The 62,122-nt window shown below is 44.8% G+C and overlaps 2 protein-coding genes, 2 long non-coding RNA genes and 1 other non-coding gene across 6 annotated transcripts in view; 2 read left to right on the top strand and 3 right to left on the bottom strand.

Annotated features, from left to right (window-relative positions):
• Positions 1-6,157: 6,157 nt before the first annotated feature.
• Positions 6,158-6,539, bottom strand: LOC123727584 (small Cajal body-specific RNA 2). Its single transcript, XR_006759578.2, has one exon.
• A 167-nt stretch (positions 6,540-6,706) lies between these two features.
• On the bottom strand, positions 6,707-8,187 carry LOC145860925 (uncharacterized). Its single transcript, XR_014380705.1, has 2 exons — positions 7,932-8,187; positions 6,707-7,358 (listed from the first exon to the last, which is right to left on the bottom strand). It is a non-coding gene; the product is annotated as an uncharacterized LOC145860925 (long non-coding RNA).
• Positions 8,188-11,401: 3,214 nt separating this feature from the next.
• LOC106572742 (protein FAM107B) lies at positions 11,402-21,022 on the top strand. Its single transcript, XM_014147184.3, has 5 exons — positions 11,402-11,618; positions 18,481-18,520; positions 18,809-18,977; positions 19,825-19,969; positions 20,812-21,022. The coding sequence occupies exons 1-5, from the start codon at positions 11,592-11,594 to the stop codon at positions 20,914-20,916; spliced, it is 486 nt and encodes a 161-aa protein (XP_014002659.1). The 5' UTR covers positions 11,402-11,591; the 3' UTR covers positions 20,917-21,022.
• Positions 21,023-24,079: 3,057 nt separating this feature from the next.
• On the top strand, positions 24,080-52,792 carry LOC106572740 (innate immunity activator protein). Its single transcript, XM_045696390.1, has 10 exons — positions 24,080-24,188; positions 41,698-41,785; positions 42,080-42,213; positions 43,423-43,545; positions 44,203-44,443; positions 45,551-45,601; positions 45,705-45,975; positions 46,199-46,372; positions 49,224-50,070; positions 50,639-52,792. The coding sequence occupies exons 2-10, from the start codon at positions 41,731-41,733 to the stop codon at positions 50,732-50,734; spliced, it is 1,992 nt and encodes a 663-aa protein (XP_045552346.1). The 5' UTR covers positions 24,080-24,188; positions 41,698-41,730; the 3' UTR covers positions 50,735-52,792.
• Positions 52,793-59,976: 7,184 nt separating this feature from the next.
• LOC106572781 (uncharacterized) overlaps positions 59,977-62,122 on the bottom strand; it is a 4,978-nt gene continuing 2,832 nt past the window's right edge. Inside the window, exons 3-4 of one of the 2 annotated variants that reach the window (XR_006759307.2) lie at positions 61,853-61,923; positions 59,977-60,350 (exon numbers count right to left, since the gene is read on the bottom strand). This is a non-coding gene — a long non-coding RNA (uncharacterized LOC106572781). Of the gene's footprint in view, positions 61,924-62,122 lie in introns of both variants that reach the window. The other variant, XR_014380704.1, reaches the window with a different exon arrangement.

Raw genomic sequence — 62,122 nt, 5'->3', positions numbered from 1 at the left:
TGGCTCAATTGGTAGAGCATGATGCTTGCAACTTTGTGATTGTGGGTTCGATTCCCAAGGGGGATCAGTATGAAAATGTATGCACTCACTACTGTCACTCTGGATAAGAGTGTCTACTAAAATGTAAAATTACAACATTTTGAGCAGGAGCTGTTCTCCCACCCATACAGGAGCCCAATTGAAGCTCTTCTCTGTCCTGGCACCCTAATAGTGGAACCAGCTCCCCCTAAAGCTAGAACAGCAGAGTCCCTGTCCATCTTCCGAAAGCACCTGAAACCCTGCCTCTTCAAAGAGTACCTTAAATAATCCCCCTCGAATCCCCCCACAAAAAAAAAACTTTCCTGAACCAACACTTGCACTTGACTTCCCCTTCTAGCTCTGATTTTGCTGACAACAGCTTTATTGAGGAAACGTGTACTAACTATGTCTGTGATATGTGGTTGTCACACCTAGCTATCTTAAGATGACTGCACTAACTGCAAGTCACTCTGGATAAAAGTGTCTGCTAAATTACTAAAATGTCAATGTAAAATGTACATTCCCAAAGAAAATCTGTACTTTTTAATCCCCAAATTTTCTTTGACACCCAAAAGTACTTGTTACATTTTGAATGTCATCCCTACTGCCTCTGATCTGGTGCACTAACTAAACACAAATACTGCATTTGTGATGTCTGAGTGTTGTTGGAGTATGCCCCTGGCTGTACATAAAAAAATGAAAAGAAAATTGTGGCATCTGGTTTGCGTAATATAAGGATTTTGATGTATAGTATTTACTTTTTACTTAAGTATGACAATTGAGAACTTTTTCCACAACTGTACTTAAATATATTTAAAATCAGATACTTTTATACACATAGTATATTACTGGGTGACATTCAGGTTTACTTGAGTCATTTTCTATTAAGGTATCTTTACTTTTAATCAAGTATGAGAATTGGGTACTTTTTGCACCACTGTAAAACTAACATAGTTCTTGCAACAACCCAGAGATGTTGAGAGTTTAAACGGAAAGTGTTTCTGAACAAAATGTTTACTCTCTTCACCTCTCTGTAAACTTATAAAGACATCCATCATGTTCCGGCCATTCCATTGTTTGGTTTAGAATATATGCTTCTTGTCTGGTACAAAGCAGTGAAGGGATCAACATTCATACTGTTCACCAGGTGCAACATTACAGAATGTTCCCATAGATTTGTATTGTGTAGAACAAATATGACTGTCTGTCAGGTAGAATAGAGTCCAGGAATCGTGTCAGCACTATTTAATACATTTCTATATGCAACGTTCTGAAAATTTCAACACACTGAATAATAAATACATCCCATATGTGTTCCTCCATCCAGAGATTGGAGGTTCCAGGTGCTCTTCTAGTTAGTGGGATTCCCAAACTGGGATCTACCAGAGGTGTCTCATATTTCGGGGCCTCGACATTAACAAGTTTGGGAATCCCTCCTCTAACTAATTTCCATCTCTAAACCTGATGATGACTTCATGGCTTGGTTTTTGCTCTGACATGCACTATCAACTGTGGGACCTTATATAGACAGGTGTGTGCCTTTCCAAATATTGGTGCTTTGCTCTTTTTCAGGTTGAGAGAGTTAACATGCTGTAGTAGTCTCACACTGCCAGACGTCACACAGCAGAACTTATTCAGGTTGGGAGAGAACAGCTGGGGTCGATAAATAGAGGTTATAAAGTATTAAGTTGGGATAGTACTGGTAGATAAAGACAGGTTATATAGTATTAAGTTGGGATAGTACTGGTAGATAAAGACAGGTTATAAAGTATTAAGTTGGGATAGTACTGGTAGATAAAGACAGGTTATATAGTATTAAGTTGGGATAGTACTGGTAGATAAAGACAGGTTATATAGTATTAAGTTGGGATAGTACTGGTAGATAAAGACAGGTTATAAAGTATTAAGTTGGGATAGTACTGGTAGATAAAGACAGGTTATATAGTATTAAGTTGGTATAGTACTGGTAGATAAAGACAGGTTATATAGTATTAAGTTAGGATAGTACTGGTAGATAAAGACAGGTTATAGTATTAAGTTGGGATAGTACTGGAAGATAAAGACAGGTTATATAGTATTAAGTTGGGATAGTACTGGTAGATAAAGACAGGTTATATAGTATTAAGTTGGGATAGTACTGGTAGATAAAGACAGGTTATATAGTATTAAGTTGGGATAGTACTGGTAGATAAAGACAGGTTATATTGTATTAAGTTGGTATAGTACTGGTAGATAAAGACAGGTTATATAGTATTAAGTTAGGATAGTACTGGTAGATAAAGACAGGTTATATAGTATTAAGTTGGGATAGTACTGGTAGATAAAGACAGGTTATAAAGTATTAAGTTGGGATAGTACTGGTAGATAAAGACAGGTTATATAGTATTAAGTTGGGATAGTACTGGTAGATAAAGACAGGTTATAAAGTATTAAGTTGGGATAGTACTGGTAGATAAAGACAGGTTATAGTATTAAGTTGGGATAGTACTGGTAGATAAAGACAGGTTATATAGTATTAAGTTGGGATAGTACTGGTAGATAAAGACAGGTTATATAGTATTAAGTTGGGATAGTACTGGTAGATAAAGACAGGTTATATTGTATTAAGTTGGTATAGTACTGGTTGATAAAGACAGGTTATATAGTATTAAGTTGGGATAGTACTGGTAGATAAAGACAGGTTATATAGTATTAAGTTGGGATAGTACTGGTAGATAAAGACAGGTTATATAGTATTAAGTTGGGATAGTACTGGTAGATAAAGACAGGTTATATAGTATTAAGTTGGGATAGTACTGGTAGATAAAGACAGGTTATATTGTATTAAGTTGGTATAGTACTGCTTGATAAAGACAGGTTATATAGTATTAAGTTAGGATAGTACTGATACTCAGAACAACAATAACCACCACTAGTACATCCGGTTATATCTCTGCCTTTACGTTTCAAAACTATTGTAACGTATCTTTAACACTAAAATATGTATTTTATTTGAAAATGCAGATTGATGATGATGATACATCATTCCATACATTATATACAAAAGTATGTGCACACCCCTTCAAATTAGTGGATTTGTCTATTTCAGCCACACCCGTTGCTGACAGGTGTGTACAATCGAGCACATAGCCATTTAATCTCCATAGACAAACATTGGCAGTAGTATGGCTTTACTGAAGAGCTCAGTGACTTTCAACGTGGCACCGTCATTTTCTGCCCTGGTCAACTGTAAGTGCTGTTATTGTGAAGCGGAAATGTCTAGGAGTAACAACGGCTCAGCCGTGAAGTGGTAGGCCACACACGCTCACAGAATGGGACCGCCAAGTGCTGATGCACGTAGGGATGGAGAGTTGAACTTATTCCACGACTGCTGATACAGTATCTAGCCTACCTATGAGGCACAGGCTTCCCCTCTCTAGAGCCAGGGAAAATAATTAAATACATTTTAGTCATTTAGCAGACGCTCTTATCCAGAGCAACTTACAGTAGTGAATGCATACATTTCATTTCATACATTTTTTTTTTTTTTTCCTGTGCTGGCCCCCCGTGGGAATCGAACCCACAACCCTGGCGTTGCAAACACCATGCTCTACCAACTGAGCTACAGGGAAGGCCTAAATATAGGGTTTTAAATGAATGTCTATTTTACCAAAATAGTATATTATTTTTTGCATTAGAGAATGCTGTTTTAGCAGGCATTGCCGCACTTTATTTATTTATTTTTTATTTATTTCACCTTTATTTAACCAGGTAGGCAAGTTGAGAACAAGTTCTCATTTACAACTGCGACCTGGCCAAGATAAAGCAAAGCAGTTCGACACATACAACAACACAGAGTTACACATGGAGTAAAACAAACATACAGTCAATAATACAATAGAAAAATAAGTCTATATACAATGTGAGCAAATGAGGTGAGATAAGGGAGGTAAAGGCAAAAAAGGCCATGGTGGCAAAGTAAATACAATATAGCAAGTAAAACACTGGAATGGTAGATTTGTAGTGGAAGAAAGTGCAAGGTAGAAATATAAACAATGGGGTGCAAAGGAGCAAAATAAATAAATAAATACAGTAGGGGAAGAGGTAGTTGTTTAGGCTAAATTATAGATGGGCTATGTACAGGTGCAGTGATCTCTGAGCTGCTCTGACAGCTGGTGCTTAAAGCTAGTGAGGGAGATAAGTGTTTCCAGTTTCAGAGATTTTTGTAGTTCGTTCCAGTCATTGGCAGTAGAGAACTGGAAGGAGAGACGGCCAAAGGAGGAATTGGCTTTGGGGGTGACCAGAGAGATATACCTGCTGGAGCGCATGCTACAGGTGGGTGCTGCTATGGTGACCAGTGAGCTGAGATAAGGGGGGACTTTACCAAGCAGGGTCTTGTAGATGACCTGGAGCCAGTGGGTTTGGCGACGAGTATGATGCGAGGGCCAGCCAACGAGAGCGTACAGGTTACAGTGGTGGGTAGTATATGGGGCTTTGGTGACAAAACGAATGGCACTGTGATAGACTGCATCCAGTTTATTGAGTAGGGTATTGGAGGCTCTTTTGTAAATGACATCGCCGAAGTCGAGGATCAGTAGGATGGTCAGTTTTACGAGGGTATGTTTGGCAGCATGAATGAAGGATGCTTTGTTGCGAAATAGGAAGCCAATTCTAGATTTGACTTTGGATTGGAGATGTTTGATGTGAGTCTGGAAGGAGAGTTTACAGTCTAACCAGACACCTCGGTATTTGTAGTTGTCTTGCTAATTGCCTATAATTTCCACCTGTTGTCTATTCCATTTGCACAACAGCATGTGAAATTTATTGTCAATCAGTGTTGCTTCCTAAGTGGACAGTTTGATTTCGCAGAAGTGTGATTGACTTGGAGTTACATTGTGTTGTTTAAGTGTTCCCTTTATTTTTTTGAGCAGTATATAATACTTTTAGCAAAAAAAACTCTTTAAATTACAATCTATAGAAACTATGAGATTAGAAAGGTTCCGAACTTTTGTGAAGCATCTCAGCAGTTGAAAAATATATGGCAAATAGAAATCCAATATGGATGGTGTTAAGAGACAGATGGGAGGAGTTGAATGGAGCTGTAGGGTGGGACTAATAACAAGATAACACACGTAAAATATACTGTGTCTGTAAAATGTGTATAGGTTCAGAACTTCTGTGAAACAGCAGTTAAAAATATACGGCAAATAGAAATCAAACTAGATAGACATCAGAAATAGATGGGAGAGGTTGGGGAAGGTCAGGACTAAAAACAAACAAAATATAACTATTGTAAAATAGATTGTAAAATGTATATAGTGTGTATAAACTGGAAGTAAAAGCCTAAGTGTTGTTAGTTTACTCCAATTAGGGGAGGTAGGGTTAGCAGAAAATGATAAAGGATATATAGGCCAGGTCAAGAGGGGATGTTAATAATTTAATAATTCAATGTTTTGAATTGTTTTTAAATTACAGCTGCATAGCTATTTGTTATTTTTGGGTGTACAAACACTTTTTCATACTAATATTGTACATACACGTGATTGTAAAGGTTTTGTATATTTTGGTTTGTCCCATCTGTTCTCTGTATTTCCGTACCCCTTACTGTTCTCTTTTGCCTGACCTTCGGCTAGCAAAGTGCCTGAGAGCCGTGACTGCGCCAAGGGCTAAAATACTGTGTTGTCTCTTCGTGTGCAGGGCAAATAAAAAGAATCCAACCAGCAGACCTACAGTTGTGGCAGGGTCCTAATTAAAAGTGCAGAACGAACCACGCTACTTATACACACACAAAAAGAAAATAATACATGGGAGATTGAAAATGATGCAGACAATTACATTGACGGAAGCTACTATCTATCTCTCCCCCAAGAAAAACGAACCATGTCAAATGTCATTTTGTTAGACTGGATGCACATTGACCAGAAAGTGTTTAACTAGCATGGTTAGCAGGACCACAAACCGAATATCTATGAAACTACAAATTTGCCCACTTATCTCCAAAACTACTTTACTTCCATTGTCATTGGCTCATTACCTGGCTGTTTATTAGCTTTGCTGTTCGCATGGGCCAGAGTTACCTCGTTAGGCAACGTTAGCTTAGTAGCTAGCCAACCAAACACAGGCAGCTTCTTACACCTGGGCACAATTATCGGAATTTATGGCAGATCAGAATCGCTGTTATACTCATTGGCCGGTGTGGAGAATGAGGTAAAACCACAAATCTCCTCGGCACTAGTATATCTGATCGAGTCATCACTTCTGACCACAATTTCTTGTGGAGGCCCTGAAGTTAGTGGAAGCTTCATGCTCATGGCCTCTGGGGCTCGCATGTCGGGTACTATCATTTCCGAATCGGAGCCAGGCCAAACCCCGACCAGATCAAATAAGATCACTGTGTAGTTTTTTTTTTTTTTTGTCGCTAAACTAAGACATAAAACATTACAGACATAAAACAATCACACTCTCTCGCATTCATTCGCTCGCACAAACACACGGCACCACTCAAACAATACAAGAATGGCTCCGTTTCCGAGTTAGTGAATTTATAGAGCGCAGGGAATCATGGGACATTTCGGGGTGAAAGGCTGGTGTAAAATAATAGCGTGCCCTCATGTGGCCATAGATGGTAACCTGTGGTTGCCTTTTATCGAGCAGGAAGGCGGTTTACGTGTGCCTTTTTAAAAATAATTAATCATTCTTAACATATAAATAACTTATAAATGGTTAAACTTTATTAATTTACTGCAATATATTTTATAAACTTTATTTTCCATTTCCACCCTCTATTCCACCTTCATCCACATAATAGAGAATCACACTTAAAAAAATGAATGTCAAATGAATGGCGGTGTTATACCTTGGTCCAAACTCCTGAACTCCAAAAGCACTAGATTCACAGTAAATTCCCCAAAGTCCCCTTTTGAATATACAGAAAGAGATACATCACCTAACCTGTTTTCACCACTGACTGCACACAGAGGAGCACTCTCTCATGTTGATGATCTCTGTGTCAGTCAGTGTCTTGACCTTTTTTCATCACCATCTCAACTCAAATAACATCTCAGCTCAGAAAGTGCAGGGTGTGTGGCATGTTGACAGAGAAGCCCACTTTGGGAAAGTTTTTAGCCTCATCGTTCATTGGTTCCAAGCTCATAGCCAGTGTCCATGTAGCCTCATCACAGATCTATTTGTGTTTCTACTGTCTTGAAAATTCCATTGCTGTCATTGTCAAAGAAACCTGGGACCAGGCTAGTGTCCATGAGGTGTCCAGTCCCCTAGTTGGTCACTTTAGAAAGAGGACACAGAACGCCATGGTCACACAGGATAGAGCCACTGTCAGGTGAAGTCTGGTCCCACAGATGCTGTTGAGACAAGAACATAGACAAACACTGGTTATATCAAGTTTTAAACATCACATTTCAAACTCATTAGAAAAGCATGTGGAAGGTGTGTTTACAAATGCACAAGTGATGTGCTTGAACTTTTATTGAAATCATGTTTAACTTTCCATTTTAAATAGCACATTAATAAGAAGACCCTTTACTATGTTTTAGGGATGCCTGATTTAATCCTGTTGACTAATTATCAATCTCTGGCATGTTCATTAGGAGGCAGTTTTATTCCCATTTAATACCATTGTAGAACTCTCGCAGACCCTTCTCCCTTCTCAGTCAGCCCTTCATGCGAGGCACACGTGCAGATCAACAGCAAGCCGAACACCAGTACACGGTCGAACGAATACATTGCTCAGAGATAGGCATTAGCAAACTGATGTAACAATTTAATAGATTTGTTTGTAGACCGTTTGTGTACTAACTTGCTGAAGTTGAACGAATAGTCCAAGTGTGGCGTTAATTTAGGTCTTTATTGTGCTTTTGAAGTGAATGGCTATTGACTGAGTCAGAGCCACGTCTTCACATTAGGAGCTAAATTACCTGCTGGCGAGATGGCGAACGACACCTGAAAACCTGCTGGTGGCTAAACTTGCTAGCTAATAAGAAACTGTACTTAAACACTTTTAGAACGATACAGAAAATCAGTCATTATCTGTCTACTTTTGGTCGTTATGTTTGATATCGTCTTTGAAGCAACATGAGCAACTTCTGTGTAAACAGGCTAACCAGTGGAACAGGAATAACGTTGATTGGAGTGCTGCTCGAAAGGGAAGACCAATGGATCGCTGATCAAGATGCGTCACAGGAACAGAAGGCATTCTCAAAGCAAAGGCATGCTGCTACTATATTTACATTTGTTTGACCGGATAAACATGTACATGGTTAATGTATCACAGTAGAAGGGCAATGTAAACCAGTTGCAAGATCACTTCTAGTCCATATCTGGTACAATGAGGGTGCATCTCTTAGTGAGATCAATGAGGGTGCATCTCTTAGTGAAATAAATGTGGGTCCATCTCTTAGTGAGATCAATGAGGGTGCATCTCTTAGTGAGATCAATGAGGGTGCATCTCTTAGTGAAATCAATGAGGCTGAATCTCTTATTGAGATCAATGAGGGTGCATCTCTTGGTGAGATCAATGAGGGTGAATCTCTTAGTGAAATCAATGAGGGTGAATCTCTTAGTGAGATCAATGAGGGTGAATCTCTTAGTGAAATCAATGAGGGTGAATCTCTTAGTGAAATCAATGAGGGTGAATCTCTTAGTGAAATCAATGAGGGTGAATCTCTTAGTGAAATCAATGAGGGTGCATCTCTTAGTGAGATCAATGAGGGTGAATCTCTTAGTGAAATCAATGAGGGTGCATCTCTTAGTGAAATCAATGAGGGTGCATCTCTTAGTGAGATCAATGAGGGTGAATCTCTTAGTGAGATCAATGAGGGTGAATCTCTTAGTGAAATCAATGAGGGTGAATCTCTTAGTGAAATCAATGAGGGTGCATCTCTTAGTGAGATCAATGAGGGTGAATCTCTTAGTGAAATCAATGAGGGTGCATCTCTTAGTGAAATCAATGAGGGTGAATCTCTTAGTGAAATCAATGAGGGTGAATCTCTTAGTGAAATCAATGAGGGTGAATCTCTTAGTGAAATCAATGAGGGTGCATCTCTTAGTGAAATCAATGAGGGTGCATCTCTTAGTGAAATCAATGAGGGTGAATCTCTTAGTGAAATCAATGAGGGTGAATCTCTTAGTGAAATCAATGAGGGTGAATCTCTTAGTGAAATCAATGAGGGTGAATCTCTTAGTGAGATCAATGAGGGTGAATCTCTTAGTGAGATCAATGAGGGTGCATCTCTTAGTGAGATCAATGAGGGTGAATCTCTTAGTGAAATCAATGAGGGTGAATCTCTTAGTGAAATCAATGAGGGTGAATCTCTTAGTGAAATATTTTTCTTTTTAATTTACTTAATCCCTACATTTTCATTCTGCACTGAGCTAAACTGGACCAAGCTGATCTCAACAGATCTGTTTTGAAACGAGACAATGAGAGAAACCCACTTTTTAGACTATTGAAATGTTAAAGACAATGGTTGATGGGAAATTTTATCACGCAATCCAGTCTCTTTACAAAGTACCAATTGCTTGTGTGCATGTTAGTTCTTAATACATTTTTATTTAACCTTTATTTAACTAGGCAAGCCAGTTAAAAACAAATTCTTATTTACAATGACGGCCTACCAAAAGGCAAAAGGCTTCCTGTGGGGACGGGGGCTGGGATTAAAAATAAAACAAAAGTATAGGACAAAACACGACAGGAGAGACACCACAGCACTACATAAAGAGAGACCTAAGACAACAACATAGCATGGCAGCAACACATGACAGCACAGCATGGTAGCAACACAACATGACAACAACACGGTAGCAACACAACATGGCAGCAGCACAACATGGCAGCAGCACAAAACATGGTACACACAACTGGGCACAGACAACAGCACAAAGGGCAAGAAGGTAGAGACAAAAAGCAGCCACAACTGTCAGTAAGCGTATCCATGATTGAGTCTTTGAATGAAGAGATGGAGATAAAAAGGTCCAGTTAGAGTGTTTTTTGCAGCTCGTTCCAGTAGAAAACTGGTACAGGTACAAAAGGATCTATATCCACAGTAAAACGAGTCCTATATCGACATAACCTAAAAGGCCACTCAGCAAGGAAGAAGCCACTGCTCCAAAACCGCCATAAAAAAGCCAGACTACGGTTTGCAACTGCACATGGGGAAAAATATTGTACTTTTTGGAGAAATGTCCTCTGGTCTGATGAAACAAAAATAGAACTGTTTGGCCATAATGACCATCCTCATGTTTGGAGGAAAAAGGGGGAGGCTTGCAAGCCAAAGAACACCATCTCAACCGTGAAGCACAGGGGTGGCAGCATCAAGCTTGGTCGCAAATGGGTCTTCCAAATGGACAAAAACCCCAAGCATACTTCCGAAGTTGTGGCAAAATGGCTTCAGTACAACAAAGTCAAGGTATTGGAGTGGCCATCACAAAGCCCTGACCTCAATCCTATAGAAAATGTGTGGGCAGAACTGAAAAAGCGTGTGCGAGCAAGGAGGAATACAAACCTGACTCAGTTACACCAGCTCTGTCAGGAGGAATGGGCCAAAGTTCACCCAACTTATTGTGGGAAGCTTGTGGAAGGCTCTCTGAAATGTTTGACCCAAGTTAAACAATTTAAAGGCAATGCTACCAAATACTAATTGAGTGTATGTGAACTTCTGACCCACTGGAAATGTGACGAAAGAAATAAAAGCTGAAATAAATCATTCTCTCTACTATTATTCTGACATTTCACTTTCTTAAAATAAAGTGGTGATCCTAACTGACCTAAGACAGAGAATTCTTACAAGGATTAAATGTCAAGAATTGTGAAAAACTGAGTTTAAATGCATTTGGCTAAGGTGTATGTAAACTTCCGACTTCAACTGTATGTATGTGTATATATATATATATACATACATATAAACACTCACTACCGTTCAGAAGTTTGGGGTCACTTAGAAATGTCCTTGTTTTTGAAAGAAAAGCAAATTCTCCGTCCATTAAAATAACATAAAATTGATCAGAAATACAGTGAAGACATTGTTAATCTTGTAAATGATCAACAGTGAAGAGGCGACTCCGGGATGCTGGCCTTAATAACAGCAGCATAGCAACTCAACTCGTTCATTTTGCATTACGTTACCTTTGTAATTTGGAGTGGTTAAAAGCAGCATTGATGTCCAAGGCAATTAGCTAATCCCACGTCCTAATCTAGGGACGTGAACTCCAAATGGCACCCTAGTGTCTATGTAGTAGATTACTTTCGACCAGTGCTCTGGTTAAACGTAGTGTTCTATATATGAAATAGGGTTCCATTTGGGATGTACCCTTAATCTTGAATGGCGTAATGGGATTATCGGGGTTGTCTACTGCCACTGTGTGTCAACGACTGGTAGTTTAAATCATTCAACTGTAACCTTACAGACAGTCTTCTCCTCAGCGACAGCACTACTATGTTGGATTTGGGAGCTGCAAAGAAGCAGGCGGCTGTCTGTGTAGAGGTGTTTGGCATTTGGCAATGGACTATTGAATAAGAGAGCGAGAGAGGGGAGAGACCTTGTAGCTTGATAGAAACGGGGGACCGTAGCAACCGTGCCATGGAAGGGTCATACAACGCAAAGAAAGTGAGTCTGTTTATTATTGTCTGAACTCCTTTCTGAATTGACAGCTCAACTGTCATGCCTGGTTTTCTGTTGGACCACTGTCATAGTTGGTGGGTGCTGGCCATAGAGATACATTACATTTGTGTTATATTAGATTCTATGGTGTTGACTGACAGTGACAGGTGATTCTGATCAACACATTAGAGAAACTGATCTGTGACCTTCTAGGAATGGATACCTAAGCTGACTATGCATTGATGCTATGGATGCTGTTGCTTCTTTCTGTATAGTCAAAATGTTATGGGGTTATATTGGAGAGCAACAACTCTACTGTGCCTATACTTAATCAGTAGTACAGCATTACAGACAGTTTGTGGATTGATCCAAACAATCAAAAGAGTCGAGCAATCTAAAAGATTTCAGACAGACATATGTGGATTTCTTTGCAGTAGACTGGAGGTGTATGTTGGTGTTTTTTGGCAAAGGATGAGAGATCAATCAATCAATGAAATGTATTTATAAAGCCCTTCTTACATCAGCTGATGTCACAAAGTGCTGTACAGAAACCCAGCATAAAATCCCATACAGCAAGTAATGCAGGTGTAGAAGCATGGTGGCTAGGAAAAACTCACTAGAAAGGCCAGAACCTAGGAAGAAACCTAGGGAGGAACCAGGCTATGAGGGATAATCACTCAAGATAATCACTCAAGTTTATATAAACATGTTTCATTTTCAGTTAGGAGAATTTTACATTGTTTAGTCTAATTTTACTTTGGATGTATCTATGTTCTATCACTTGTGTCTTGTCTATCCTTCTGCCATAACCAAGCATTGGGCTTTGAGTTATTATAGTCTACAGACCATGATCAAAAACACTTCAGGTCCGACCACGAATGTTACCACTGGTGGCCACAAGGTGGCCAAGTGGGTTTTAAAATGGGGCATCTGAATGTTACAAGAAGGGAATAGCTTCCTATTGAACTGATTTGACCATAAACCTATGGCATAATGATACAAATTCAATCCAATATGTTTTCCCCCAAGAATGCAATATGAGGTAGGGAGGGAGGGAGGGAGGGAGGCAGGCAGGCAGGCAGGCAGGCAGGCAGGCAGGCAGGCAGGCAGGGAGGGAGGCAGGGAGGGTGGGAGGGAGGGAGGCAGGGAGGGAGGGAGGGAGGCAGGGAGGGTGGGAGGGAGGGAGACAGGGAGGGTGGGAGGGAGGGAGGGAGGGAGGGAGGCAGGGAGGGTGGGAGGGAGGGAGGCAGGGAGGGAGGGAGGCAGGGAGGGAGGCAGGGAGGGTGGGAGGGAGGGAGGGAGGGTGGGAGAGGGCAACAGGACAGTAAAGCTTATAACACTGGTTCCAGAGACAGCAGATAGTCCCTGACAGTCTTTAGAGTGACGTGTTCTAAACAGACATGCATGCACAGTGTGGCACAGCACAGAGCATGCTGGGTAGTTGATAGGCTGAAGGACCAATAGCAGTCTTTTCCCACACCCTCAGTGCCTCCGACACATTATGGGTGCAGTACAATCAGTCCAGCACGAAAAACGATCTACAGACCAGTAGTAGACCTGCAGGGTTGATATTGTGGCCTGGAGCAAGATGCTAGTTTTTGTCTTTGACTTTGTCTGTCTGTGAGTCAAAGGCCAGTCACAGAACAGTCACGACAACTGCAGTATGCCATCTGTCCTCTGGTTAATACGATACTGTTCATGAAGCCTGCTTCCAAAGGAGAGTGTGATTATATATCTGAGAGTAGGGTTATCTGATTTCAACTACTGGGTGTGGCTGATAGAGGAATCTGCTGTCTGTTGGAACTAGTAGGGACAGTCTTATGATGAGTTGATTCTCTCTACCAGCTGTGGTAACTATTTCTATACTTCCCATAGTTACACTTTACAATAAAGTCACCTTTTATAAAGGTTTTATAATTACATGGCTGTTACGTTGTTCAGTTCTAATAGTCTGGTGCTTGTTTTCACATGCATACTACGATTTCTCCTTATATTTGTTGATTTTGACATCAGATGGTTGCCATGGCATTATTATCATGATGACATTGAAGCTCCTTAGTTGAAGCCCCTGTGATGATGATGATGATGATGAGCTTGAGAATGGACCGGACTGGGAAAGCTTGGTAACCTTGAGTGTAGAGTCAAACCGTTAATAAGACCTGGCGCTCTGACAGGAGCTCCCTCCGTGTGACAGCACTGTGACTAAATAGAGACGGCATGCGTTAGTAACACAGCAGGCAGCCTAGCCGGGGAGGACTCTTCTTCTTCACGCGTTAGTAACACAGCAGGCAGCCTAGCCGGGGAGGACTCTTCTTCTTCACGCGTTAGTAACACAGCAGGCAGCCTAGCCGGGGATGGCTCTTCTTCTTCACGCGTTAGTAACACAGCAGGCAGCCTAGCCGGGGAGGGCTCTTCTTCTTCACGCGTTAGTAACACAGCAGGCAGCCTAGCCGGGGATGGCTCTTCTTCTTCACGCGTTAGTAACACAGCAGGCAGCCTAGCCGGGGAGGGCTCTTCTTCTTCACGCGTTAGTAACACAGCAGGCAGCCTAGCCGGGGATGGCTCTTCTTCTTCACGCGTTAGTAACACAGCAGGCAGCCTAGCCGGGGAGGGCTCTTCTTCTTCACGCGTTAGTAACACAGCAGGCAGCCTAGCCGGGGATGACTCTTCTTCTTCACGCGTTAGTAACACAGCAGGCAGCCTAGCCGGGGATGGCTCTTCTTCTTCACGCGTTAGTAACACAGCAGGCAGCCTAGCTGGGGATGGCTCTTCTTCTTCACGCGTTAGTAACACAGCAGGCAGCCTAGCCGGGGATGGCTCTTCTTCTTCACGCGTTAGTAACACAGCAGGCAGCCTAGCCGGGGAGGGCTCTTCTTCTTCACGCGTTAGTAACACAGCAGGCAGCCTAGCCGGGGAGGACTCTTCTTCTTCACGCGTTAGTAACACAGCAGGCAGCCTAGCCGGGGATGGCTCTTCTTCTTCACGCGTTAGTAACACAGCAGGCAGCCTAGCCGGGGATGGCTCTTCTTCTTCACGCGTTAGTAACACAGCAGGCAGCCTAGCCGGGGAGGGCTCTTCTTCTTCACGCGTTAGTAACACAGCAGGCAGCCTAGCCGGGGATGGCTCTTCTTCTTCACGCGTTAGTAACACAGCAGGCAGCCTAGCCGGGGAGGACTCTTCTTCTTCACGCGTTAGTAACACAGCAGGCAGCCTAGCCGGGGATGGCTCTTCTTCTTCACGCGTTAGTAACACAGCAGGCAGCCTAGCCGGGGATGGCTCTTCTTCTTCACGCGTTAGTAACACAGCAGGCAGCCTAGCCGGGGAGGGCTCTTCTTCTTCACGCGTTAGTAACACAGCAGGCAGCCTAGCCGGGGATGGCTCTTCTTCTTCACGCGTTAGTAACACAGCAGGCAGCCTAGCCGGGGATGGCTCTTCTTCTTCACGCGTTAGTAACACAGCAGGCAGCCTAGCCGGGGAGGACTCTTCTTCTTCACGCGTTAGTAACACAGCAGGCAGCCTAGCCGGGGAGGGCTCTTCTTCTTCACGCGTTAGTAACACAGCAGGCAGCCTAGCCGGGGAGGGCTCTTCTTCTTCACGCGTTAGTAACACAGCAGGCAGCCTAGCCGGGGAGGACTCTTCTTCTTCACGCGTTAGTAACACAGCAGGCAGCCTAGCCGGGGATGGCTCTTCTTCTTCACGCGTTAGTAACACAGCAGGCAGCCTAGCCGGGGATGGCTCTTCTTCTTCACGCGTTAGTAACACAGCAGGCAGCCTAGCCGGGGATGGCTCTTCTTCTTCACGCGTTAGTAACACAGCAGGCAGCCTAGCCGGGGAGGGCTCTTCTTCTTCACGCGTTAGTAAAACAGCAGGCAGCCTAGCCGGGGAGGGCTCTTCTTCTTCACGCGTTAGTAACACAGCAGGCAGCCTAGCCGGGGATGGCTCTTCTTCTTCACGCGTTAGTAACACAGCAGGCAGCCTAGCCGGGGAGGGCTCTTCTTCTTCACGCGTTAGTAACACAGCAGGCAGCCTAGCCGGGGATGGCTCTTCTTCTTCACGCTTTAGTAACACAGCAGGCAGCCTAGCCGGGGAGGGCTCTTCTTCTTCACGCGTTAGTAACACAGCAGGCAGCCTAGCCGGGGATGGCTCTTCTTCTTCACGCGTTAGTAACACAGCAGGCAGCCTAGCCGGGGAGGGCTCTTCTTCTTCACGCGTTAGTAACACAGCAGGCAGCCTAGCCGGGGAGGGCTCTTCTTCTTCACGCGTTAGTAACACAGCAGGCAGCCTAGCCGGGGAGGGCTCTTCTTCTTCACGCTTTAGTAACACAGCAGGCAGCCTAGCCGGGGAGGACTCTTCTTCTTCACGCTTTAGTAACACAGCAGGCAGCCTAGCCGGGGAGGACTCTTCTTCTTCACGCGTTAGTAACACAGCAGGCAGCCTAGCCGGGGAGGGCTCTTCTTCTTCACGCGTTAGTAACACAGCAGGCAGCCTAGCCGGGGATGGCTCTTCTTCTTCACGCGTTAGTAACACAGCAGGCAGCCTAGCCGGGGAGGACTTTTCTTCTTCACGCGTTAGTAACACAGCAGGCAGCCTAGCCGGGGATGGCTCTTCTTCTTCACGCTTTAGTAACACAGCAGGCAGCCTAGCCGGGGAGGGCTCTTCTTCTTCACGCGTTAGTAACACAGCAGGCAGCCTAGCTGGGGATGGCTCTTCTTCTTCACGCGTTAGTAACACAGCAGGCAGCCTAGCCGGGGAGGACTCTTCTTCTTCACGCGTTAGTAACACAGCAGGCAGCCTAGCCGGGGAGGGCTCTTCTTCTTCACGCGTTAGTAACACAGCAGGCAGCCTAGCCGGGGATGGCTCTTCTTCTTCACGCGTTAGTAACACAGCAGGCAGCCTAGCCGGGGATGGCTCTTCTTCTTCACGCGTTAGTAACACAGCAGGCAGCCTAGCCGGGGAGGGCTCTTCTTCTTCACGCGTTAGTAACACAGCAGGCAGCCTAGCCGGGGAGGACTCTTCTTCTTCACGCGTTAGTAACACAGCAGGCAGCCTAGCCGGGGAGGGCTCTTCTTCTTCACGCGTTAGTAACACAGCAGGCAGCCTAGCCGGGGATGGCTCTTCTTCTTCACGCGTTAGTAACACAGCAGGCAGCCTAGCCGGGGATGGCTCTTCTTCTTCACGCGTTAGTAACACAGCAGGCAGCCTAGCCAGGGATGGCTCTTCTTCTTCACGCGTTAGTAACACAGCAGGCAGCCTAGCCGGGGATGGCTCTTCTTCTTTACGCGTTAGTAACACAGCAGGCAGCCTAGCCGGGGAGGGCTCTTCTTCTTCACGCGTTAGTAACACAGCAGGCTGCCTAGCCGGGGATGGCTCTTCTTCTTCACGCGTTAGTAACACAGCAGGCAGCCTAGCCGGGGAGGACTCTTCTGCTTCACGCGTTAGTAACACAGCAGGCAGCCTAGCCGGGGATGGCTCTTCTTCTTCACGCGTTAGTAACACAGCAGGCAGCCTAGCCGGGGATGGCTCTTCTTCTTCACGCGTTAGTAACACAGCAGGCAGCCTAGCCGGGGATGGCTCTTCTTCTTCACGCGTTAGTAACACAGCAGGCAGCCTAGCCGGGGATGGCTCTTCTTCTTCACGCGTTAGTAACACAGCAGGCAGCCTAGCCGGGGATGGCTCTTCTTCTTCACGCGTTAGTAACACAGCAGGCAGCCTAGCCGGGGATGGCTCTTCTTCTTCACGCGTTAGTAACACAGCAGGCAGCCTAGCCGGGGATGGCTCTTCTTCTTCACGCGTTAGTAACACAGCAGGCAGCCTAGCCGGGGATGGCTCTTCTTCTTCACGCGTTAGTAACACAGCAGGCAGCCTAGCCGGGGAGGGCTCTTCTTCTTCACGCGTTAGTAACACAGCAGGCAGCCTAGCCGGGGACGGCTCTTCTTCTTCACGCGTTAGTAACACAGCAGGCAGCCTAGCCGGGGATGGCTCTTCTTCTTCACGCGTTAGTAACACAGCAGGCAGCCTAGCCGGGGATGGCTCTTCTTCTTCACGCGTTAGTAACACAGCAGGCAGCCTCGCCGGGGAGGACTCTTCTTCTTCACGCGTTAGTAACACAGCAGGCAGCCTAGCCGGGGAGGACTCTTCTTCTTCACGCGTTAGTAACACAGCAGGCAGCCTAGCCGGGGATGGCTCTTCTTCTTCACGCGTTAGTAACACAGCAGGCAGCCTAGCCGGGGATGGCTCTTCTTCTTCACGCGTTAGTAACACAGCAGGCAGCCTAGCCGGGGATGGCTCTTCTTCTTACATTTTACATTTTACATTTTAGTCAGTTAGCAGACGCTCTTATCCAGAGCGACTTACAGTAGTGAATGCATACATTTCATACAATTTCATAATTTTTTTTGCTTCACGCGTTAGTAACACAGCAGGCAGCCTAGCCGGGGAGGGCTCTTCTTCTATCCCTTATTACACAACCTAGATCCCACGGGGTGAATCAACAAGCAGCTTGATTAACACAGGGAAAACATGATTACATAGCACATTCTTTGATTAAAATGTGCTGTGAAGGAAGATGTTTTACACTATAGGAAAATATTACCCACACATCCAGTGTTTCTGTGCAGATGCTTGAGATGCTGATCAGATAGGATGTCCAGACTCCACTCCACATGATGCACCTATGTGGTTCATTGACAGTGGTTCAATCCTTATTTCTCCATTAGCTCTCTGTTTTACATGCCCTTGGTACCGTGTGATGCGGATGTGTGGTTCACTACTGTATCATATTACTAGACTCCATGCAGTACAATGTTTGTTATACTCTGCTGGAGTTAATTAATGGGCGATTTCCTTTCTTTTCTCTCTCACCTTTCAGGTGCTTCCTCAGCGGCCAGGATTTCGTCACCATAGAAAAGGTACATCTATAGTAACAGCTAAGACTGATTCAGATTTGATGGTACAAGTTGACTTGTGGTAGCCTGAGTTGTAAATAAGCATTTCACTGTAAGGTCTACACCTGTTGTATTTGACGCATGTGACAAATAAAATTAGATTTGATTTGTCTGTTTTTGCTTTCTTGACAACTTATGGAATTATCTGACAATGACAGCATTGGAGTTGGCAAGCGCATAAACAGATCTGGAAAAATGCTTGACTTGCCAAATCCTCAGATATTTTTTTTTATACCCTTTTCTCTCCTGTAGAGAACTATGTGTGCCGCGACGCCCTGTCCTGGCAGTCTACAGAGTGTAGTGAGGTCCAGGAGGTGAGCCAGTCCCAGCTGCAGCAGCCCAGGGGGAAGCTGAACTGCTCCACGGTGGAGACTCCCAGTCACCACGACCTGCACCGCGAACTGTTGGTCAGCACCAAACGGTGGGGTTGAAATAAAACACTTGCATATACTTACAATATACACAGAAATCAACTAAAGGCTCTATTATACGTCTCCAAAGTTTTAAGAAAGATCTCATCTGCTGAAGCATAGACCAAATGAAAGGTGCAGAGATAACAGTGTCTGAGTGTAGGCCTAGTATTATTAAACTATGCTGCCTTTATTCCCAGCACCACAAGGACAGACCGAGTGGTAATGTGTGTGTGTGTGTGTGTGTGTGTGTGTGTGTGTGTGTGTGTGTGTGTGTGTGTGTGTGTGTTTGGCGTGTGTGTGTGTGTGTGTGTGTGTGTCTGGTGTGTGTGTGTGTGTGTGTGTGTGTTTGGCGTGTGTGTGTGTGTGTGTGTGTGTGTGTGTGTGTCTGGTGTGTGTGTGTGTGTGTGTGTGTGTGTGTGTGTGTGTGTGTGTGTGTGTGTGTGTCTGGTGTGTGTGTGTGTGTGTGTGTGTGTGTGTGTGTGTGTGTGTGTGTGTGTGTGTGTGTGTGTGTGTGTGTGCTGGTGTGTGTGTGTCTGGTGTGTGTGTGTGTGTGTGTGTCTGGTGTGTGTGTGTGTGTGTGTGTGGGTGTGTGTGTGTGTGTGTGTGTGTGTGTGTGTGTGTGTGTGTGTGTGTGTGTGTGTGTGTGTGTGTGTGTGTGTGAGAGAGACTGAGCCCCCTGCATGTAATACCCTTTTCACCCAAATCATGCCAACCTGAACCGTTCTTCTGGCTTAGATATTTCGTTTCAGACTGTCCTTTCCAGCAACTATGATGGATGCATGCCAGGTCAGCTCAGCTCTGCTTGGTGCAGTAGTGTAAATATGTCTGAATATGTTGTCTGTTGTGCCCACTTAGAGGTCTGTTGCCAGGAGAGAAGCCTGAGCTGAAGCGAGTCCTGGAACAGAGGAGGCTGGAGCAGCACAGAGAGCAGGAACTGGCTCTACGGCCTCCTCTGGAACTGGAGACTGAGCTACGCAAGAGACAGCAGATACTGCTGGAGGTAACACACACCACACACACACACACACACACACACACACACACATGCCAAACACACACACCAGACACACACACACACACACACCAGACACACACACACACACACACACACACACACACACACACACACACACACACACACACACACACACACACACACACACACACACCAGACACACACACCAGACACACACACACCAGACACACACACACACACACACACACACACACACACACACACACACACACACACACACACACACACACACACCAGACACACACACACACACACACACACACACACACACACACACACACCAGACACACACACACACACACACACACACACGCCAAACACACACACACACACACACACACACACACACACACACACACACACCCAGACACACACACACACACACCAGACACACACACACACACACACGCCAAACACACACACCAGACACACACACACACACACACACACACACACACACACACACACACACACACACACACACACACACACACCAGACACACACACACCAGACACACACACACACACACACGCCAAACACACACACCAGCACACACACACACACACACACACACACACACACACACACACACACACACACACACACACACACACACACACACACACACACACACACACACACACACACACACCAGACACACACACACACACACGCCAAACACACATCCACACACTATGTAATAAAACACCAATAAGTGGGAGAAAAACAAATGGTGTATTTACTATTTACAAAAACAGCAGAAGGCTATGACCATGTTTGAAATGAATCTACTGTCATGTTTCAGTATGAGCAGGAGGAGATCAGGCGCCGAGAGGAGCAGGAGAGAGAAGTCCCTGAGTTTGTACGAGTGAAGGACAACCTGAGGCGCACACAGATGTCTGGGCAATGACGACCACTTGACGTTCCGTCCTGTCCCATCAGCCCCCGCAGCCTCTCACCACGGAGGCCCTGGCTGCGCACCGTTTCTTCACCCAAGAGTCCAAAGGGTGCACTTGTTCACCTCCCTCACCACAATGGTTCTGCCATTGCAATGAATCCATCCTCCTGTTTCTCCCTCCACCAGCCTCCACTGCGATCCATATCCTACAGCTATATGATGAGGACCAACTTCACTGCAGCAAGTTATTGAAAAGTCTACTCCTAGGACTGATATGCATCTCTTGCTGGACTGTTATACTGTGTGGAAAAAGGCAAATAAGCAATGTAGGAAAACCAGTCAGTAGGTTTCATATAAAGAATGTGAGTGAAAATACATAAACTCAGCAAAAAAAGAAACGTCCTCTCACTGTCAACTGCGTTTATTTTCAGCAAACTTAACATGTGTAAATATTTGTATGAACATAAGATTCAACAACTGAGACAAACTGAAAAAGTTCCACATACATGTGACTAACAGAAATGAAATAATGTGTCCCTAAACAAAGGGGGGGGGGTAAAAATTGAAAGTAACAGTCACTATCTGGTGTGGCCACCAGCTGCATTAAGTACTGCAGTGTATCTCCTCCTCATGGACTGCACCAGATTTGCCAGTTCTTGCTGTGAGATGTTACCCCACTCTTCCACCAAGGCACCTGCAAGTTCCCATACATTTCTGGGGGGAATGGCCCTCGCCCTCACCCTCCGATCCAACAGGTCCCAGACGTGCTCAATGGGATTGAGATCCGGGCTCTTCGCTGGCCATGGCAGAACACTGACATTCCTGTCTTGCAGGAAATCACGCACAGAACGAGCAGTATGACTGGTGGCATTGCCATGCGGAGGGTCATGTCAGGATGAGCCTGCAGGAAGGGTACCACATGAGGGAGGAGGATGTCTTCCCTGTAACGCACAGCATTGAGATTGCCTGCAATGACAACAAGCTCAGTCCAATGATGCTGTGACACACCGCCCCAGACCATGACGGACCCTCCACCTCCAAATCGATCCTGCTCCAGAGTACAGGCCTCGGTGTAACGCTCATTCCTTTGACGATAAATGCGAATCCAACCATCACTCCTGGTGAGACAAAACCGCGACTCGTCAGTGAAGAGCAATTTTTGCCAGTCCTGTCTGGTCCAGCGACGGTGGGTTTGTGCTCATAGGCGACGTTGTTGCCGGTGATGTCTGGTGAGGACCTGCCTTACAACAGGCCTACAAGCCCTCAGTCCATCCTCAACCAGCCTATTGCGGACAGTCTGAGCACTGATGGAGGGATTGTGCATTCCTGGTGTAACTCGGACAGTTGTTGTTGCCATCCTGTACCTGTCCTGCAGGTGTGATGTTCGGATGTACCGATCCTGTGCAGGTGTTGTTACACATGGTCTCCCACTGTGAGGATGATCAGCTCTCCGTCCTGTCTCCCTGTAGCGCTGTCTTAGGCGTCTCACAGGACGGACATTGCAATTTATTGCCCTGGCCACCTCTGCAGTCCTCATGCCTCCTTGCAGCATGCCTAAGGCACGTTCACGCAGATGAGCAGGGACCCTGGGCATCTTTCTTTATATGTTTTTCATAGTCAGTAGAAAGGCCTCTTTAGTGTCCTAAGTTTTCATAACTGTGACCTTAATTGCCTACCGTCTGTAAGCTGTTACTGTCTTAACGACTGTTCCACAGGTGCATGTTCATTAATTGTTTATGGTTCATTGAACAAGCAGTGTTTAAACCCTTTACAATGAAGATCTGTGAAGTTATTTGGATTTTTACGAATTATCTTTGAAAGACAGGGTCCTGAAAAAGGGACATTTCTTTTTTTGCTGAGTTTAGGTCTACTGTAAACAATGTGTATGTTAAGGACAAATATCTTATTTTATTTATGAATAGATGTTTTTCTTTTTCTAGGTTTTTTAAATAATATTACTAGAAAAATGATTCACTTTTAGTTTTTTTAAGTCTGTATTCAACACAAGCAATTGGTTTACAGCAGCATGGCGTCATAATGTGGTGTGTGTGTTCATTTTCATTTGTTTATTTCTTTCAAAGGCCATATATTAAGTATACCTTACTCCACTATTGGACACAGACCAGTGACTGAAACTCTGAATTCTCTATGTAATGTAGTTATTTTCTATTTTCAGTTGTCACTCATATAGCTAAACCCCCATAATGGCAGATGTTATGTGTATTAGTCCAATTCGTTTAATTAAATTGTTTGTTTGTCTGTTGGTGTTGTGGTTGTTCCTTTTCTTTTTTTAGCAATAAAGATTTCAACGATTACAAACATTCCCGTTTAAATAACCCTAGTGTTGTAGATTCTAGGGGACAACAACTGTGAGAATCAATACTTGGCCTGGCCAGCTCTCCTGCGCTCAACTGTTCCCCAAGGGCTCTTCAGTCTTTCACATGGATATGGGACTTTGTTTAATTAGCCGATCTTTTCATTCCATCACGGGATGAGAGAAGAAAGCTGGCCATCTGGAGTGATGAGGGGGGGGAATGGTAGCTATAGCGACAGGCTCTCCCTCTCCCCTCTCCTCCCCGACCAGGCAAGTAAAGGGATGCTCCGTGGGACGTTTGTGACTCTGGAGGTTGTTTTTTTTAATCGATTTTAATGTATTCTACAATCCATCATCTTCCTTCATTGAATTTAAAAACCTTTATATATATATATATATCTTAGAACTAGTCAAAATAGCATGAAAAAAGTTTGATGTAATTGTGGATGCATGTCACGCATTTGAGTTGTATGTCATTCTATTATTCAAGAGGCATGCTCCATCACACAGTCCTACCAGCCAGCTGTCCACCGGCACTCGTCTCTGCCCCTCCCACAAACTTTTCTTTCCTCCGGCATTCTTCTCGATCTCCCCTTTCAGTCGTATAATGCCCCCTTCCCCTCCTCCGAGAGTCCTGTCTGTGTCAATGGGGCAGAGCGTGTCTGGACAAACAAAAAAAAGTGAAAACGTAAGGAGGAATTATCCAAAATGAAGTTAGATTTAACTTTTTTATTATTTTAAAAACTCATCCAGAAACTATACCCAGTCAAAGAAAAAAAATCTGTTAAAATTCTAAAACTTCGCGCACTCTCTTTCTAGAGAACGGATTGATCCGAGGACAGACGTCCCACCATAGAACGAAACGCCCCCAACACCCATCACACATGTGACCCGAGATAGACTCCGCACATTTCTTCAACAAGGGGCTGTGGTGAAGTCCTCAGGATTGTTGGACCAACGCTTTTAAAAGGTAAAAATAATTATCGCATTTCATAAACATATTGTTATATGGCACAGTGAGAATACAGTTACAGTAACTGGGTGTACAGTCAGGTTGTAACAATGTAGACAGTTTAAAACTATGCAAAGTTACTGTATCATTGTCAGATGAACGTATAGACGTTCCAACAGGACAACTGATGCAAAGTTTCAATCGATGAGTTTTGCGGCGATTCTTCATAATGCATTTTATCTGTGTGAGTGTGACTGACTATGAGGATGACTTTTTCAACTGTGATTTATCTGAAAAGTACTTTTTGATTCAGTCAAAATATTTGACAGACATTAGATGAGCAACTCTCAGCGGTGCGGTTGTTTTACATGGTCATTATTGGTCTGATAAACGGTGAGTCATATGAGCGTTGCTTTAAGTTGACCTCTTAGACCCAGAATTAAAGCTGCAATAGACCTAACATATTACTAAATGAGAGTGTGTTGTTTATACACCACACTAGTTATCTTAATGATACAATCACCAGTAGATCCTGTCAATCAATCAATCAAATGTATTTATAAAGCCCTTTTTGCATCAGCCGATGTCACAAAGTGCTATACAGAAACCCAGCCTAAAACCCCAAGCAGCAAGCAATGCAGATGTAGAAGCACGGTGGCTAGGAAAAACTCCCTAGAAAGGCAGGAACTTAGGAAGAAACCTAGAGAGGAACAAGGCTCTGAGGGGATTATAACAGTACATGGCCAAGTTGTTCAAATGTTCATAGATGTCCAGCAGGGTCAAATAATAATAATCACAGTGGTTGTAGAGGGTGCAACAGGTCAGCACCTCAGAAGAAAATGTCATTTGGCTTTTCATAGTCAATCATTCAGAGTTAGAGACAGCAGGTGCAGTAGAGCGAGAGAGACAAAAACAGCAGGTCTGGGACAAGGTAGCACGTCTGGTGAACAGGTCAGGGTTCCATAGCCGCAGGCAGAACAGTTGAAACTGGAGCAGCAGCACGACCAGGTGGACTGGGGACAGCAAGGAGTCATCAGGCCAGGCAGTCCTAGGGCTCAGGTCCTCTGAGAGGAGAGGGAGCATACTTAAATTCACACAGGACACCAGATAAGACAGGAGAAATACTCCAGACATAACAGACTGACCCTAGCCCCCGACACAAACTATTGCAGCATAAATACTGGAGGCTGAGACAGGAGGGGTCGGGAGACACTGTTGCCCCGTCCGATGATACCCCCGGACAGGGCCAACCAGGCAGGATATAACCCCACCCACTTTGAAAAAGCACAGTCCCCACACCACTAGAGGGATATCTTCAACCACCAACTTACTACCCTGAGACAAGGCCGAGTATAGCCCGCGAAGAGCTCCCCCATGGCACGAACCTGAGGGGGGCGTCAACCCGGACAGGAAGATCACATCAGTGACTCAACCCACTCAAGTGACTCACCCCTCCTAGGGATGGCATGGAAGAGCACCAGTAAGCCAGTGACTCACCCCTCCTAGGGACGGCATGGAAGAGCACCAGTAAGCCAGTGACTCAGCCCCCGTAATAGGGTTAGAGGCAGAGAATCCCAGTGGAGAGAGGGGAACCGGCCAGGCAGAGACAGCAAGGGCGGTTCGTTGCTCCAGTGCCTTTCCGTTCACCTTCACACTCCTGGGCCAGACTACACTCAATCATAGGACCTACTGAAGAGATGAGTCTTCAGTAAAGACTTAAAGGTTGAGACCGAGTCTGCGTCTCTCACTTGGGTAGGTAGACCATTTTATAAAAATAGAGCTCTATAGGAGAAAGCCATGCCTCCAGCTGTTTGCTTAGAAATTCTAGGGACAATAAGGAGGCCTTGCCTAGCCACTCTAGGGTAGGTGGGACGAAATCGTCCCACCTACGTAACAGCCAGTGGAATCCCGTGGCGCGTTATTCAAATACCTTATAAATGCTATTACTTCAATTTCTCAAACATATGACTATTTTACACCATTTTAAAGACAAGACTCTCGTTAATCTAACCACACTGTCCGATTTCAAAAAGGCTTTACAACGAAAGCAAAACATTAGATTATGTCAGCAGAGTACCCAGCCAGAAATAATCAGACACCCATTTTTCAAGCTAGCATATAATGTCACATAAACCCAAACCACAGCTAAATGCAGCACTAACCTTTGATGATCTTCATCAGATGACAATCCTAGGACATTATGTTATGCAATACATGCATGTTTTGTTCAATCAAGTTCATATTTATATCAAAAACCAGCTTTTTACATTAGCATGTGACGTTCAGAACTAGCATACCCCCCGCAAACTTCCGGTGAATTTACTAAATTACTCACGATAAACGTTCACAAAAAACATAACAATTAATTTAAGAATTATAGATACAGAACTCCTTTATGCACTCGCTATGTCCGATTTTAAAATAGCTTTTCGGTGAAAGCACATTTTGCAATAATCTGAGTAGATAGCCCGGCATCACAGGGCTAGCTATTTAGACACCCACCAAGTTTAGCCCTCACCAAAGTCAGATTTACTATAAGAAAAATTTTATTACCTTTGCTGTTCTTTGTCAGAATGCACTCCCAGGACTTCTACTTCAATAACAAATGTTGGTTTGGTTCAAAATAATCCATAGTTATGTTCAAATATCCTCTGTTTTGTTCGTGCGTTCAAGACACTATCCGAAGTGTAAAGAAGGGTGACGCGCCCGACGCGTTTCGTGACAAAAAATGTGAAAATATTCCATTACCGTACTTCGAAGCATGTCAACCGCTGTTTAAAATCAATTTTTATGCCATTTTTCTCGTAAAAAAGCGATAATATTCCGACCGGGAAACCGTGTTTACGTTCAAAGAGAGAGAAAATAAAAACATGGGGTCGCCTCGTGCACGCGCCTCAGTCTCATTGTCCTCTAATAGACCACTTACCAAAGGCGCTAATGTTTTTCAGCCAGGGGCTGCAAAGACATCATTCAGCTTTTTACCGGGTTCTGAGAGCCTATGGGAGCCGTAGGAAGTGTCACGTTACAGCAAAGATCCAAAATGTTCAATAAAGAGAGTCAAGAAGCCCAAGGAATGGTCAGAGAGGGCACTTCCTGTACAGAATCTTCTCAGGTTTTTGCCTGCCATATGAGTTCTGTTATACTCACAGACACCATTCAAACAGTTTTAGAAACTTTAGGGTGTGTTCTATCCAAAGCCAATAATTATATGCATATTCTAGTTTCTGGGCAGTAGTAATAACCAGATTAAATCGGGTACGTTTTTTATCCGGCCGTGCAAATACTGCCCCCTACCCTCAACAGGCTAGTTAAATAAAGGTCAAATGTACAGCAGGACCAAATCGGAAAGATATGTAGGAGCAAGCCCATGTAATGCTTTGTAGGTTAGTAATAAAACCTTGAAATCAGCCCTAGCCTTAACAGGAAGCCAGTGTAGAGAGGCTAGCACTGGAGTAATATAATTTTTTTTCGGTTCTAGTCAAGATTCTAGCAGCTGTGTTTAGCACAAACGTACGTTTATTTAGTACTTTATCCGGGTAGCCGGAAAGTAGAGCATTGCCGTAGTCTAATCTAGAAGTGACAAAAGCATGGATACATTTTTCTGCATCATTTCTGGACAGAAAGTTAATGATTTTTGTAATGTTACGTAGATGGAAAAAAGCTGTCCTTGAAACAGTCTTGTTATGTTCGTCAAAAGAGAGATCAGGGTCCAGAGTAACGAGGTCCTTCACAGTTTTATTTGAGACGACTGTACAACCATCAAGATTAATTGTCAGATCCAACAGAAGATCTCTTTGTTTCTTGGGACCTAGAACAAGCATCTCTGTTTTGTCCGAGTTTAAAGTAGAACATTTGCCGCCATCCACATCCTTATGTCTGAAACACAGGCTTCCAGGGAGGGCAATTTTGGGGCTTCACCATGTTTCATCAAAATGTACAGCTGTGTATCGTCCGCATAGCAGTGAAAGTTAACATTATGTTTCCGAATGACATCACCAAGAGGTAAAATAGACATGTTGAAGGCACTTTACACAGGAAGACGAGTCAAAAGGACCTAACGGTCTCCATATTGCACATAACAAGCCTTTTCAGTCTTTGTATAAAAAAACGGTTGTTTGCATCCATTGACACTAAACAATTTATGTTTTTTAAATTTTTGACAAACAACTCCCACTGACCTACAGTAAAACACCTCAGTGTTACTTCTAATTCAAACAGTATATGCAAAGCTGAATGTGTTACTATTGTCAAGATGAATGTGTTACTATTGTCCAGATGAATGTGTTACTATTGTCAAGATGAATGTGTTACTATTGTCCAGATGAATGTGTTACTATTGTCCAGATGAATGTGTTACTATTGTCCAGATGAATGTGTTACTATTGTCCAGATGAATGTGTTACTATTGTCCAGATGAATGTGTTACTATTGTCCAGATGAATGTGTTACTATTGTCAAGATGAATGTGTTACTATTGTCCAGATGAATGTGTTACTATTGTCAAGATGAATGTGTTACTATTGTCCAGATGAATGTGTTACTATTGTCAAGATGAATGTGTTACTATTGTCAAGATGAATGTGTTACTATTGTCCAGATGAATGTGTTACTATTGTCCAGATGAATGTGTTACTATTGTCCAGATGAATGTGTTACTATTGTCCAGATGAATGTGTTACTATTGTCAAGATGAATGTGTTACTATTGTCCAGATGAATGTGTTACTATTGTCAAGATGAATGTGTTACTATTGTCAAGATGAATGTGTTACTATTGTCCAGATGAATGTGTTACTATTGTCCAGATGAATGTGTTACTATTGTCCAGATGAATGTGTTACTATTGTCCAGATGAATGTGTTACTATTGTCAAGATGAATGTGTTACTATTGTCCAGATGAATGTGTTACTATTGTCAAGATGAATGTGTTACTATTGTCCAGATGAATGTGTTACTATTGTCAAGATGAATGTGTTACTATTGTCAAGATGAATGTGTTACTATTGTCAAGATGAATGTGTTACTATTGTCAAGCACTTGGGTGGATTAAATAGGGTGAAGCCGAACAGAGAGGCTATAAATAGGAGAAGAAGCAAAATCTGTCAGAGTCACACATCCTGTTATCATAATTTACCGGGGTTGACCACTATTAAGTCGTGTTGAGGCCCGGAGAATCAAAGAGAGCCATGTGTCTTGATCTTGGTGAACAATGGGTTATCTCCTCTATGGTCTTTGTATTAATGCTGTCCTCTATGATCTCTGTATTAATGCTGTCCTCTATGGTCTCTGTGTTAATGCTGTCCTCTATGGTCTCTGTATTAATGCTGTCCTCTATGGTCTCTGTGTTTATGCTGTCCTCTATGGTCTTTGTATTAATGCTGTCCTCTATGGTCTCTGTATTAATGCTGTCCTCTATGATCTCTGTATTAATGCTGTCCTCTATGGTCTCTGTGTTAATGCTGTCCTCTATGGTCTCTGTATTAATGCTGTCCTCTATGGTCTCTGTATTAATGCTGTCCTCTATGGTCTCTGTATTAATGCTGTCCTCTATGATCTCTGTATTAATGCTGTCCTCTATGGTCTCTGTATTAATGCTGTCCTCTATGGTCTCTGTGTTAATGCTGTCCTCTATGGTCTCTGTATTAATGCTGTCCTCTATGGTCTCTGTATTAATGCTGTCCTCTATGATCTCTGTATTAATGCTGTCCTCTATGGTCTCTGTGTTTATGCTGTCCTCTATGATCTCTGTATTAATGCTGTCCTCTATGGTCTCTGTGTTAATGCTGTCCTCTATGGTCTCTGTGTTAATGCTGTCCTCTATGGTCTCTGTGTTAATGCTGTCCTCTATGATCTCTGTATTAATGCTGTCCTCTATGGTCTCTGTGTTAATGCTGTCCTCTATGGTCTCTGTATTAATGCTGTCCTCTATGATCTCTGTATTAATGCTGTCCTCTATGGTCTCTGTGTTAATGCTGTCCTCTATGGTCTCTGTATTAATGCTGTCCTCTATGATCTCTGTATTAATGCTGTCCTCTATGGTCTCTGTGTTAATGCTGTCCTCTATGGTCTCTGTATTAATGCTGTCATCTATGATCTCTGTATTAATGCTGTCCTCTATGGTCTCTGTGTTAATGCTGTCCTCTATGGTCTCTGTATTAATGCTGTCCTCTACGGTCTCTGTATTAATGCTGTCCTCCATGGTCTCTGTATTAATTCTGTCCTCTATGGTCTCTGTATTAATGCTGTCCTCTATGGTCTCTGTATTAATGCTGTCCTCTATGGTCTCTGTATTAATGCTGTCCTCTATGGTCTCTGTATTTATGCTGTCCTCTATGATCTCTGTGTTAATGCTGTCCTCTATGGTCTCTGTATTAATGCTGTCCTCTATGGTCTTTGTATTAATGCTGTCCTCTATGGTCTCTGTATTAATGCTGTCCTCTATGGTCTCTGTATTAATGCTGTCCTCTATGGTCTCTGTATTTATGCTGTCCTCTATGGTCTCTGTATTTATGCTGTCCTCTATGATCTCTGTGTTAATGCTGTCCTCTATGGTCTCTGTATTAATGCTGTCCTCTATGGTCTCTGTATTAATGCTGTCCTCTATGATCTCTGTATTAATGCTGTCCTCTATGGTCTCTGTATTAATGCTGTCCTCTATGGTCTCTGTATTTATGCTGTCCTCTATGGTCTCTGTGTTTATGCTGTCCTCTATGGTCTCTGTATTAATGCTGTCCTCTATGGTCTCTGTATTATGGTCTCTGTATTATGGTCTCTGTATTAATGCTATCCTCTATGGTCTCTGTATTAATGCTATCCTCTATGGTCTCTGTGTTTATGCTGTCCTCTATGGTCTCTGTATTATGGTCTCTGTATTAATGCTGTCCTCTATGGTCTCTGTGTTTATGCTGTCCTCTATGGTCTCTGTATTATGGTCTCTGTATTATGGTCTCTGTATTAATGCTATCCTCTATGGTCTCTGTATTAATGCTGTCCTCTATGGTCTCTGTGTTAATGCTGTCCTCTATGGTCTCTGTGTTAATGCTATCCTCTATGGTCTCTGTATTAATGCTGTCCTCTATGATCTCTGTATTATGGTCTCTGTGTTTATGCTGTCCTCTATGGTCTCTGTGTTTATGCTGTCCTCTATGGTCTCTGTATTACTGTTGTCCTCTATGGTCTCTGTATTTATGCTGTCCTCTATGGTCTCTGTGTTAATGCTGTCCTCTATGGTCTCTGTATTAATGCTGTCCTCTATGGTCTCTGTATTAATGCTGTCCTCTATGGTCTCTGTATTAATGCTGTCCTCTATGGTCTCTGTGTTTATGCTGTCCTCTATGATCTCTGTGTTAATGCTGTCCTCTATGGTCTCTGTGTTTATGCTGTCCTCTATGATCTCTGTGTTAATGCTGTCCTCTATGGTCTCTGTATTAATGCTGTCCTCTATGGTCTCTGTGTTTATGCTGTCCTCTATGGTCTCTGTGTTTATGCAGTCCTCTATGGTCTCTGTATTAATGCTGTCCTCTATGGTCTCTGTATTAATGCTGTCCTCTATGATCTCTGTATTAATGCTGTCCTCTATGGTCTCTGTATTAATGCTGTCCTCTATGGTCTCTGTATTTATGCTGTCCTCTATGGTCTCTGTGTTTATGCTGTCCTCTATGGTCTCTGTATTAATGCTGTCCTCTATGGTCTCTGTATTATGGTCTCTGTATTATGGTCTCTGTATTAATGCTATCCTCTATGGTCTCTGTATTAATGCTATCCTCTATGGTCTCTGTGTTTATGCTGTCCTCTATGGTCTCTGTATTATGGTCTCTGTATTAATGCTGTCCTCTATGGTCTCTGTGTTTATGCTGTCCTCTATGGTCTCTGTATTATGGTCTCTGTATTATGGTCTCTGTATTAATGCTATCCTCTATGGTCTCTGTATTAATGCTGTCCTCTATGGTCTCTGTGTTAATGCTGTCCTCTATGGTCTCTGTGTTAATGCTATCCTCTATGGTCTCTGTATTAATGCTGTCCTCTATGATCTCTGTATTATGGTCTCTGTGTTTATGCTGTCCTCTATGGTCTCTGTGTTTATGCTGTCCTCTATGGTCTCTGTATTACTGTTGTCCTCTATGGTCTCTGTATTTATGCTGTCCTCTATGGTCTCTGTGTTAATGCTGTCCTCTATGGTCTCTGTATTAATGCTGTCCTCTATGGTCTCTGTATTAATGCTGTCCTCTATGGTCTCTGTATTAATGCTGTCCTCTATGGTCTCTGTGTTTATGCTGTCCTCTATGATCTCTGTGTTAATGCTGTCCTCTACGGTCTCTGTGTTTATGCTGTCCTCTATGATCTCTGTGTTAATGCTGTCCTCTATGGTCTCTGTATTAATGCTGTCCTCTATGGTCTCTGTGTTTATGCTGTCCTCTATGGTCTCTGTGTTTATGCTGTCCTCTATGGTCTCTGTATTAATGCTGTCCTCTATGGTCTCTGTATTAATGCTGTCCTCTATGGTATCTGTGTTTATGCTGTCCTCTATGGTCTCTGTATTTATGCTGTCCTCTATGGTCTCTGTAATAATGCTGTCCTCTATGGTCTCTGTGTTAATGCTGTCCTCTATGGTCTCTGTGTTAATGCTGTCCTCTATGGTCTCTGTATTAATGCTGTCCTCTATGGTCTCTGTGTTAATGCTGTCCTCTATGGTCTTTGTATTATGGTCTCTGTATTAATGCTATCCTCTATGGTCTCTGTATTTATGCTGTCCTCTATGGTTTCTGTATCTATGCTGTTCTTGGTCTGTAGCAGAGCTGCTGTGTCTGCCTAGCATATGGCCTCCACTGCGAGGGATCAGGCAACTGTGTGTGTATGTGGGAGGGAGGTTCATTCTCTCCATGCTGGTGTGGTGATGTAATTAGAATGAATCACTTTAGAATGCCCATTCTATTTATTCTAATTCTATGGTTGTGGAATTTCAGATGTTCTTCTCTCCCATCTCTGCCCATTGTTTTACCACTATGTGATGGATACATATTTTGACTTTACAGTACTGTTGGTCTAGATAAGATGATCTAAGAAAGAGAGTGTGTGTGTATAAAACTCCTCTGAAATCACTCTCACTCACTCACTCACTCACTCACTCACTCACTCACTCACTCACTCACTCACTCACTCACTCACTCACTCACTCACTCACTCACTCACTCACTCACTCACTCACTCACTCACTCACTCACTCACTCACTCACTCAGTCCTCCACATTTTGGGCATCCCGAGGGGCGCAGTGGTCTAAGACACTGCATCTCAGTGCAAGAGGTGTCACTGCAGTATCTGGTTCAAATCCAGGCTGTATCACATCTGGCCGTGATTGGAAGTCCCATAGGGTGGCGCACAATTGGCCCAGCGTCATCTGGGTTTGGTCGGGGTAGGCTGTCATTGTAAATAAGAATTTGTTCTTAACTGACTTGCCTGGTTAAATAAAGGTTAAATAAAACATGGAATCCCTTTCCTCCACTCCAGCAGACCATGTTGTGTATATACAGACAGAACAGAATGGATCCATTTTGCTATTGACCAGCCTCTGAAATCAGACATGCTGTAAAGTAATTTAATTTTTTCAGTAGTATCAGCATTCACTAGAGAATCTTAATTACAGGCTTCACATAGGCCTTGGTTTGGTTTCAGTTGAACACACACACACACACATATACAAACACACACACATGACACACACATCATCATCATCTCCTGTAAACAAACAGTTTCCCGTTAGATTAGTTAGTTTAGTTTTCACAGTCCGGCAAGCAGAGGGGAATGAGGATGGGAGTAACAGAAGCAGTGATCCTGACAAGCCATCCTTAGATTGCTGTGATCACTGATCATCACAGGACTTTGGGGAAGTTAGCTTGTTATGACAAAGCAATGAAGCCATGGTCTACTGTAAAGTGGAGCATAAGGTAACAGTAATACTACAGGAAATGCTGAGATATTTGGCTACTCTTGACCCAATGGAGTGGAGCTGACCCAAATTAGTCGACTGGTTGATTGTTTGGTCGATAGGCTGTTGGTCGACCAAGAAAATTGAGCACACCGCCATGCAATCTCCATAGACAAACATTGGCAGTAGAATGGCCTTACTGAAGAGCTCAGTGACTTTCAACGTGGCATTGTCATAGCATTCCACCTTTCCAACAACTCAGTTCGTCAAATTTCTGGCCTGCTAGAGCTGCCCCGGTCAACTGTAAGCCGCAAAGTGGTAGGCCACACAAGCTAAGAGAACAGAACCGCCGAGTGCTTCATCAATAAGTGCATCGATGACATCGTCCCCACAGTGACTGTACGTACATACCCCAACCAGAAGCCATGGATTACAGGCAGCATCCGCACTGAGCTAAAGGCTAGAGCTGCTGCTTTCAAGGTGCGGGACTCTAACCTGGAAGCTTATAAGAAATCCCGCTATGCCCTCCGACGAACCATCAAACAGGCAAAGCTTCAATACCGGACAATGATCAAATCGTACTACACCGGCTCTGACACTCGTCGGATGTGGCAGGGCTTGCAAGCCATTACAGACTACAAAGGGAAGCACAGCCGAGAGCTGCCCAGTGACACGAGCCTACCAGACGAGCTAAACTACTTCTATGCTCGCTTCGAGGCAAATAACACTGAAACATGCATGAGAGCACCAGCTGTACCGGAAGACTGTGTGATCACGCTCTCCGCAGCCGATGTAAGACCTTTAGACAGGTCAACATTCACAAGGCCGCAGGGCCAGACGGATTAACAGGACGTGTACTGCGAGCTTGCGCTGACCAACAAGCAAGTGTCTTCATTGACATTTTCAACCTCTCCCTGTCTGAGTCTGTAATACCAACATGTTTTAAGCAGACCACCATATTGCCTGTGCCCAAGAACACTAAGGTAACCTGCCTAAATGACAACCGACCCGTAGCACTCACTTCTGTAACAATGAAATGCTTTGAAAGGCTGGTCATGGCTCACATAAACACCATCATCCCAGAAACCCTAGACCCACTCCAATTTGCATACCGCCCCAACAAATCCACAGATGATGCCGTCTCTATTGCACTCCACACTGCCCTTTCCCACCTGGACAAAAGGAACACCTATGTGAGAATGCTATTCATTGACTACAGCTCAGCATTCAACACCATTGTGCCCTCAAAGCTCATCAATAAGCTAAGGACCCTGGGACTAAACACCTCCCTCTGCAACTGGATCCTGGACTTCCTGACTGGCCGCCCCCAGGTGGTAAGGGTAGGTAACACCACATCCGCCACGCTGATCCTCAACACAGGGGCCCCTCAGGGGTGTGTGCTCAGCCCCCTTCTGTACTCCCTGTTCACTCATGACTGCATGGCCAGGCACAACTCCAACACCATCATTAAGTTTGCCGATGACACAACAGTGGTAGGCCTGATCACCGACAACAACGAGACAGCGTATAGGGAGGAGGTCAGAGACCTGGCCGTGTGGTGCCAGGACCACAACCTCTCCCTCAACGTGATCAAGACAAAGGAGATGATTGCGGACTACAGGAAAAAGAGTACCGAGCACACCACCATTCTCCTCGACGGGGCTGCAGTGGAGCAGGTTGAGAGCTTCAAGTTCCTTGGTGTCCACATCACCAACAAACTAACATGGTCCAAACACACTAAGACAGTCGTGAAGAGGGCATGACAAAACCGATTCCCCCTCAGGAGACTGAAAAGATTTGTTATGGGTCCTAAGATCCTCAAAAGGTTCTACAGCTGCACCATCGAGAGCATCCTGACTGGTTGCATCACTGCCTGGTATGGCAACTGCTCGGCCTCCGACCGCAAGGCACTACAGAGGGAGACTTTATGGCAAATTATGTTTCGTCTTGGCATAGGTTTACAACTTATAGAAAGGTCCTGAATAATGCTGTACTCCAATCCAACCACTCAGTAGACCTAGGCCTCAGGCAACCACAGACATTGTGAAAGTCTTAGGAGAGTTATGGCGTGTAAGTGGGCGAAACACCACATTACCCTGCCTCTGCCTGCCTCTGAGTTCCTGTTGCTGCCTGTTTTTTATTACAGTCAGTGTAATAAAAAAGGGAGTGCTACATAGGGACCTACATAGGGAGTTCCCCCTATGTAGGTCTCTACCTCACTCCACTTCACCCACTCAGACCTAGCCCTGTTTTCCCCCTCTCTCTGTCTGAATATGCTGTTTCTGCTTGTATTAGTTTGTATTTAAGGTTAGAGTCCCTCTTCCTTTCCACTGTAGGCCCCTACCTCAGCCCTCTTCCTTCCACTGTCTCACTGTAGGCCCCTACCTCAGCCCTCTTCCTTTCACAGTCTCACTGTAGGCCCCTACCTCAGCCCTCTTCCTTCCACTGTCTCACTGTAGGCCCCTACATCAGCCCTCTTCCTTTCACAGTCTCACTGTAGGCCCCTACCTCAGCCCTCTTCCTTCCACTGTAGGCCCCTACCTCAGCCCTCTTCCTTCCACTGTCTCACTGTAGGCCCCTACATCAGCCCTCTTCCTTCCACTGTAGGCCCCTACATCAGCCCTCTTCCTTTCACTGTCTCACTGTAGGCCCCTACCTCAGCCCTCTTCCTTCCACTGTCTCACTGTAGGCCCCTACCTCAGCCCTCTTCCTTTCACAGTCTCACTGTAGGCCCCTACCTCAGCCCTCTTCCTTCCACTGTCTCACTGTAGGCCCCTACCTCAGCCCTCTTCCTTTCACTGTCTCACTGTAGGCCCCTACCTCAGCCCTCTTCCTTTCACAGTCTCACTGTAGGCCCCTACCTCAGCCCTCTTCCTTCCACTGTCTCACTGTAGGCCCCTACATCAGCCCTCTTCCTTTCACTGTCTCACTGTAGGCCCCTACATCAGCCCTCTTCCTTCCACTGTAGGCCCCTACATCAGCCCTCTTCCTTTCACAGTCTCACTGTAGGCCCCTACCTCAGCCCTCTTCCTTTCACAGTCTCACTGTAGGCCCCTACCTCAGCCCTCTTCCTTCCACTGTCTCACTGTAGGCCCCTACCTCAGGCCCTTCCTTCCACTGTCTCACTGTAGGCCCCTACATCAGCCCTCTTCCTTCCACTGTCTCACTGTAGGCCCCTACCTCAGCCCTCTTCCTTCCACTGTCTCACTGTAGGCCCCTACATCAGCCCTCTTCCTTTCACAGTCTCACTGTAGGCCCCTACCTCAGCCCTCTTCCTTCCACTGTCTCACTGTAGGCCCCTACCTCAGCCCTCTTCCTTTCACTGTAGGCCCCTACATCAGCCCTCTTCCTTTCACAGTCTCACTGTAGGCCCCTACCTCAGCCCTCTTCCTTCCACTGTCTCACTGTAGGCCCCTACCTCAGCCCTCTTCCTTTCACTGTCTCACTGTAGGCCCCTACCTCAGCCCTCTTCCTTTCACTGTCTCACTGTAGGCCCCTACCTCAGCCCTCTTCCTTCCACTGTCTCACTGTAGGCCCCTACCTCAGCCCTCTTCCTTTCACTGTCTCACTGTAGGCCCCTACCTCAGCCCTCTTCCTTTCACTGTCTCACTGTAGGCCCCTACCTCAGCCCTCTTCCTTCCACTGTAGGCCCCTACATCAGCCCTCTTCCTTCCACTGTCTCACTGTAGGCCCTACCTCAGGCCCTTCCTTCCACTGTCTCACTGTAGGCCCCTACCTCAGCCCTCTTCCTTCCACTGTCTCACTGTAGGCCCCTACCTCAGCCCTCTTCCTTTCACTGTCTCACTGTAGGCCCCTACCTCAGCCCTCTTCCTTTCACTGTCTCACTGTAGGCCCCTACCTCAGCCCTCTTCCTTTCACTGTCTCACTGTAGGCCCCTACATCAGCCCTCTTCCTTCCACTGTAGGCCCCTACATCAGCCCTCTTCCTTTCACAGTCTCACTGTAGGCCCCTACCTCAGCCCTCTTCCTTCCACTGTCTCACTGTAGGCCCCTACCTCAGGCCCTTCCTTCCACTGTCTCACTGTAGGCCCCTACCTCAGCCCTCTTCCTTCCACTGTCTCATTGTAGGCCCCTACCTCAGGCCCTTCCTTCCACTGTCTCACTGTAGGCCCCTACCTCAGCCCTCTTCCTTTCACAGTCTCACTGTAGGCCCCTACCTCAGCCCTCTTCCTTCCACTGTCTCACTGTAGGCCCCTACCTCAGGCCCTTCCTTCCACTGTCTCACTGTAGGCCCCTACCTCAGCCCTCTTCCTTCCACTGTCTCATTGTAGGCCCCTACCTCAGCCCTCTTCCTTCCACTGTCTCATTGTAGGCCCCTACCTCAGCCCTCTTCCTTCCACTGTCTCATTGTAGGCCCCTACCTCAGCCCTCTTCCTTCCACTGTCTCATTGTAGGCCCCTACCTCAGCCCTCTTCCTTCCACTGTCTCATTGTAGGCCCCTACCTCAGCCCTCTTCCTTCCACTGTCTCATTGTAGGCCCCTACCTCAGCCCTCTTCCTTCCACTGTCTCATTGTAGGCCCCTACCTCAGCCCTCTTCCTTCCACTGTCTCATTGTAGGCCCCTACCTCAGCCCTCTTCCTTCCACTGTCTCATTGTAGGCCCCTACCTCAGCCCTCTTCCTTCCACTGTCTCATTGTAGGCCCCTACCTCAGGCCCTTCCTTCCACTGTCTCATTGTAGGCCCCTACCTCAGGCCCTTCCTTCCACTGTCTCATTGTAGGCCCCTACCTCAGCCCTCTTCCTTCCACTGTCTCATTGTAGGCCCCTACCTCAGCCCTCTTCCTTCCACTGTCTCATTGTAGGCCCCTACCTCAGCCCTCTTCCTTCCACTGTCTCATTGTAGGCCCCTACCTCAGGCCCTTCCTTCCACTGTCTCATTGTAGGCCCCTACCTCAGCCCTCTTCCTTCCACTGTCTCATTGTAGGCCCCTACCTCAGCCCTCTTCCTTCCACTGTCTCACTGTAGGCCCCTACCTCAGCCCTCTTCCTTCCACTGTCTCATTGTAGGCCCCTACCTCAGCCCTGTTCCTTTCCACTCTCCTCCTCCTGCTCTGTTGTCTCAGTGTTGGCCCAACCAACCAGCGCTCCTCCTCGACTGGATCAGCAGTTATTGAACCCACAGCAGATTATCCAGACTGGTGGATACAGGTAGCCTAGTGGTTAAGAGCGTTGGGTCGGTAACCGAGAGGTCGCTCGTGCGAATCCCTGAGCCGACTAGGTGAAAAATCTGTCTGTGCCGTGCCATTGAGCCTATTCTCTATATAGAAGACATGGGTCGTGGTCAAAAGTAGTGCACTTTAAAGGGAATAGGGTTCCATTTGGGACTTTCCCAGGGTGATGAGTCTAGATAGGACCAGTGGATTATTTGGACTTGGTAACCCACAGCGGCTAAGGCAACATGACCTGAATGTGTAGAGACGTGAGCTACATGAGTTCCTTCCGTCTGTTGACATACTGAAGTTGTGTTTTTAGACATAGATACAGAAGATTCATGTCAACAGCTCAAATAGCTGCCCAGTCTAAAGGAAGTTATTTCCAGCTGTGTAGTGGTCTTGGGATGTGCCCAAAATTGCATCCTATTCCCTATATAGTGCACAACCTTTGACCAGAGCTATGGGCACTATATAGGGAGTAGGGTGCCATTTCAGACGCACACTTGGTCTACACTGACCTGTTCAATCTATCTAGAAAATCTAGAACAGGATTATCTATTGTGGATGTTGATGGAGAGAGAGTGCTTGCGTGTGATAGGCTGTTTTAAAACTCTATCTGCAATTAAAACAGTAACAAGATGACCCCTGAAAGCCAGAGGGAGATGGGTGAATTAGACACACATTCAGGCTTTATATTATTGTAGCATAGGCTGCGCTGCTGCAAATGTAGGCCTACCTGTCACAAGAAAAAAAGTTACCATGGTGAGATGATACATAGGTCTACAGTACATTCATTGTGAACTACTCTCCATACTGAGATGGTCTGTCCCCACCCTGAGCGTTGATTCATCACGCCGAGGCCGTAGAGAGGCCATATTTAGACATTGCATATAATTAAAAAGTTCAATTTCACACCATGCTGTTCATATAAATAATTTATTATAATTTATCGGTTTCTCGCAGTTATTTATCCCGGGGAAAGGGAGTGGTTTTGGGTGGTAAATCTCAGTAACCGGGTTCCCGCCATTCAACCCTAGTACACACACACACACACACACACACACACACACACACACACACACACACACACACACACACACACACACACACACACACACACACACACACACACACACACACACACACACACACACACACACACACACACACACACACACACACACAATAGAATGGATCATAAACATTGTTTATGTGTTCAACAGTGTGAGAATGTATAAGTGAAATCCTAGATGTGCTATATCATGAATCTTCAGTGTCTTTATGTGAGCTGGCTGATGCTACAGAGACAGGCTCAGCATTGAGACATTGTTCCACTTCAAAAGCCCCTCGAGGGTTATTTCTCTGGACACTGGTTGAATGGAGCGCTGTTGGTGTGTGTGTGGCTCTGGGAGGGGGGAACAGGTGCAGTCCATGAGAGGGTAATTCCCTTGCCCTGCAGCCATCTGCTTTCCTGTTCTCTTTTTTGGGGTGCGACGGTGCGTCCCTTTTAAACGCCCTCTGACATTCCGTATGGCAACACACACACACTCCCCTCGGAGAACAGCAGTGCACCCTGTGACCGTTGCCATAGCGTCCGGTTTCGGATTAACCCCTGGTCCCCTCACACATGTGCCGAGTCAAGCATGGGGGCTGCGGCCTATTGTGAAGGGCGAACAGGGCAGGAGGGAGGGAGAACAGGGCAGGAGGGAGGGAGAACAGGGCAGGAGGGAGGGAGAACAGGGCAGGAGGGAGGGAGAACAGGGCAGGAGGGAGGGAGAACAGGGCAGGAGGGAGGGAGGGAGAACAGGGCAGGAGGGAGGGAGAACAGGGCAGGAGGGAGGGAGAACAGGGCAGGAGGGAGGGAGAACAGGGCAGGAGGGAGGGAGAACAGGGCAGGAGGGAGGGAGAACAGGGCAGGAGGGAGAGAGAACAGGGCAGGAGGGAGGGAGAACAGGGCAGGAGGGAGGGAGAACAGGGGAGGAGGGAGGGAGAAGGGGGAGGAGGGAGGGAGAACAGGGCAGGAGGGAGGGAGAACAGGGCAGGAGGGAGGGAGAAGGGGGAGGAGGGAGGGAGAACAGGGCAGGAGGGAGGGAGAACAGGGCAGGAGGGAGGGAGAACAGGGCAGGAGGGAGGGAGAACAGGGCAGGAGGGAGGGAGAACAGGGCAGGAGGGAGGGAGAACAGGGCAGGAGGGAGGGAGAACAGGGCAGGAGGGAGGGAGAAGGGAGAGGAAGGAGAAGAAGAGAGAGAAGAGGAAGGAGAGAGCTAGTGGATCAGAATAAAAAGAGTCATTCGGCATCAGGAATGGAAACGTATATTTTGTAGGTGAAGCAATTTTTCCCTGTCCTGAGTGATCATAACGCTGGATATGTTTTTTGGTGAATAAGGATGATTTAATAAATCTGATTGAAATATTTAACTATTTTCCAACAGGTTTTAACAGTGTGAAAATACCTTCCAACAGCCATGATGGATAAAGAGGAGATCAGTGACACTGACAGTGGGATCATTCTCAACTCTGGTAAGAGCTTAACACATCAACAATGCTGAACCCTAAATGTGAAGGCTTTAGATCCATTCTAGGTTCAGATATACATCTTTACGGAAAGCACTGAACGCATTATTAATGCTGAGACCTAAATCTATCGTATCAAATATTGAACTTCAGAGATAAATTCAGGAGCTAGTGTATTGATAGTTGGTCTATAATCTATAACAATCGTTAATTCTGTGATAAAAGCTCCAAATGTGGCACCATTTGATGCCTGCATGAGACCTATGCTCTGTGGAAAAATATCCATTATCATCATCTCAGGTCCCGACAGCCCCACGTTGCCAGTCAGGGACCTGACCACCCACACCCGGGTCATGAGGCTGAAGCACCAGGCTCTGGAGGACAGGCTGGAGCTGTGTCTACTGGACCTCAAGAAGCTCTGCATTAGAGAGGCTGTGAGTATTCACACTATTGTATTTATACCGGTGTTGAGATATATATATATATATATACAGTACCAGTCAAAAGTTGACACACCTACTCATTCCAGGGGTTTTCTACATTGTAGATTAATAGTGAATACATCAAACTATGAAATATCACATATGGAATCATGTAGTAACCAAAAAAGTGTCAAACAAGTGATGGAGTGCTGCATCAGATGACCTGGCTTTCACAATCACCCGACCTCAACCCAATTGAGATGGTTTGGGATGAGTTGGACAGAGTGAAGGAAAAGCAGCCAACGAGTGCTCAACATATGTGGGAACTCCTTCAAGACTGTTGGAAAAGCATTCCTCATGAAGCTGGTTGAGAGAATGCCAAGAGTGTACAAAGCTGTCATCAAGGTAAAGGGTGGCTACTTTGAAGAATCTCAAATATATATATATATATATATATATATATATATATATATATATATATATATATATGGTGTTATTTCATAGTTTTGATGTCTTCACTATTATTCTACAACATAGAAAATGTTAAAAATAAAGAAAAACCCTTGAATGAGTAGGTGTATCCAAACTTTTGACCGGTACTGTATATATATTTGCAAATAAATATATGTGTAACGATGTACACTGAGAGTCGGGAAGCAAGTTGAGGGAGTGAATACGTTTAATAAATGAACAAAACAAGAAACACAAACAGCTCACCGACATGAAGCAGGAACAATGACGACGGGGGAAGAAACCAAAGGGAGTGATATATAAAGGGCAGGTAATCAAGGAGGTGATGGAGTCCAGGTGAGTGTCATTATGCGCGTACCGCTGGTGACAGGTGTGCGCCCTAACGAGCAGCCTGGTGACCTAGAGGCCAGAGAGGGAATATACGTGACAATATGGGTGATGCAAACAATTACATTGATGGAAGCTATATAAAAAATAGATTATATATATATATATATATATATTTGCGTCAGGGAGGCTGTGAGTGTCTAACCTAGCCTGAGACCTGAAGACCTATGTTAGCTCCCTGAGGTAATGCCTAGGTTGTAGTTCAGTGGGCTAACATAGGTCTCCTGCACGTCACAAGACTGAGTCTCATATTTACATACCAATGGTTCATAGAAGAGTTACAGACTGCTCTTTCAGCTGTAATCTCTTAGTGGTATGTCTAGAAATGACTTCAGTTGACTTTGGATTGTTTTTATTTTACAGGAGCTGACAGGTAAGTTGTCTTCAGACTACCCCCTACTTCCTGATGAGAAGCCCCCTCGTGTCCGAAGGAGGATAGGAGCTACCTTCAAACTGGATGACAGTCTCATCCACCAGGATGGAGAGGTACAGACCAATATGAACCCTTCCCACGGTCATCCTTTACACTTCCTATAGTACACAGTATTGGTAATAGGTAAGGTCAGGAGTTTTTCCTAACAAAATGTTGTAAAGCTTATAAGCAAAAGCAAAGTGCATATCAGATAGTGTCACGCTTGTCGTCGTAGAGAGAAAGGGACCAATGCGCAGCGGGTTTCGTGCTCAACATATTTATTTATAAAATAATGCGAACGCCACGGAAGAAAACAATAAACAAACTAATGACATGAAACAGTGAAAGCAGGCTCAACAAAAAGCAGTGCTCTCAAACAACTACCCACGAAAAACAAAGACAAACACACCCTACTATATAGGACTCCCAATCAAAGGCAACTCAACACACCTGCCTTCAATTGAGAGTCCAACCCCAATCAACTAGACATAGAAACACAGACATAGACCAGTGACAAACCCCATAATACATACATCAACTACCCTCTGCCACGTCCTGACCAAACTACAATAACCAAATATACTCTATACTGGTCAGGACGTGACAGATAGAGAGATTTGAACACTGAATACAGTATTTATTTCCTTAAACCCAATCAAGAAGTCTATTAAATTGATAGTTCATTGTTATTTATCTAAGCTAAATAAAAATAAAAACTTTCTCTCATTCAGGATTCAGAGCTTCATTCCTTAGAGGCAGACCTGGCCTTGCAGCTCCAGATCGTTGAAGCGGCTCGTAGACTCTCCGTGGAGGAGCACCTGTCCAAACCACAGAAGAAGAGCAGGCTGCAGCAGTGTAAGAGGGAAGATAGGAAAGTCAAGGATCTCCAGGAAGCTGTGTATCAGCACAGGATCAGAAACAAGTGCTCCTCTCCACCAACCAACAAGAACAACAACACTGCCAAACACAGAGGTGAATGCTGTGCCTGTGTTACTGCTGCCCCCACCTGGCCACATTGGGCTCTGCAGTCTGCAGGGAGCTTAGGTTAAACAGAATCACAGTTTCTAAACATTGTGAGACTTCCGGGAACGCTTGCTAAGCAAACCAAGCAGACCAGGCTGGAGCTTGAGAAGTCGATGAGAGAAATGAAAAATCATTCCTTAGTTGTTAATTTTCTCTAAATCTAAAGGCACAACCTAGATTGGATCCCATTTCTTAAGTAGTTGAACATGTTATTACTCCAACCTCGTGAAAGTGACGAACTGACACATTTTAATTTTTGCCAAAAACAAATTTATATCGAAGGAATGCCTTTGAGTTTAATAGTTGTACTTAATTGGGACCAATTCATTTATACAGATATTTTAGGGATGATAGCAACAGGATCACAGGAGGCCGGTGGCACCTTAATTGGGGTGGACGGCTCATAGTAATGGCTGGAACGGAATAAATGGAATGGTACCAGACACATCAAACACGGGGTTTCCAGGTGTTTAATACCAGTCCATTCACTCCATTCCAGCCATTATTATGAGCCGTCCTCCCGTCAGCAGCCCCCTGTGGACAGGATATACTGAAGAAGTATTTCAGATACTATTTTCATTGGACAGTTAAGACCCGATGACATGTTTCTACACATGAGCTTAGCTAGCCAAGGTCGCCATGACATTGACATGCAGTTTCTGCCTATCAAATGAAATGTATTTATAAAGCCCTTTTTATGTAAGCAGATGTCACAAAGTTTTTATACAGAAACCCAGCCTAAAGGTAATGCAGATGTATTAGCACAGTGGCTAGGAAAAACTTCCTAGAAAGGCTGGAATCTAGGAAGATTCTAAGAGATTATAAGAGTACATGGCCATTAAGGCTATGCCTATTTTCATACTGTACTGTCTTTGGTTATATTCTCACTCAGTCCGATGGAGGTTGGAGTTTTTTATTTTTTATTCACAATTGTTTAGTTATTGAATCACATAAGCAGTACATGTCAGAAGAATTACAATGTTGATCCTTTCCACAACCCCTTCCTCTAACTGAATGAAGTCTTAAATAAAGCCTTTCTTTTATTTCTGTCCCCAGATCTGTGCATATCTGACAGCTCCCTGTCTGATGCAGTGGCCCTGGACGATGGTGAGTTATCAACGAACACAGTAGAAATGCCAATACAATTCAACTATTCCAAAGTGTCATCATGTCTGACCCTTTCTATTGTGTCTCCTTGGTCTATCCATAGACTCTCTCTCTTCCTCATCATCTGTAGACCCACTCATACAGTCCTCTGTGGGCTCCCTGTCCCTCCAGTCCTCCTCCTCCCAGGGCAGTCTCCATCACACATCAGCCCAGAGCCAGAGCCTCGGCTCCAATTGCGGTGTGGAGCAGACCCAGACCTCCAGTATGGGCTCCAGCTGCAGTGTGGAGTTTCCTGAGCGCTCCCCCATCCAGAACTCCCCCTGGAGAGAGTCTAATCTGGACCAGTCCTATCTGAAACCTAACACACCTCTCAGGTAAGAGTCCATATCCTTTTTGGATCGGAACGCTGTTAGCCAATAAAGGTGGAGCAACTGAGTGTGCAGGTCTTACTTCACTACTCAAATATTTATTCTGCCCAGAACCCCATAAAAAGGGATTTGCTTTTGACTACATAACCTACATCTTCTAACTTTTAAACTAGCAGTTGTTTAAATCCTGTCCTTCCCACTCTTTCTCTCTCCCTCTTTTTCTGAGCAGAAGTCCAGTAGGGATCCCAGTAGGGACCCCAGTGTTCCCTGCAGACAGCAGAGTCCTGCCCTCCCACTTCCCCTCCATTAAGAACATGGCTCTGAGACATGGACAGATCAACTCCTCCAGCGCCCCCTCTACTCCAGAGCTGCACCTACGCAGACAGTACTCCCTGTCCTTCAGGTAACCAACCAACGCTTCACAACGTCACCACCGTTACACAGAACGTCAACACCATAACACAGACTGTCAACACCATAACACATAACATCAACACCATAACAGACTGTCAACACCATAACACATAACATCAACACCATAACAGACTGTCAACACCATAACACATAACATCAACACCATAACAGACTGTCAACACCATAACACAGAACGTCAACACCATAACACAGACTGTCAACACCATAACACATAACATCAACACCATAACAGACTGTCAACACCATAACACAGAACGTCAACACCATAACACAGACTGTCAACACCATAACACATAACATCAACACCATAACAGACTGTCAACACCATAACACATAACATCAACACCATAACACAGACTGTCAACATCATAACACATAACATCAACACCATAACAGACTGTCAACACCATAACACATAACATCAACACCATAACACACTGTCAACAACATAACACATAACATCAACACCATAACACACTGTCAACAACATAACACATAACATCAACACCATAATACATAACATCAACACCAGAACACAGAACGTCAACACCATAACACAGAACGTCGACACCATAACACAGAACATAACCACCATAACACAGAACGTAACCACCATAACACAGAACGTAACCACCATAGCACAGAACGTAACCACCATAACACAGAACGTAACCACCATAACACAGAACGTCAACACCAGAACACAGAACGTAACCACCATAACACAGAACGTCAACACCAGAACACAGAACGTAACCACCATAACACAGAACGTCAACACCAGAACACAGAACGTAACCACCATAACACAGAACGTTGCCACCATAACACAGAACGTAACCACCATAACACAGAACGTCAACACCAGAACACAGAACGTCAACACCAGAACACAGAACGTCAACACCAGAACACAGAACGTAACCACCATAACACAGAACGTAACCACCATAACACAGAACGTAACCACCATAACACAGAACGTAACCACCATAACACAGAACGTAACCACCAGAACACAGAACGTAACCACCATAACACAGAACGTCAACACCAGAACACAGAACGTCAACACCAGAACACAGAACGTAACCACCATAGCACAGAACGTAACCACCATAACACAGAACGTCAACACCAGAACACAGAACGTCAACACCAGAACACAGAACGTAACCACCATAACACAGAACGTAACCACCATAACACAGAACGTAACCACCATAACACAGAACGTAACCACCATAGCACAGAACGTAACCACCATAACACAGAACGTCAACACCAGAACACAGAACGTCAACACCAGAACACAGAACATCAACACCATAGCACAGAACGTCAAGACCATAACGTCAACACCATAACACAGAACATAACCACCATAACACAGAACGTAACCACCATAACACAGAACGTAACCACCATAACACAGAACGTAACCACCATAACACAGAACGTAACCACCATAACACAGAACATAACCACCATAACACAGAATGTAACCACCATAACACAGAACGTAGCCACCATAACACAGAACGTAACCACCATAACAAAGAACGTAACCACCATAACACAGAACGTAACCACCATAACACAGAACGTCAACACCATAACACAGAACGTAACCACCATAACACAGAACGTCAACACCAGAACACAGAACATAACCACCATAGCACAGAACGTAACCACCATAACACAGAACGTCAACACCAGAACACAGAACGTCAACACCAGAACACAGAACATCAACACCATAGCACAGAACGTCAAGACCATAACGTCAACACCAGAACACAGAACATAACCACCATAACACAGAACGTCAACACCATAACACAGAACATAACCACCATAACACAGAACGTCAACACCAGAACACAGAACGTAGCCACCATAACACAGAACATAACCACCATAACACAGAACGTAACCACCATAACACAGAACGTAACCACCATAACACAGAACGTAACCACCATAACACAGAACGTCAACACCATAACACAGAACGTTGCCACCATAACACAGAACGTAACCACCATAGCACAGAACGTAACCACCATAACACAGAACGTAACCACCATAACACAGAACGTTGCCACCATAACACAGAACGTAACCACCATAACACAGAACGTAACCACCATAACACAGAACGTAACCACCATAACACAGAACGTCAACACCATAACACAGAACGTTGCCACCATAACACAGAACGTAACCACCATAGCACAGAACGTAACCACCATAACACAGAACATAACCACCATAACACAGAACGTAACCACCATAACACAGAACGTCAACACCAGAACACAGAACGTAACCACCATAACACAGAACGTAACCACCATAACACAGAACGTCAACACCAGAACACAGAACGTCAACACCAGAACATAGAACGTCAACACCAGAACACAGAACGTCAACACCAGAACACAGAACGTCAACACCATAACACAGAAAGTAACCACCAGAACACAGAACGTCAACACCAGAACACAGAACGTCAACACCATAACACAGAAAGTAACCACCAGAACACAGAATGTCGAAAACCATAATATAGAACGCCAACACCATAACACAGATAAAGGTGTTGATTACCTTTATTGTGTCTTCTTGTGTGTCTATTGTTGTGGGTGGGTAATAAGTTACATAAATTATATTGATAAAATACATTGACTAGATCGCATTTAATAATGAAGTTGTTGTATTAATTGCACAGTATAGGGAGACAGACATATACAAAGTGCATCACAGTAGCTCACTTTTCTCTCCCCTGTCTTTTTTCCTCTTCTCAGGCTTCCCAGAAGTAAGCCCACTCATGACCTGGGTGAGGGACGTGGGAGAGCCAGGTTGCCACGCCGACGGCCAGAGTTCCTGGTTCGGTCTCCACAGTACGCCCCCCAGTGTCTGTACCAGTCCAGCTCTGAACACTCTGTCCCCTCCTACACCAACCCCCAGCGGCTGTACCAGTCCAGCTCTGAACACTCTGTCCCCTCCTACACCAACCCCCAGCGGCTGTACCAGTCCAGCTCTGAGGACAGCAGCTCTGAACACTCTCTCCCCTCCTACACCAGCCCCCCCAGCCGGGACACGGACAGAGATAATCACAAAGACAGGGAGGGCCCCGCATCTCCCGAGATCCCTAAGCTCTGCCCTCCTCCCTATGGCTTCCACTACGGAGCCCAAAGTCCCACCAGCCCTGCGTTGAATGGCTCCAGCTTTCACAAGAAAAACAACCAGCACCAGTCCTCTCCCAGCTTGAGAAGAAGAATGGCAGAGGAAGGCACCTGTTCCCCTCTTTCCCCACAGGGCCTGGGCAGTCCCCTGGGGAAGGGTCTTTACCTGTCCCCCTCCCGGCCCCTCCAGCCACAGCAGCAGCACAGACACTGGCAGCAGGGGCCCCCACCGTCATCCCCCAGGAGAGTTCTGAAGCCTCCACCCCCCTACACTCGCCTGGTACATACCCCGTCACTGAGGGAGTACCCCAACCAACCTGCCCGGGTGTTGCCCAGGGAGATGTTGTCAGACGAGCTCAAGTCCTGGAACCAGTTCCAGAAGTCACGCCCGAGTTCCCTGGAGCGCCAGGGGTCGTTCAGAGTGAAGAGCCCCACGTCCCCTCACCTCCTCCCGCCCTACCTGCAGGTGAGGATGCCCCCTAACACTCACCACCATTTCATTACCTACATCTCTCATTGATATTAGAACAGATAGAGTGTAATGTAATGTAGGGCGGCAGGTAGCCTAGCGGTTAGGAGTGTAATGTAATGTAGGGCGGCAGGTAGCCTAGCGGTTAAGAGTGTAATGTAATGTAGGGCGGCAGGTAGCTTAGCAGTTAAGAGTGTAATGTAATGTAGGGCGGCAGGTAGACTAGCAGTTAGGAGTGTAATGTAATGTAGGGAGGCAGGTAGTCTAGCGGTTAGGAGTGTAATGTAATGTAGGGCGGCAGGTAGCCTAGCGGTTAAGAGTGTAATGTAATGTAGGGAGGCAGGTAGTCTAGCGGTTAAGAATGTTGGGCGGTTAACCGAAAGGTCGCTGGTTTGAATCTCCGAGCCGACTAGGTGAAAAATCTGTTGATGTGTCGTAGATCAAGGAACTTAACCCTAATTACTCCTGTAAGTCACTCTGGATAAGAGTGTCTGCTAAATTACTAACATTTTAAGTATACATATAAATATAATGAACAGGAATGAAATGTGGTGTTGTGTTTCAGGGTCCACATCAGAAGCGGATCCTTCAGAGGGCTGCAGATGGAACTCCTGTACAGTGGTTTGTTGAAGAGGACTCAGAGATCGTCAGCCAGGTGTAACCACATCCATATACTGTATACGGTACACAATATATATCAATATATATGCAGTATATGTCTCTGTCTGTAACCAGGGGGAGTTTCCCTACTGCAGTATATGTCTCTGTCTGTAACCAGGGGGAGTTGCCCTACTGCAGTATATGTCTCTGTCTGTAACCAGGGGGAGTTTCCCTACTGCAGTATATGTCTCTGTCTGTAACCAGGGGGAGTTGCCCTACTGCAGTATATGTCTCTGTCTGTAACCAGGGGGAGTTGCCCTACTGCAGTATATGTCTCTGTCTGTAACCAGGGGGAGTTGCCCTACTGCAGTATATGTCTCTGTCTGTAACCAGGGGGAGTTTCCCTACTGCAGTATATGTCTCTGTCTGTAACCAGGGGGAGTTTCCCTACTGCAGTATATGTCTCTGTCTGTAACCAGGGGGAGTTGCCCTACTGCAGTATATGTCTCTGGTTGTAACCAGGGGGAGTTCCCCTACTGCAGTATATGTCTCTGGCTGTAACCAGGGGGAGTTCCCTACTGCAGTATATGTCTCTGTCTGTAACCAGGGGGAGTTGCCCTACTGCAGTATATGTCTCTGTCTGTAACCAGGGGGAGTTGCCCTACTGCAGTATATGTCTCTGTCTGTAACCAGGGGGAGTTTCCCTACTGCAGTATATGTCTCTGGCTGTAACCAGGGGGAGTTGCCCTACTGCAGTATATGTCTCTGGCTGTAACCAGGGGGAGTTTCCCTTCTGCAGTATATGTCTCTGGCTGTAACCAGGGGGAGTTTCCCTTCTGCAGTATATGTCTCTGGCTGTAACCAGGGGGAGTTTCCCTTCTGCAGTATATGTCTCTGTCTGTAACCAGGAGGAGTTGCCCTACTGCAGTATATGTCTCTGTCTGTAACCAGGGGGAGTTTCCCTACTGCAGTATATGTCTCTGTCTGTAACCAGGGGGAGTTGCCCTACTGCAGTATATGTCTCTGGCTGTAACCAGGGGGAGTTGCCCTACTGCAGTATATGTCTCTGGCTGTAACCAGGGGGAGTTTCCCTTCTGCAGTATATGTCTCTGTCTGTAACCAGGGGGAGTTTCCCTACTGCAGTATATGTCTCTGTCTGTAACCAGGGGGAGTTCCCTACTGCAGTATGCTATGCTACACACGAGGAGGGAAGGACTTTCTCTAAACTATTGAGTATGTCTGTATTTTTTGAGTCAATGGACTCTCTGTGAGATTATATGTCCCTGGTGAGGGACAACTGTCCTCGACAAAATGAAGAAGACCTTGGCTCCATGGGTAGTTGGGTACCATGATATGTATCTAGCTTGACCACTATTTTATCTAATGCTTTATGCAAAGCAAGTTTGACATTTCTATATAAAAGGCACTTTGCCAGTTTATTTATTTTATTAAAAAAATTAAGTTATTATTATTTCAGGTGTCAATTAGATTATTTTCTTCAGGTTAAATATGATATGTTTTTGTAACAAGTTTCATAAATTTGTTAATGACTATAATATCAAGATAGCTTACTGTAGAAGTTATGTGTCTGGCACACATATTTGCACAACAAGATTCACGTAGTTTCCAAATGAAGTTACGCCATTCTTAATATAATTATTTTTTTATTTAATTTCTATATATTTGTTTTCTTTCTTTATCTATTACATCGGGAGTAATAAATCTGCAACATTCCTAATATAATTATGTATTTATTTAATTGAATGTCTACATTATCTTTGTTTTCTCTATCTATTAACTTAAGGGATCCTTTAGAAGTATAGGCACAACTGTCACTAAATCCTTAATATAATTGTATTATATTTTTTCTTAACATCATTTAGAAAATAGAAGTAGAAAATGCTAGAAAGTGTCTGTTTCTCTGTAAGCTGTAGTACAATAACATGAAATAAGCTTTTAATTTATATTAACCTAAGATGCATTTGTTTCTAATTGGTTTCTTTGAAGCATAATTGTGTTGGAGGTTTTCACTGCATTGCGGTTTTGTTGTGGTACTAACCAGTTTATTGTCTACGTTTTGATATCGTTTCTATTTTTATAATTAAAAGGCTTGATATGACTGATCGTCGAGTGGCATTTATTTTTTGAGAGATTCATTTGCAGGTTTTTGTTTCTAGTCAGTATAAAATAACTTCATAACAATATTATTAACATATTTTAAAAGTCAGGCATGCACCATGTGACAGTTTGCAATAGAAGATAACACCAGCTTGTTACTTCTGCCACTACATGCAAGGGGCCAGAACCAGGACGGACTGTGCCGGTCTGTCTCCTTCAGGGAGTGTTTGTGTTGAAGCTTAAAACCAGAAAGGATCTTTGTTCAGGACTGAACCTGAAAGAGGGTGATCAGTAGGACCACAGCAGAGCACCAACAGAAACACGCTGAGGACAACCCAGCGGCAGTGCCATAGCCAGTGGACCAGGGGGTGCTCTTTGCACACAGGGCCACAACTAAAGAGAGAAGCTGGTTGTCTATGTCATGGCAGTAAAGTATGGAAGCATATGTCTGGGCATACATTTTGATAGCAATGTGCTTCCATAGCAGTAACATCAGAGCAGAAAGTCCTAGTATAGCCACAGATAGAACAATGAGACAGATATTTCACCGGATGTATAAAAGTGAAGCGTCCGGTTTGCATTACCACTCACTACCAAATATGGTGATGATAAAAGCCCAGTAGCCGGCAGTGGAGCGAGATGGATTTTGGCCAACATTATGCTAATTTTGTCATCAATAAAACATTTGATCTCCATACAGTTTTCTGTTTCCAAAACTATAATCTGTAACAAACAGAGTGGACTGCATTTTGTAGACTTTACACTTTGCCAAAGTTTCAAAAAATTGCATTGTTTAGAAGAAGTCAATGGCGAATTGACTTACTGTTATTTTATTGTTGCTCTTTAATTATTAGTTATTTTTCTATTTTCTTCTTTGAAATGTTTTCCTTCAGTTAATTTTGGTAAAAAATTTCTTAAAACGTATTTTTTCTTAAAACTGCATTGTTGGTTAAGGGCTTGTAGGTAAGCATTTCACTGTAAGGTCTACACCTGTTGTATTCGGCGCATGTGACAAATAACATTAAATGCTACAGCGCGTGCTTGGTTCTTCCCACCTCCTGGCTCATTCTGCACACTATCATTCATTTGCTACCATTGGAAACGACAGGCTCTGGTCTATCTTGGGTTAATTATACAAATCTTTGGTACAGCTATCACATTACGTTCCAGTCATGTATTGGTTGGTGTGCGCGTCACCTTTGTTTTCTCTCCGTCCTCTCCTTGCCTTTATGTCTGTGCCTTATTAGAGAATCCAAAGGTGAACTTCCACAGACACACGTCATGTTAGAATACAACAACGAGGCCCTTGTTGTGTCACTGTCATGTTATTATTGTGCCATTGATCATGGTTGATAAAGATGTTATACGGTACCTGATGCTGTTTTTCTTGGTGACTACTTCGTTTGGCTTGTGAGTGGGAGTGGGTGTGGGACAGGGTGCTGTACAAACTGGAGAGGGGTCTGGCTCCGGTGGTGACTGGAGAGGGGTCTGGCTCCGGTGGTGACTGGAGAGGGGTCTGGCTTCGGTGGTGACTGGAGAGGGGTCTGGCTCCGGTGGTGACTGGAGAGGGGTCTGGCTTCGGTGGTGACTGGAGAGGGGTCTGGCTTCGGTGGTGACTGGAGAGGGGTCTGGCGCTGGTGGTGACTGGAGAGGGGTCTGGCTTCGGTGGTGACTGGAGAGGGGTCTGGCTCCGGTGGTGACTGGAGAGGGGTCTGGCTCCGGTGGTGACTGGAGAGGGGTCTGGCTCCGGTGGTGACTGGAGAGGGGTCTGGCTCCGGTGGTGACTGGAGAGGGGTCTGGCTCCGGTGGTGACTGGAGAGGGGTCTGAGAGAGGGGTCTGGTTCTGGGGGGTGGACTGCTCAGACCTGTGCTTGTTTGGTGATCACTGCTTCGACGACTTGCACCAATGTGCAACTAGAAGAATGAGAGGAAGAAAGAGATGAGGGAAAATAAAAGAGAGAGTGACATGAAATGGATTGAAGCTTAAAACAAGATAAAAATATATATATAATACAATGTTTTACATTGTGAATTTGTCAACTGCATGAAGACAATCAATCAATCAAATATATTTATAAAACCCTAGGGCTCCGGTCCTCTGAGAGCCAGGAACCAACTGTGGCTCAGTTGGTAGAGCATGGTGTTTGCAACGCCAGCATGGTGTGTGCAACGCCAGGGTTGTGGGTTCGATTCCCATGGGGGGCCAGTACAACAACAACAAAAAATGTATGAAATGTATGCATTCACTACTGTAAGTCGCTCTGGATAAGAGCGTCTGCTAAATGACTAAAATGGAAAGAAAGATACATTTTTTTGAGAGAGCATACTTAAATTAACACAGGACACCGGATAAGACAGGAGAAATACTCCAGATATAACAGACTGACCCTAGCCCCCGACACATAAACTATTGCAGCATAAATACTGGAGGCTGAGACAGGAGGGGTCAGGAGACACTGTGAGCCCCGGACATGGCCAAACAAGCAGGATATAACCCCACCCACTTTGCCAAAGCACAGCCCCCACACAACTAGATGGATATATTCAACCACCAACTTACAAGGCTGAGTATAGCCCACGAAGATCTACCCCATGGCACAAATCAAATGGGGCGCCAACCCGGACAGGAAGATCATGTCAGTGACACACCCCTCCTAGGGACGGCATGGAAGAGCACCAGTAAACCAGTGACTCAGCCCCCGTAATAGGGTTAGAGGCAGAGAATCCCAGTGGAGAGAGGGGAACCGGCCAGGCAGAGACGGCAAGGGCGGTTCGTTGCTCCAGTGCCTTTCCGTTCACCTTCACACTCCTGGGCCAGACTACACTCAATCATAGGACCTACTGAAGAGATGAGTCTTGAATAAAGACTTAAAGGTTGAGACCGAGTCTGCGTCTCTCACATGGATAGGAAGACCATTCCATAAAAATGGAGCGCTATAGGAGAAAGCCCTGCCTCCAGCTGTTTGCTTAGAAATTTAGAAATTCTAGGAACAGTAAGGAGGCCTGCGTCTTGTGACCGTAGCGGATGTGTAGGTATGTATGGCAGGACCAAATTGGAAAGATAGGTAGGAGCAAGCCCATGTAATGCTTTGTAGGTTAGCAGTAAAACCTTGAAATCAGCCCTTGCCTTAACAGGAAGCCAGTGTAGAGAGGCTAGCTCTGGAGTAACATGATCAAATTTTGGGGTTCTAGTCAAGATTCTAGCAGCCGTGTTTAGCACTAACTGAAGTTTATTTAGTGCTTTATCCGGGTAGCCGGAAAGTAGAGCTTTGCAGTAGTCTAACCTAGAAGTGACAAAAGCATGGATACATTTTTCTGCATCATTTTTGGACAGAAAGTTTCAGATTTTTGCAATGTTACGTAGATGGAAAAAAGCTGTCCTTGAAACAGTCTCGATATGTTCGTCAAAAGAGAGATCAGGGTCCAGAGTGACTGTACAACCATCAAGATTAATTGTCAGATCCAATAGAAGATCTCTTTGTTTCTTGGGACCTAGAACAAGCATCTCTGTTTTGTCCGAGTTTAAAAGTAGAACATTTGCCGCCATCCACATCCTTATGTCTGAAACACAGACTTCCAGGGAGGGAAATTTTGGGGCTTCACCATGTTTCATCGAAATGTACAGCTGTGTATCGTCTGCATAGCAGTGAAAGTTAATTCCAAATGACATCACCAAGAGGTAAAATATATAGTGAAAACACTAGTGGTCCTAAAACGGAGCCTTGAGGAACACCGTAATTGACAGTTGATTTGTCAGAGGACAAACCATCCACAGAGACAAACTGATATCTTTCCGACAGATAAGATCTAAACCAGGCCAGAACCGTGTAGACCAATTTGGGTTTCCAATCTCTCCAAAAGAATGTGGTGATAGACGGTATCAAAAGCAGCACTAAGGTCTAGGAGCACGAGGACAGATACAGAGCCTCGGTCTGACGCCATTAAAACATTTACAAGTGCAGTCTCAGTACTATGATGGGGTCTAAAACCAGACTGAAGCGTTTCGTGTACATTGTTTATCTTTAGGAACGCAGTGAGTTGCTTCGCAACAGATTTTTCAAAATGTTTTGAGAGGAATGGGAGATTCGATATTGGCCGATTAGTTTTTTTATATTTTCTGGGTCAAGGTTTGGCTTTTCCAAGAGAAACTTTATTATTGCCACTTTTAGTGAGTTTGGTACATATCCGGTGGATAGGGAGCCATTTATTATATTCAACATAGGAGGGCCAACCACAGGAAGCAGCTCTTTCAGCAGTTTAGTTGGAATAGGGTCCAGTATGCAGCTTGAAGGTTTAGAGGCCATGATTATTTTCATCAATGTGTCAAGAGATATAGTATTAAAAAATGTGAGTGTCTCCCTTGATCCTAGGGCCCGACAGTCTCAGGACATCTGAGCTTTGGAGGAATACGCAGATTTGAAGAGGAGTCCGTAATTTGCTTCTAATGATCATGATCTTTTCGTCAAAGAAGTTCATGAATTTATCACTGCTGAAGTGAAAGCCATCCTCTCTTGGGGAATGCTGCTTTTTAGTTAGCTTTGCGACAGCATTAAAAATACATTTTGGATTGTTCTTATTTTCCTCAATTAAGTTGGAAAAATAGGATGATCGAGCAGCAGTGAGGGCTCTTCGATACTGCACGGTACTGTCTTACCAAGCTCGTCGGAAGACTTCCAGTTTGGTGTAGCGCCTTTCCAATTTTCTGGAAGCTTGCTTCAGAGCTCGGGTATTTTCTGAATACCAGGGAGCTAGTTTCTGCGACTGCATCTAGGGTGTTACGCAAGGTTAAATTGAGTTCCTCAGTTAGGGGGTTAAATGATTTTTGTACTCTGACGTCCTTGCGTAGGTGGAGGGAGTCTGGAAGGGCATCTTGGAATCTTTGGGATGTCTTAGAATTTATAGCACGGCTTGGTTGGCGTCTGAGCAGATTATTGTTGCGATTGCAAACGTAATAAAATGGTGGTCTGATAGTCCAGGATTATGAGGAAAAACATTAAGATCCAAATCATTTATTTCACTGGACAAAACTAGGTATGACTGTGGCAGTGAGTAGGTCCGGAAACATGTTGGACAAAACCCACTGAGTCGATGATGGCTCCGAAAGCCTTTTAGAGTGGGTCTGTGGACTTTTCCATGTGAATATTAGTCACCAAAAACTTGAATATTATCTGCCATGACTACAAAGTCCGATAGGAATTCAGGAAACTCAGTGAGGAACACTGTATATGGCCCAGGAGGCCTGTAAACAGTAGCTATAAAAAGTGATTGAGTAGGCTGCATAGATTTCATGACTAGAAGCTCAAAAGACGAAAACGTCGGGGTTTTTTTGTAAATTGAAATTTGCTATCGTAAATGTTAGCAACACCTCCGCTTTTGCGGGATGTGGGGGGGATATGGTCACTAGTGTAACCAGGAGGTGAGGCCTCATTTAACACAGTAAGACATACAGGGAAGTGATCTTACCTGCTGAGGTTTTATTGGCCTTCTGCCTCTGTATCTGCAACGTGAGATACACCAGTCAAACAACCACAGTGCCTATCACATAATGATCCGTGTTTTTTTTTTTTTTTTTTACCTTTATTTATCTAGGTAAGTCAATTAAAAACAAATTCTTATTTACAATGACGGCCTACGAAGATAGACCTGATAAGTAACCTCACCTAAGTCCTCGACCTGAGATCTACAGAGGGTCTAGGCTTTAGCTCAGCGGGCTAAGTCTTGTGGCGTGTGGGAGACCCAGGTTCGCTGTAGTTCCAGCAGAAACATTTCCCAGTGAGTTTCTTGGTCTCGTCCAGCTCAGTGTCGTCTCTCTCATGACACCTCTTCAGGTTGTCAACACCTCTTCAGGTTGTCAACGTGGCTCACCATCAGCTCCACCGCTCGACTCACATGAGCCTCCTACCACACAGAGCCTCCCGCCACACAGAGCCATAATCAAAGTCTTGAGGTAGATTAACTGTATAGTATTGTCTGAGAGAGACTACCTGATGTACAGCTCCCAGCCCCTCTGCTGTGTTGGAGATGATCTCCTCTGTTCCTCCCAGTATAGCCAGACACATCTCCATCAGGAGGATCTTACTGCGCTCACTGTCCAGACACAGAGCCTGACAACAGAGAGACAGGTCAAAACTCTGCTACAAATCCCCTCATAAACAATACACACCTCATACACTGTAGGCCTAGGCTTCATATTCACCCCCCAAAAATGTTGATGCTGCTGAAGCTTGTGTCATCCTATTCATTAGACAAAATAACAGCAACATAAAATAATGACTCCCTTATTTCTAGAGAGGGCCTTCCTCACTGTCCACACTGTCTAGCACGATTAGCATCTTGGTCTGATGGTTACTTTGTTTAGGTGTCCCATCAACAGCCTAGAGGAATAGAAACACCATGACTCATTCTGACATTATGAGCCCAATGTATTAGATACAGTCTGGATGATTAACAGATGGTTTGTATAGTCAGAGAAGAGACGGTCTGACTCCCCAGAGTGCTCATAGCATGGATTGGCACCATACCAGCAGAACAATGGTATACAGACTGGTTACTAATGACAACCAAGGTGATTTGATCAATTAATCCCTGTCCCCTGGACTACAGATGAAAATGTAATGCAGAGCAAATAATAAAGTAGACAAGAACAAGATCAGATCTGCATATCACTCTGAGAAAAAAAATCTTTCTCACTCCATTAATCTCTTCTCTCTGTCAGTTCCAGAGGACTGCACTCAGTCATTAATCCTAAGAGATCCAGTCAGTCAGGGAACGAGACCAGGACAGGTACAGAGCCTAACCGTATAAGGTACAACCTAAAAAAGCTCAGTGTGTGTCTGTGTGGCTCAGCTCACACAAATCACTTCTTAGGTGTGTGTGTGTATAGTGTTATAAAATCACATACATCAGGGCAGGCTGTGCCCTGGTTAGAGTCAGAGGTTAAGAAGCAGTCTGTTGTCTGTTCTAAACAGACATCTGGATGCCAAGACCGACTCTCTCCCACCTCCTTACTTACACTAATCATCTTGAAACAACATGTTGTTTAGTCAAGGTAATGCATTTCTGTTATTGACACGGAGGAATCGTGCATGGTTTCTGCAGTATATTTTCAGATCTACACTACCACACTGTTTATTAAAAAGGTGTCTTCGAGACTCATTTCACAACTGCAACAAACAAGACAGAAGATTTGAGGATCTTGGCAGGTTTATTCATAGAAAAAAGGAAGGCAGTTTGACAGCTAGTTCAAGGCACAACAATAACCAAAGGAGTTGGCAAGACAGCACCAACAGATCTGGGACCAGGCTAGTTTGCCTCTCTAGGAGAGGTGCTGGGGTTTTCCCATAGTGATCCTGACTCACAGGGCAGTGTGATTCTCTAGCAGAGAATAATAAAGACTAGTGAAGACGCTGGGGTTTTCTCATGGTGCTCTTGATGTAGAGGGCACGTACGTTCTGCCAGTTCTTCTTGAGCAGAGAGACCAGGAAGTTGACGGCCAGGTGGATGTTGTACACCAGCTCCTCCTCTGTCATCTTTATGTGACCCACCGCCAAACACAGCACCTGGAACACACACACGGTGGGACATTTAGCACAAAAGTATTGCAATAAGAAAAGTGTTGTCAATCTCAACCAGTGAGATTCTGATTGAACAAGTACAAATGTGTACTTCTTCACCCCCTCCTGGATTTACAGATGGACTGGTGGAAGAAATACGGTGAATACTCCCTCTAGCCTATGTTAACGCCAATTCAATGCTTCAAACCCATTAGGGAAAGTGAGCTGAGCACACTTCAGGGAGAAGAGTAGAGATTCTGGACGTGAGGAGGATGGTGACGTGTGCCCATATGCCTTCTTCATCTGAAACTTGATGGTGGATTTGACCTCGTTCACCTTGGTGCTGAGGTTCTCATTGTGTGTGAGCAGCGAGGGGAACTTGCCAGCCTTGTTGAGGCCCCAGGATACGAGGGATCTGCTTGATCAGAGACTCGGACGCCAGGAATGCATCATCCTTCTTGGCTGAAAGACCTTTTGACAAGGTGTGGTACGTACTCTGTGGAGAGGGTGCTAGAATCTTATATAAGTCAGAGTTTCCTACTACATCTCATATGTTGCCCATCCTTCTACAATTATGCAGCAACAAGTGTCAGTCGTGTCTAGACAATGTTTGTATGTATTGGGAAACTGTTTTGTGACAATAGGTTCAAGTCATATTGTCACATGTCATGAAATAGCCACTCATCTCTCTGTAGCAATAGATGTTACACTCATATTGATATACAACACAAAGCGTATTGAAACACTCTTGTTGAGTTTCTTCAGGGCTTCAATGTCCATGTGGGGCAGGTCTGCAGCCTTAGCCTCATCACAGTGCTGCTGGTCACTCAGGATACACACTGAGAACTTGGGCCTGGGCAGGGTCTTCAGTCAGTGGTAAGGGACACACGGAGAGACAGAGAACATTGACCCTCACTGGTTAACGTCTGTAGTTGACCCTCTCTCTAGCCTGGTCCCAGATCTGTGTCATATTAGGAGCTGCCAAGACAGCACAAGCAGATCTGGGACCAGGCTACCCTCCCTCCTCCAACAGACTCAACATAGAAGCTTTACCACCTTGGCTGGCTTCCAAACAGTCAGTCAGACGGTCTACCTCCACCGACTGGTACAGTATTTCATAGCACTATGGTTGGCTTGGAGACAGGGAATATTATATATTATGGTATAGGCTCAGTTAGATGAACCATTACTTCTTCAATGAATTGTCCTGGATGTCACCTGGGGTATGTGGATGCATCTCAATAGTCTAAAAAGCCTCCTTTCCTCTCCTTGTCTTCTTTCCTTCAGAACTGGACAGGTGAAAGAAAATTCCCAATTCATCACAAGCCATTACTATTGTTTTCACCCATCTTGTTGAAGAGGATGACATTTTAGACTATTGAGAGACTGTGATTGTGACCAATTTGTTGCCAACTTGCCATACAAAGGTGGATTCTCACTCTTCAGCGTTAAGGTTAAGGAGCAGACAAAGAGAAGGTAGGGTGAGACAGTGGTGGACCGGACGGTACCAGAGAAAAGCTTGTCCTTCTGGGGACCGTAGTTCTTCAGGCTGATCTGTAGTTCCACCGTCTCCACAAACCTGAGCAGAGAGAAGATACAATGGAAAGACGTGTCATGCATATCATGGGTTTAAAGGGGATATCCGTAGTTGACACAATATTGACGACACGGGATGGACATGGAGAAATGTAACCGCTCTTAAATACATAAACAGAGCTATTAATGCAAGGACTGACCATCCAAGATATCAAAATGATAGTTTTAAGCACATTTTGAGG

Source organism: Salmo salar, chromosome 15 (genome assembly GCF_965601325.2).
Source record: "Salmo salar chromosome 15, fSalSal1, whole genome shotgun sequence".
Taxonomy (NCBI): domain Eukaryota; kingdom Metazoa; phylum Chordata; class Actinopteri; order Salmoniformes; family Salmonidae; genus Salmo; species Salmo salar.
Note: the sequence above shows the minus strand (reverse complement) of the source record. Positions and strands in the feature narration are given on the sequence as shown.

Excerpts from the sequence above, each read along its gene's own strand:
- LOC106572742 (XM_014147184.3), top strand. The coding sequence starts at position 11,592 with ATGGAAGGGTCATACAACGCAAAGAAA. Across the intron at positions 11,619-18,480 it reads GGTCATACAACGCAAAGAAA|GTGCTTCCTCAGCGGCCAGG; the intron begins GTGAGTCTGTTT and ends CTCACCTTTCAG. Across the intron at positions 19,970-20,811 it reads GACAGCAGATACTGCTGGAG|TATGAGCAGGAGGAGATCAG; the intron begins GTAACACACACC and ends GTCATGTTTCAG.
- LOC106572740 (XM_045696390.1), top strand. The coding sequence starts at position 41,731 with ATGATGGATAAAGAGGAGATCAGTGACACTGACAGTGGGATCATTCTC. Across the intron at positions 45,602-45,704 it reads TGCAGTGGCCCTGGACGATG|ACTCTCTCTCTTCCTCATCA; the intron begins GTGAGTTATCAA and ends GTCTATCCATAG. Across the intron at positions 45,976-46,198 it reads AAACCTAACACACCTCTCAG|AAGTCCAGTAGGGATCCCAG; the intron begins GTAAGAGTCCAT and ends TTTTCTGAGCAG.